The following is a 71,048-nucleotide window of genomic DNA, read 5'->3' as shown; positions in this document are numbered from 1 at the left end:
CTTTGGGATGCCCCTTGGGCCTTTGATAAAAAATTATGGACCTGAGGATCTTCTGTACCAGGGGTCTAAATCCAGATCCAAGCCTGCAAAGATCCAGTGTTTTTGCATCCTGTTTTGAAAACCTGTCAGCTGGAAAACCCACAATCTTTTTTCTAATTACTACCCATTCCCTCCCTCAATTATACAAATGACATATCTTATATAGGCAAGCCAGACTCTGTCTTGAAAAAGGGACATTTGGTTAATGCAGCAGGGGACTGAGTGAAATTAAATGTAGGACATTAAATGTGGGAAGATGTTGTCAGATACCCACATCCACTTGCAGGGCACTTTTTCTCATGCTGCGCCAGTGAATATAGCCAGAATGCTATGGGGTGCAGGGAACTGTGGGATAGGTTCTACAATTCAATGCTGCAGCAATAGTTATGCGACTTGCGTGTGGCAGCAATAAGTTGATTTTGTGGGGAGCATGAGGGAATATGAAGCTACTCAAAATCGAATGGATAAAACACAGCATGAATAAATGAATTGGACTAAATTTGATTTTAGCTCGGAGTGTGGATGCAGCCATAGTCAGCAAATCAGGAAAAAAAAAGTTTTCAAGATGAACATAACTAAACAGACTTAGTTAAACAAACAATACGACATCTTCACGCCATTCCCTGCCTCAGTGTGCTCATCCTCTTGAAGCATTCTTTGGGCCTGGGTTAGAACCCTGTAGCATGTTCAAGGGCCACCTGCAACTTCTGGCTTCTTCTGCAGCTGGAGTTTGTCTCTCTGTTGTAGCCACAGCTCACCAACCAAAGAGTCCCCTCAGCCACTCTTGTACCTCTCTCCCACCCCAGATTTTTGAAACTCATCCAGTCTCTGTGTTTTTTAAAGGGCTAGAACTAGGCTGGGTCTACATTTACTTTGAATACTGATGGTGGTTACACAAATTTAGGTACGCCAATTGCATTCCAAAAATCTATTTAGCAGACATCAATATTCGCCCCCATCCTCACTGCCAAATGCCGATGGGAGAGCTCTTCCCAACAGCATTCCTTGTTCCTTGCCTACTCACAAGGAGTTCTCGGGTCAGCATTGAGCCCGGAATGCACCATTTCATACATGTGTGAACTGGTACCCTGGAAGATCAAACCCAAGTGTTTGATCTTCCGTGGTGAGCATAGACCCAAACCTAGTATGCAATTACTCCCTTCTTTTGCATGGACAAGATCTCATTATGCACCAAATGACTTTAACAGAGGTGAGGGCATCAGTCATGTGCCTGGCCCCACTTTCTCATCACCCATGCCCCACCTATGCTCCTCCACCTCCTGCCCCTTCTCCTCCTAGGCCCTACCCTCTCCCCATCCTGTTCTTCCCTTACCTGCATCTTCCTGTGGAAGTGTCACACCACTTCCATTGAGTGTGGGCCTGTCCCCGCTCCCCTGGAGAAATGGTGCCTGAGAATAGATGCGTTTCTCCTGTCACCTAACTGTGAAGGTATCTGCCAAAGCCCTAGAGCCATGAAGAGCCTATGTAGCCTCTGGATTCATGGTTACAGTTGTCACCCCTACCAAAATCTGAATTGTCTCCCTTGAAGCTGTGGATGTGTGAGTGGGGGTGGAGAGGACCCAGTGAGTGGTGGGAGGAATGGAGAAGAGCAGTGAGCAAAAGGGGAGAGAACTTGGGAGGAAGTGGCAGAGCAGGTGTGGAGCCTTGGCCGAAGAGGTGGGCCTTGGAGTGTGGTTTTGGGGGTCCATTTGCCAGCAATTAGCAAAGGGGAACCCAATGAGCTGTATGCAGACAGGATCTCCTGTCTCTCATGCTGATCCAGTACAGTAAGGTCAAGAAGGGATTTAATGTCTGTTTGACTGTCAGACAGCTATTCAGGGAATTAATCTGACACCATCTCACCAGCCATGTCTTCATGGAGCTCAGCCTGAGAGCAAGAGCACCAGTAGAAAACATTAGGTACTTTCATGAGTCAAGAGTCGGAGCAGACTGCCCCACATCTGTTTGTTCCTAACACCATAGATTATGGGGTTTAGCATAGGGGGCACCAGGAGGTACAAGTTGCCAAACAGAACATGGAGATACTGGGGGACATTCTGGCCAAAACGGTGCATGAGAAAGTTGAAGACACCTGGGATGTAAAAAGCTAAGATAGCACACAGATGGCAACTACAGGTCCCAAACGTCTTGAGCCGGGCTTCATGTGTGGGGAGGCTGAAGATGGCTCTGAGGATCTGAGTATAGGATGCAGTTATAAAAACCACATCCAGAATTGTCACCAAGACTGACACAAAGAGTCCATAGTAACTGCTAATGCGGGTGTCGGTGCAGCCCAGCTTTACCACAGTGATGTGTTCGCAGTATGTCTGGGGGATGATGTTGGTTCTGTAATATGAACACCTCTTAATTAGGAAGGGATAGGGCAGCGTGATCATACTACCACGCAGCAGCACAGCCAGCCCAATCTTGGCCACAATAGGGTTTGTCAGGATGGTGGAATGTCTCAGGGGATCACAGATGGCCACGTAGCGATCCAAAGCCATGGCCACAAAGATCCCAGACTCTACTGCAGTGAAGCAGTGAATGAAGTGCAGTTGAGCAAGGCAAGCATTGAACTCAATCTCCCTAGAACTGAACCAGAATATGCTCAGTGTTTTGGGCAGGATGGATGTAGAAAGAACCAGGTCAGAGATGGACAACATGCAGAGGAAATAGTACATGGGCCCATGGAGGCTCGTGTCTCTTTTCACGATGAACAGGATGGTGATGTTCCCCAAGATGACTAGGATATACATGGTGCAGAAGGGGATGGAGATCCAGATATGGGACACCTCCAGGCCAGGAATGCCCAGTAGGATGAAGGTGGAAGGGCTGGTGAATTTGGTTGTGTTTGAATCTGACATGGAGTAGTGGAGAAGATGTCCGACTCTGAGGCAGAACGGTGTCTCCTGTATGTACTGCACATTCCCCTGACGTTCTGTATGTGCCCACTTTCCCAGATGCTATTTCATTATGGATTCCTGTATGGAAAGAGACACCACATACACCACTGGAAACTGTTTTATAGGTGAAGCAGGTTGGTCATTCTTCACGCACTGAGAAATGACATTTTTATTATTCAAAGAAGTGAATTACGAAAATCTGACTCTACAAATGCCAATTTCTAATCAGATAGTTCCCCATGTGTCTACAATTCCTACATGGCACGATGTGGGAAACATTTATCAGCACCAGGAGAAAACACAAGTGTGGGTATTGATTATCTGTCCTCGTCTCTCCATACAATGAAGGACAGGGTAGATAGTCCATTAAGTAGGTAGTTCCCTATTTATCATCTATCATATGGCACTTTGCTTGTATCTTATAGAAATAGTCCCAGATTTTCAGTCTGTCCCTATATGTCAGTCTTCCCCAGTCTCACAGCCTGTCTTGAGAGGGGAAATTAACCTATGGAACTGATTACTTTAAAATGGACAGAGAACAGTTCCCAGCTGGTAATATACAGAGACAGTCAGTGCTCCAAATGTCTAATTCCCCTAAGCCATAGCCACTTATCAGCAAAAATGATTAGGAGGGAATGTTTTCAGAGAACAATTGGACTGTAGCTAGGGTGTTATTCAAGGCGATTTGATTAAATAGTTCAAAAGCCACAAATCCACAATCAAGAAAGTACCCAGCTTTGGCTAATGATGCAGTTCACTGGCAAAGGTATGGAATCAAGAGTAGGAAAGGTAGTGGACGGCCAATGAGGGGAAAGGAACAGAGACAGCAAGAAATAACAGTTGAAATATATGAAAATTAACAAGAGCATTTAATGAGATCATGGGAAAATCCATAGCTCAGGATAATAAAAAGAAGATTTTTAATTTAAAAAAAATCATAGAAAAATGTATAAACCAATTCCTAGGAGGAGAAATGGGTCTTGTTAATGTTGCAGAAAAGGTAGGCGGGTTCAGTAAATATGTTTATGTTTTGTTTTGAAAGAAGCAGTTTGAGGTACTCAGAGCATCTGAGCAATGAAATAGTTTCCATGCCATTAGCGCTCTGAGAGGCTCATAAACGGCATCTACAGAAGAATCTCAGAGACCTGAACACCAGCTACAAAGCGTCTCCTCAACTACACATTTAATTTGGGAACAAAAGTACTGAGTCAGGCAGCATCACAGGAAAAAAAGTATTTGTCAAAGGTTCTAAGGTGCAATCGAAAAGATGTCAGGGGACGAGTGAAAAAAAGTCTAGGAATGTAATTCATTCCAGTAAACGAGGGTTTCTTGAAAACAGGTCTTATCAAATAAATCTGATTTCATAGTTTAGTAAGTGTATGCATCTGTTTGTTGAAAGCAAGCACAGGGACAAAGAACAGATTTCTCTGAGGCATTTTGGTGAGTAGGGGCAAATATTGGTATTAAATGAACACCGTGCACTATTTGTATAGCAAGTGTTAAAAGGAGAACAGGCTGACTCACAGATTGCCATTGTCGAGGGCTGCTTGTGAGTGAAGTGGATTGCTGGTTCCACTGGGGTTCTGCGGGGGATCTGTTCTCGCCCCGATGCTGTTCACTATTTTTGTCAACCTGAAAGGAAATAGAAAATCACTGCAGATGAGCCAAAGACCAGCAGAGTGGTTACAATGAGGCACCCAGAAAGGCTTAGCAGTTCATCTGAAGTGTTTGGGAACCAGGGCCTATGCGAATACAATGTCTGAATACGGTCACCTGTAAAGTTATCCTGTCAGTGCCCACACAAACTAGGATGGTGTGGTGTGGGTCACTGGGCCCAGAGAAGGATTTGGGGGTCACAGTGGGCACCCAACTGACCAGTGAGCTCCTAGTGTGATGGTGTGGTCTAAACGGCTGATGCGACCCTTGGGTGCATTGACAGGGAAGTGCTGAGTGCTCAGAAATATTTTATCACTCCACATGGCACTAGAGGCCACATTCCAAAAAAGGATTTTGATAAACAAGTACAGAAAATACCTGTAAAAAATGATTCAAGGCTGGAGAAATGCCTAACAGCGAGAGACTGGCTCTCCGTGTGCTGTGCTGTTATTTAGCTGCAATTTACCCCAAAATGTCCTCTAAGAGCCCAGTAAGCAGTGGGAGTGTTGGTAATGCTGCTATATTGAATATTGCAATATTGAACAACTGTCATCCAGCAAATTCTCTGGTTCAGCACTGGTCAGGTCCTGAGGGTGCTGAGCTATGAGGTTCAAACTGGGTTTATCCCTGATGGCGATTAAATATTGATACAAACTGCAAAGAGAATTGGTGGATTCTCCAAATCCTCATTTCCCTGCAGATCCAGACAGATGCTCTTCTGGAAGAACAGCTCGAGGGCTTCTCTAAACTGCAAACACTACATCTGTTCTTATACAGTGTTTCAGTGAAGATGCTGCTTATACTGGTGCCAGGCCTGCTGATGGGCTAGGAGAAATGGGCAATTGCCCCAGGGCTCAATAATCCAAAGAGGCCCGGGGCTCCTGGTCACTGCTGCTAAGGTAGTGAGGGTGGCTGGAACCTCTGGGCCTTTAAAACACAGGAGAAGCACCTTGTTGCACATTCCTAAGGGCTGGCTACCCTGGCCTCACCCATTCCACCCGAGGTCCTCTCACTTCCTGGAGTGTGGAGCCAGATCCTCCTTTCCTTGTTCAGAGGCCCGCAGAGGCTGTCAGCTGCTCCCCTGACCTACTGCAAGTGTTCTCCCATCAGCACAGGTAATCCACCTGCTTGAGAAGCATTAGGTAGCTTGATGGAAGAATTCTTCTGTCAACCTTATGCTGCTAACTGTAGGAACAGGAGGACAGTGGACCAGACACTTCAAGAATTTGTGGAAGCTCCTTCAGTGAAGGCTGGGAAAGGAAGACTGGCTTCAGATAGTTTAGGTTCAACAAATCCTGCAACTTGGCATTCTTTTCCCTTCTAAGCCTATGGCTTTATGAGTCTATGAAACCCCAGGGTAGACCAGGTGAAATTCAATGGCTTGTGCTATGCTGAAGATCAGATGGGTTGATCTAACGGTCCTTTCACATCTTACATTTGGTAACTCTATTGAGAAAATATAAATCATGCCATGCAAAGAAGGGAACATTCAATTCCCCTGGCAGAGCATAGAACAGTGAGAAAAGAAACCTGTTCATACAATACACAAGTGGCCTGTGGAGCATCTTGTCACAGACATTACTGACTCTGTCCCTCAGCTGAAGAGGATTCCAAAATGGAGTGGCCTTCTCAGGTGCTGCTCACGGCTCTCACTTTAGTTGTCTGTCTCAAATCTCCAATTAGAATCGCCCCGCCTTTTTAGTGGCTTGTAACTTTGCCAAACTGTCAGCATTTCTGAGTGATATGTCTCACTCTGGGTTTCAGAAGTGGGCGTTTTCTTGAATGTTGAATGCATACCCGTTCAGATGACTTCTTGAAAGACGCTTGGGCTATGGCTACACTGTAGCTGCTAGTTCAGCATACGTTTGTATCTGGAATAGCAACCCCATGGCTAAACTCGGTGCTCAAAATAGCAGCAGTATTTTGAGCATGGTGTTCCATTTCTGATCACCCTTGTCATGAGAGGGGTAGCAAAATCTTCAAAATAGCCCCATATTTTCAATGTCAGTGCCGTTTGGATGGCACCAAGTTCAAAATAAGTTAACTCAAAATAATTTGCACAATTTTTGTTGCACAAATTGCATAAGTCATTTCGAGTTTCGGCTACAGAGTAGCCATAGCCTAGGAGAAAATCTGCCTTGCCCAGGTTGCAAAATAATTGCAATCGTTCCAGTGGGGAGTCCTAGCACCTATTTTTTCCCAGCAGATAGAAGTCAGGTAACAGCTGCCCCACCCATTCCCCTCTGGAGCACTTGAGTTTTGCAGCGATGAAATGAGACTGAACAAATTCTCCTCTTCAAGCCCATTGCTGGCTCCTGAGATCTTTATTCAGTTCTTACTAGCAGGGGAAATTTGCCACAGTGGGGCCTGTGAAAACTATGGGGCAGTGATTGCAGCTGTGCTGGGGCTTCAGGCTATTGGCTGTGACACAGAAAAGTGAGAGATTATGGCCCAGGATGCAGGAGAAAGCACAGCACCTGTGGCAAGGTTCTGGGAAGTTCAAAGGCTGTGCAGAGCATAAAGGACCACAGAATTACGCCCCATCCCATCCAGCCCACTTGGCACTGGCTTTATGCAGAGGGTGAGTCTTCAGCAAGGGATGGGTACCTGTGACAGCTGAGAGGAAGCGTCTTCCCTGAGAATCCCCCTCTGGGAACCGTGTGCCATGGCTCTCTCACCTCAGCATGTGCAGCAGCAACCCACGCTAACAGCCAGCTCAGTTGTGTGCACTGTTCGTAATATAAATAGATCTGTAACCTCCCAGTGGAGTTTGCTTGGCCTCTACGGTACAACCAACATCTCAATCTAAACAGGATGCAGGCTGGACCCATTCTACCCAATCTCTCTGTTTCCAGCTTTGTGCTTCTGTTTCCTTTATCCTGCCTGAGAAAGAACCAGTAATTAAAGGATCTTCCCAAAGGGAGATAGGAACTCGTGGGTGCTGGGCTGGGTCAGAGAGGAATTGGCAGCCCTGTGTATTAGTGCATATTTAACAGTTATAACTGATTAATAAAAGATTAGGCAAAATCACCACAGTGTCTGCCAACTGTGAATGTCCCAGATGGATGAGTCAACAGTCAGCAGACAGACCTGGGGATAGATGACTGAGGGAAGACAAGACAGTTTCCTATAGGGACATGGGACAGTCGTTTTGGGCACAGATATCAGTTTCTCTCATCATAGCTGTCCTCACAGTGTGCAGCACCATTCATTTAAATCAAGGGTGTCCCACCAGTTAATACTGAGCCAAAATAGCAGTGGCTAGAGCATAAAGAGCCTCATGTTATCTATTTATTTTTACATAGCTAGACATCCAGAGCTTTTCTGTGAAAAAAGAGGTGCCAGTACTCACCTCCTAGCCTGGGGCAGGGGGACCTGCAGCACCAGGGCTGAGGCCTGTCTGAGGTGCTGAGCCCCACCAGCAGCCCCAGCCATAGGATCCCAGGATGAGGGGCACTGAAAAAATGTGCCAGTACAGCATACCGGCACCTACCGGTGTAAAAAACAAACAAACAAACAAACAAACAAAAAGCGCTCTCTCTCTCTCTCTCTCTCTCTCTCTCTCTCTCTCTCTCTATATATATATATATATATATATATATGTATCACTGTAGATGGTTATTACATATCAAGAGAGCACGTGAGCAAATGAGACAAGTATATAATACATGACTCAATGCCCTTCCCTCCCCCCAGAGCCAAGGCATTCCTAGACCCCCGGTCTAACCCAATCCCCCTCCTCTCCCCCAGAGCCAGGCATCCCCAGCCTCCCTGATCTAACCCAATGTCCTCCCACCTCCCCCAGAGCCAGGCACACCCAGGCCCCTGATCTAACCCAATGTCCTCCCACCTCCCCCAGAGCCAGGCACCCCCAGGCCCCTGATCTAACCCAATGTCCTCCCACCTCCCCCAGAGCCAGGCACCCCCAGGCCCCTGATCTAACCCAATGTCCTCCCACCTCCCCCAGAGCCAGGAACCCCCAGGCCCCTGATCTAACCCAATGTCCTCCCACCTCCCCCAGAGCCAGGCACCCCCAGGCCCCTGATCTAACCCAATGTCCTCCCACCTCCCCCAGAGCCAGGCACCCCCAGGCCCCTGATCTAACCCAATGTCCTCCCACCTCCCCCAGAGCCAGGCACCCCCAGGCCCCTGATCTAACCCAATGTCCTCCCACCTCCCCCAGAGCCAGGCACCCCCAGGCCCCTGATCTAACCCAATGTCCTCCCACCTCCCCCAGAGCCAGGCACCCCCAGGCCCCTGCTCTAACCCAATGTCCTCCCACCTCCCCCAGAGCCAGGCACCCCCAGGCCCCTGATCTAACCCAATGTCCTCCCACCTCCCCCAGAGCCAGGCACCCCCAGGCCCCTGCTCTAACCCAAGGTGCCGTGATGCCTGGGACATATCAGCCACAGCCGTCGCCGCTGTAGGAGGCAGGAGGCACTAGCCGGGTAGCGATCACTACACAGTGCTCCTCACTCAGGCAACATAAGTTAAATTTAGTGACTTTCACCTGGGTGACAATGACTTAAGTTGGGCGACTTTCACTCTACAGTGATTTGTGCCCATGTGTGCTGTGCTGTATAGTGCTGGGTGCCTTCAGTCGCGAGGCACTAGACACTGCAGCTTACCTATAGTACTCCATGACTGCCACACCACCACCAGCATGAGTTTTTCCCTCCAGGCGGTGGGGCTTGTGCACAGGGTGGTGGTGAGCAGTCCCGACATGCGGCTCTGACCAGGAGCTGCATTTCATTGATCGAAGAGCCGCATTTGCCTCAATAGCTGCGATTTGGCCACCCCAGATGTAAAGGGTTTCAAACCACTGAGCAAAGGAAAATCACTATGCACTCAACCCCATAGTTAAATGAAACTTTGTCTCCCTGTCATGCCAGGAGGGAAATGGACAGTGATTCTAGGTGGCATGCAGAGAAAAGGCTGGGAGAGGGAGACTGAGCCTCCACCATCCCCTGAAGGTTAATCTGAGGTTTTGAGAACGAGCTGGAGTTTGTGAGCGCCCAGCTCCTGTAAGGTGTGAACTGTGGGACTCCATTTCTGCAGCCACTCAGAGACGTGCCAATGCATCACAGTCACTGCAGTCACTTTGGGAAAACAGACATAGTAAAAGCAGCACCAACTGAATTTTTCTGTGACTGGAGGGTAGCTGGGGGCCTGTCCTGGGAACAGAGGCCTCACCCCCGCCCCCCGCCCTCCCACACCCAGCTACCCTGGAAAAGAAGTGACTGTATAGGCAGGATAGAGACTGCATTAGGGTTTGCACAGGATTTGTTCTCTCCATCTTGGTTCATTTCCTCCCAGTCTGTCTCATGCGGAATTGAAATGTGATGTCCCAGGCTGAGTCAGACTGTCCAGCACTGCCCCAGCTGGAGGTGGCTTGGATTCTCGGAGTACAACTCCCTGCCTGTTCCTTTGCTGATGGGGAGTGCAGAGCAACTGCGTTCTTAAGCACTGGAATAAGACTGAACAAATTCTCCTGTGTGAGCCCAGCAGAGGTTTCGTGTTCACCTGTATTCAAGCTACTAGCCCCTGTAACTGGCAAGCAGGGACTGACCTGCCCTGACATGGATGGATTACTGTGTTGATTATTTATGGTCATTACTTGTACCGTGGAAGCCTCCAGAGGCCCTGCTCTGGCTCAGGGCTCCTTGTGCTGGGCCCTTCACACATGCAGAAAGAGAAAGAGTCCCAAAGTGAAGGAGGTTGCACGCATTCCATTCAGCAATCACACACTTGAGTTCAGCCAATTTAAGTGCACCTGGAATTACAGATACAAAGCACCACACACACCACAGTTTGTTTCATGCCCTGAAAGACACAGACGATATTTTCCAGAGAGAAGCAGGGGTGCATTAAGAGGTGTCTGGTGCATTTGGTCTCACTAGCACTGAGTAGCAAACAGCATGAGCCTTGAATGTTCCGTATTCCTTTTACCCACCCCAGAGTTGAAACGTGGCACCCAGGATGTGATAGGGACCTACAATGTGTGGAAGTATAAGAGTTACATTGTAAAAATCACACACTGATACAATGTTGCTTCTGAGCTCAAGAAGGAGAAGTTCTGTTGATGCTGTGTGTAGGAATGTAGGGTGGGTTTGGATGGAGCCAGGTGTGCCTGGGAAAGCAGGAACCAGAGCAGTAGGTGTTAGATGGTAATTAATTAAGGTAACCAGAGAGTCATAAATAGGAGATTGCTGAAGGTGATATGGACATGAAGATACATGATTAGTCTCAGGGGCTATGTGGGGTGGGTGTGCGTCTGTTTTCTTTTTCTTTGTTTATTAACTTGCTTTCTTTTGTCTGTATAAATTGAGAGACCTGAGCCCTAGGTGGGGGGCTCACATTTTTCTGAATGTATTAGCAGAACAGCTTTGCTAACAGACAGAGTGGTCTGACAAATTGTGAGTCTCGAGTCTAACTTTGACAAATGAGGCTCACACACACTCATTATTCTTGCACTGGACTGTAGATTATACGACCAGGAAAGCAGACTGTGGCCATCTGCTCTGACAACCTAGAACATGTAGGCCTTAGGATTGCCTGGGACTAATTCCTCTTTGAACTACAGTGGAGCACTGAGAAAAAACATAAAAAAAAACCTTCTCATCTTGATGGAAGTGTTGCCAGTGACAGAGACACCCCATGATCCTTGCTCAGCTGCTCTCATGGCCAGTTACCATTTGTGTTTCCACCTCCTGCCCGGGCTCAGTTTGTCTGAGTTCAGTGTCCCACCACCAACACTAGTTAGACCTTTGCAACCTGCTGTTATGAGTGTTCTGTTCCCCATCGTAAATGCTCATGGAATTCAATCAGGTCACTTTATGCTCTTCTCCTCGTTAAGTGACTGAGCTCATTGAGCTCCTGGAGCAGCTGTGCACTCTTCGTCCTTATCTTCAAAGTATTCAGTGGTCTGGAGATTCACAGGCCCCAAAGAGCAAGGATAAAGCTCATGGTCAGTAACTGCACTTCCTGGCACAATGGAACTCCCAATGGCAGGGGTAAAGCTCACCTCTGCAAGAGGCTGTTCCATCCAAGAGTTGGACCATCCTGGTGACACTGATGTGGTCATGCTTGAAAAATACGAGATGCCTGGTATTGCTTGCATATTGCTTGTGTTTGAGTCCACGTTGTCAGGTCAGTTACCATAGTGGCTGCATGAAGATGTAGAAAAGCCCCAGAGAGAGACAATTTTTGGGACCCCACCAAACAGCATTCTACTACTGGAGATGCAGTTTTCTATCATCACTAATTGGTTGTATCCCTCCAGGAAGGAGTCAGACTATTTTAGAGCATCATGCCAGACTGCAGCATTGGATATCTCATCATCAGCAGTGTCAAATCATACAGAGAAGGGGTCCAGATCTGAGTCACAGCCCCTTTCAATCCCTGAGGATTTCATACGTTAACTTCTCCACCCACAAACCTCTACTATCACCTTCCTCATATTTACATATAAGCCGCGTCTACACGTGCCGCCTACTTCGAAGTAGCAAAGTCAACTTTGAAATAGTGCCTGTCATGGCTACACATGTTGGGCGCTATTTCAAAGTTAACATCAACGTTAGGCGGTGAGACGTCGAAGTCGCTAACCCCATGGGGAATGGGAATAGCGCCCTACTTCGAGGTTGAACGTCGAAGTAGGGAACGTGTAGTCGTTGCGCGTCCCGCAACATCGAAATAGAGGGGTCCTCCATGGCGGCCATCAGCTGAGGGGTTGAGAGACGCTCTCTCCAGCCCCTGAGCTTGATGGTGGCTGCGTGAAGCGGCCCCTTAAAGCTCCCCGCCCCCTGCCTTCCTGTGCAGGAACCTGAGAGAACGTGCAGGCGGCAGCCCAGACACGCGGCCAGCCTGCAGGTCCCTCAGCACCCCCCCACACACCCCACCGCTGCAATGGCCACCCGCCAGCCCCCCAAATGCCCCCAGGGCCCCTCCCCCCAAGGGGAGCCAGGGCTCCCAGCCCAGCAGCCAGGCGGGGAAGCGGCAGCGGGGCCCCTCCTGGATGGAGGCCGAGCTTCGGGACCTGCTGGGGCTCTGGAGCGAGGAGGAGGTGCTCCAGGTAATGGGGAGCAAGAGGCGGAACGCGGATGCGTTCGCTTAGCTGGCCAAGGGCCTGGCCGCCCGGGGTCACCCTTCCTGCACTCCAGATCATGTCCAGAGTAAAGTGAAGGAGCTGCGGCAGGGTTACACCTGGACCCAGGATGCGGCTGGCCGATCAGGGGCCGCCCCCGTCACTTGCCTCTTTTACAGGGAGCTCAGGGACATCCTGGGCCCCCGGTGCACCTCCTCCCCTCCGGCCATGCTTGATACCTCGGCCGACGAGCCTCAGCAGGACCTGGAGGAGGAGTTCGCCCCGGATGCAAGCCCCGCACCCCGGGCCCCCCCCCAGGAGCCCACGCCCGGGGCACCAGAGGTGGAGGAGGAGGAGGGGGAGACCTCCTCCAGTGACACCGGCCTTCAGATCGTCCTGCCATCCAGGAGCTCCAGCCTGGTGTCCGCCCCCTGGGTGTCCCCTGACCGTGGGAGTGGACCGTCAGGTATGTACCCCCCCGGTGCACACCCCCGGGGTTGAGGGGCGAGGGTAATAGATATGACCAGGGCCCTCCACATGCCCAGATGGCCATGGCCCCAAGGACAGCAGTGGCATGTCCCTCACAGGAGTGCATCAGCCCCTGCCCCCACCCCCCAGCACGACAGTGCCATGCCCCATCCCCGGGGCTGGGGGGAGCAGAACCTCTAGGGTCCCCCTGGGGGAGGGGGTGGGACACCCAGCAGCAGCAGCATGTGATGGAGTGGGGGGAGTGCAAATGCGAGTCTCAGGCTACATATAAGAAACAAGCAGAGCAGCTCCCAGTGGCTAAGGATGATCCTGGGGCTACAACTGGCAGGTTACACCTCTGCCCTGAACAAAGAGGAGGGAGGAGCCAAGCTGGGTTTGAATCGGGGGCGGCAGTTAGAGGCTAGGGGAAGAGAGAGCTAGAAGGCAGCCAGCCTGAGGAGGGGGAAAGCTACACCCCAGACGGGCACCCCTCGGGATCTTCTCCCCAGGACGGGTTGGAAGGACTGTCTCTGACTGCTGTACTGTCGCTTCTGTGAGAAACTGGGCATCTGTTGCCTAACAAACCTCCTGTTGTACCTGCTGAGTGAGAGGCACTCCTGCCAGCAGACGGGGTGCAGTGCAGGGGGACCCCTGAACCCCATCACTGCAGCATCTCCCGGGGACAGGGATGGGGAACCTGCAGCAGAGGGGTGGGGGGACAAGGGCCACGGCTCGGGGCCCACACCAGTCGGTGCTCATGGGGTAGCTCCACAGCCGGCGGCGTGTGCGGTGGGGGGCGGGGTGCTGCAGGGTTGGGGGTTATGTCCTCCTCCCCTGCGGGCAGCTCCTCCTCTGTGGCAAGGAGGCGTTCAGCTGCCTCCTGCATGGCATGGAGCAGGGCGAGCACTGCTCCTCCAGGGGCGGCTGTGTGGACTTCTGGCTGCTGCTGCTGCTGCTGCTGGGGGTCCATGCCTGCGTCGCTCGAGGTGTGCGTGCCTGTGGCTCTACAGACCGCGTGCTGTGCAGGCTGCATGTGTCTGGGAGGGGCCCTTTAAGGGAGCAGCTAGCTGTTGCCCTGGAAGCGCTAGTCCGCCCTGTGACCCTGTCTGCAGCTGTTCCTGGCACCCTTATTTCAATGTGTGCTACTTTGGTGTGTAGACGTTCCCTCACAGTGCCTATTTCGATGTGGTGCTGCCCAATGTCAATGTGAACGTCGACGTTGCCAGCCCTGGAGGACGTGTAGACGTTATTCATCGAAATAGCCTATTTCAATGTCGCTACATCGAAATAGGCTATTTCGATGTAGCATTCACGTGTAGACGTAGCCATAGTGAGTCATAGGCTTGGTCCTGCCCAAAACATTCATGCATGGTAGTAATGTGGTCAGATTCTATTGTACTAGGCTCCTCTCTATCCCTTGGGGGACTTAAGCTCACACTGGGATCTATCTCTGGAACTTCGCTGGTCTTTGCTGCTGTACAATTTCCATGATAGGGCTGCCTACCTTAAATCAGTGGTGGCATAAACTTATTAGTTAAGGTTTAGTTTGCCTCCATTTAATTGGAAGATCATCTGTCCCTTGCTTAGAATGTTGCCCTGAGGCATAGCGTTACCATTACCCAGAATCTACATAGAATGTCTGCAGGAAGTCCAATCAAGCAGGGATAAGCCTCATGCATGGCCCATTGTGAGTTTTGTGTTCATTGACAGACCATTCAACTTCACAATGAATCATAGAATCCTAGGGCTAGATGGGACATCAGGAGGTCATCTAGTCCAGCACCCTGCTTCAAGCAGGATCAACCTGAACTAAGTCATCCCAGCCAGGGCCTTGTCAAGTCAGGACTTAAAAACCTCGAGGGATGGAGAATCCACCACCTCCCTAGGAACACATTCTATGTGCTGTGTAAATACCTTGGGATACAGCAACATACATGTTTGACATGTAAGTACATAGTCAATGTTCAGATCTTCAGATATAAAAATGGTACCTGCATACAAATAGGATAAACATATTATGCCTAGAATAACTTTTCCACACACACCTCAAAAGGCATACTTTGTACAAGATGTGCTGTGATTATATAACAGTGGTGGGCATAAGGGTCTGCATGGTCTTAATAAATAATTTCACAAGTATATTAGAATAAAAAGAAACACCAAGAGCAGAAAAAAAATTCTTTTTCTAGATGGAGATGCTAATATGGTATTGCAGAAAAGGCAAAAATATTCCACAAATCTTTCTGTGCTGTATTTGGAAAAAAGCAGGATGATGTACATCAATCGTATACCCTTCTATCTTGTCCACCAGTGACTATGGAGGTTGGTCGACAGCACCTACTGGGGATCAATATTTTAAAATCACAACCCCTAGATATTTCACAACCAAAGAGCCATAAAAGAGTTGTCTAAGGAGATCTTTGCCCTCAGTGAAGTTGATTTTTAATAAATATTACGAGAACAGGGATAGCCTAGATGATTAGTAAAGTAATAATGTTATGCTAGTATTCAGAAAGTTGGGTATTAAATTCAGGTTAGCTGGACATCAATTCTGTGGACAACAGTGGAAACAGATAGGGATTTTAGGCAACAAAGCAATAAACAGAGGAAATACATTTCGGCTATGTCCACACTAGCCGGCTACTTCGAAGTAGCTGGCACAACGTCGAAATAGCACACGTCGCGTCTACACACGCCATGTGCTATTTAGACATTCAAATAGATGTTAAGCAGCGAGACATCGAAATCTCTATTCCCATCAGAAGATGGGAATAGCGCCCTGCGTCGACAATGAACGTTGAAGAAAATTCCATTTTTTACTATAGTTTCAACCAGTGTACTTCTACTGAACTCTGGATTAGGGGCCTATAACTTCAGGGATCAGCTCTTCATATACAGAAGATATTTGAACAGATACAAAGAAGGGTGATTGAAAAACAAAAAACAAACAGCTGGGGATATGGAAAAAACCTTCCATGTGAAGAGAGGCTAAAAAACACAGGACTTTGCAGCTTGAAACAGAGGACAAAAAGGGGATATAAGAGTGGCCTATAAAGTCATGAGGAGGGTGGAGAAAATAAAGGAGGAAGTGTTATTTAGTCCTTCACAAAATGCAAGAATGAGGGGTCACACAATTAAATTAACAGGCAGCAGATTTAAAGGGAAACCTCACCCGGCCCAGACACGGAAACGATTGACAGATTGATAGCCCATTCTCGAGTCTGTGTGTGGTGGTCCGTGGCCGTTCTTAGCCAGTGGAGCGATTTGTCTGATTAATTCCGATAATGAATGAGACTCTGGCATGCTCTTGCTGCAGAACATTATAAAATGGAAGCTACAACTATCTGGGCATATTTGCAGAATGAACGATGAACGAAAAATCAAGACCCTGATATTTGGCATAATGGATGTCTCGAATAGGAGAGGCAGACTCCACAGAGAATGGGTAGATGATATAGTAGACTGGTGCAGAGCTAGTTTGCAGAAACTAAGCCACCAACGGGTGCTGAGACCACGGTTATTGATGATGATGATGATGATGATGATGATGAGATTTAAAGGCAAAAAGAGAATGTATTTAGTCACAGTTAAGCTGTGGAATGCTTTGCAAGAGGCTGTTGAGAAAGCAAGAACTACATCAAGGATCCAATAAGAGCTAATTAAGCTCGTGGAGGACAGGTCAATCGATGGCTGTTAGGCATAGTGGCAGGATGATGCCCCTAGCCTCTATTTGCCAGAAGCTGGGAGCGGGCAACAGGGATGAATCACTTGATATTTGCAGTGCTCAGTCCATTCCCCCTGAAACAATTGGCATTGGTCTGTACTCTACTGGAAGATGGGATGCTAGGCTAGATGGACCATTCTTCTTATGTAGTACTACTGTGCTGGTGTTCTGAAATAGATGAAGAATGTATCTCCCCTCCACCTTGACCCACTTTACACAGCACTCCTCACTGACCTGAGATAGATTCAGAAATCTCTCTCCACAGAGTTAGTAAAAAGGTAAGAATATAGATTGCAATTTTAAAAGTAACCAGTGTCCCTTCTCTCGCTTGCAACACGATGTCAGAACATTAACAAAGAAGGAGCCGTGTTCGTCTATATAGTATCAAAACAAAAAAGCAGTCAAGTAGCACTTTAAAGACTAACAAAGTTATTTTGTTAGTCTTAAAAGTGCTACTTGACTGCTTTTTTGTTTTGATGTCAGAACATGTTAGTCTCAGAGCTAATACTAGTTAGGAATTATTAGTAATAGGATTAATATTTGGACAAATACAAATGCTAATACAAGGGCTAATGCTCACTTAATTTGCTTTGGAATTGGGTGCTGTGCTCCTGTCAGCTACCTGCCACATTATCCACCAAAACTAAAGTTCTTAGGAGCCCAAGCATCTCTTGGAATCCTGAGTGAAGTTCCCATGCCCATCACCAATTACGTGTGAAATGACTCTTTGCAGCAACTATTGGAGGGAGGAAAAGACACGGAAATGACCCAGTGAGTGACAGCATGAGGGGAAGAGAGAAGTGACAGGGCAGTGTTTTAAGGAGAAGGGGCAAATTAGTGGCAGATACTTCTCAAAATAGGTATGGCAAGGCCTGGAGTTTCAGGGGTCAGAAATTAGAAAGGTGGCAGACCAATTAGGTGTATAGAGAATGATTGCTCAATTTGTCAAGCTGACACAGCACAATAAGGTGAGGGTTGTGTTTTATTTCTTTTTGACTGTGCAGTAAAAGATTCAGCTAAGACAGCTGAGCACCATGACACCAAACAACACTTCACAGACCTCTTTCTGAAAATATGATGACCAGGAGAAAATGTTAAGGTCCCTTTATGAGTAAAGAGCCAGAACAGCCTGTCCCAGATCTGTTTGGTTTTCACCCCATAGATGATGGGGTTTAGGATCGGGGGAACCATGAGGTACATGTCGGCCAAGAGAACATGAAAATGCAGAGCAATATTATGGCCAAACCAATGTATAAGGAAGGAGAAGAAACCTGGGATGTAAAAAACTAAGACAGCACAGATGTGGGAGCTGCAGGTCCCAAAAGTCTTGTGACAGGCATCCTTAGTGGGGAGGCTGAAGATGGCCCTGATAATCTGGATATAGGACACAGCAATGAAAAACACATCCAGACCAGTCACCAAGAGTGCCACTGAGAGGCCATAATAACTAGTGATACGGATGTCTGTGCAGGCCAGCTTCATCATAGCTGTGTGGTCACAATGTGTGTGGGCAATGACATTGCTTCTGCAATATAGAATCTGCCTCAACAGGAAGGGAGTGGGCAGTATAAGCATAACACTGCGCAGCACCACAGCCAGCCCAATCTTGGCCACTGTGGAGTTTGTCAGGATGGTGGAATGTCTCAGGGGATCACAGATGGCCACGTAGCGATCCAAAGCCATGGCCACAAAGATCCCAGACTCCATCACTGAGAAGCAGTGAATGAAGTACATCTGGGTGAGGCAGGCACCAAAATCAATCTCCTGGGATCTGAACCAGAAAATACTCAATGTTTTGGGAAGGATGGTGGTGGACAGGACCAGGTCGCTGATGGCCAACATGCAGAGGAAATAGTACATGGGCCTATGGAGGACTGACTCCCTCTTCACAATAAAGAGGATTGTGAAGTTCCCCCAGATGGCTATGGAGTACATGGCACAGAAGGGGATGGAGACCCAAACATGAGCTTCCTCCAGACCAGGAAGACCCAGCAGGATGAAGGTAGAGGGGTTTGTGAAGTCGGTTGTGTTGAAATCTGACATGGAGTAGAGGAGAAGTTTTTCAACTCTGATGCAGAATGGTGTCTTTAGCAAATACCGTACGTTCTCCGGACTTCTTGTACGTGGTCAGGGTCTAGTGTGATCACCACAGTAGAAGTTCCTGGAAGAAAAGACAATGTTAATATGAGAAATGACATGCATTACTGGAGGCTCTTCTCATGGATGAAGTAGAGAGGTTGCTTTTCACACATTGAAAATGACATTCTCCATAAAAAAGTACTGAGCGATCCCTCTTCGTTGAACTAGAAGGAACCTTTTCAGATCATCAAATCCAGTTCGCTGCACTCACACCAGGCCCAAGCACAATCCCTGACAGATTTTTTTGGTCTATTTGTCCCAGACCCCCTAATGTCCCCCTCAAAGATTGAGCTCACAGCCAGGGGTTTGGCAGGCCAATGCTCAAACACTCAGCTATCCCTCCCTCTGCTTTCCTACCCCTCACCCACTGACTCAAAATCTTAGACTGGAAAATAACCAAAAGCTTTGCTGAGAATTGTGCCTGTGGGAACACAGCTTCGGGGCAATATCTGGGTACCTCTGATAGAAGCTCACTGGAAAGACCTTTTCATTTGCAACAATGGTCAATGCAAAGACAATGTTTGTGTCCAAAAGGAATGGTCTGGAGAATAACCTGCACTTGTGCTCAGTTTTTTTCACCCATATGCAACAGACAGAAATGGGTTTTCCAAGATAGTCTGTGCAAATGGGGGATGCTGACAGGTGTGGTCTGAAAAGTCTGGGATTGCTTAACTTAGAGAAGAGACAAAGAATGGGTCTTATGATAGAGGAGAGGCAAATAAAGAAGGAAACAGATTACTTTCCAATGAACAGAGAACATGTGCAAAAATGAGAATGAAAACTGGGAGTTCTTAAGGGTGAGTTTGTTAGACAAGTAACAGTCAGGATTTCTTGGTTACAGAAATGTGCAAGCTTGGCCAATAACTCAGCATGGGGGCAATGTGAAAACAGGAATCGGCAGGGGACATCATACAAAACAAATGGGAGAAAGGGAAAAAAGGATGGCGGGAATGAAAATGCGAAGTTATGGAAATAGATAAAGGTAGTTAGAGACATCAGGGGAAAAGTCCATGCTGGGAGGCCAAAGACTCACAGAGAGGATATTATAAAGGATTTCAAGACCAAAAATATCCTACAAAATATTTAGATTAGTTTCTAGTCTGAGAAAGGAAACTGACTAATGTTGTATTTGTTTTCAAGAAACAGTTTTGTTCTTCATTGAGAAAGAGGCAGTGACAGGAGCTCAGATGACACGATGAGGGAATGCTTTCCAGTCTATTAGCCAACATGGAGGAGGTTAAATAGCATTCACAGTCAAACATTAGAGTTCAAAACACCAGAGTTATGAAAGGATTGATCAATCACACATCTCGTTCAGTAGTGGAAATATGCTGTCAGGCAGCAGCAGCAACAAAAAGGTAAACACAGGGCAGTTCTCTGTGCACCACAAACGATTATAAATAAAGGGAAACGCTAATAAAAGAAGATTGTAGGAGGTTTTTATGAAACGTTGATATGAGATGAGTTAAAACATAATTAATGCCAGTAAACCAAATAGGATATGGAAAACAGATCTTCTCGAGTAAACCTGATCTGATTGGGTAATGAGATTACACATTTAGCTCCTCTAGGGAATCACACAGACTTTGATTTCTCTGTGGTACTATATTTTCCAAGGGAATGTTGTAGCCAGACAGCCAGCCCCTTCTCAGACCAGCATTGCTGGGAACACAAGGGAGCCAAAACAACAGGGCACTTAACATAAATTCCAGCACAGCCTTTGAAGCTGTGAGAAGCACAGGTGTGCTGCTACAATGTGCCTCTGGGAACATATACAACGATTAGGCTCACAGCAGACAGAGAAGCTGTGACAGACATGGCTCTTAGCCCCTACTAAATAACGTGATGCACACACACCAACATCCTAGATGGGAAAATATTTACCCTAATAAAAGGAATGTCCAGTAGTCGAAACTTATTGTTTCTCTCCCTTGCAAGTGTAAACTACTCTTGCGAGAGCTGGCGTCACCCAGACAGACCAGCCCCAATTTGGCATAAGAAAGGAGAAAGAGAATAAAGGAGTACAGAGGTATAAGTATGGGACCTACAGCACCATGATTTTTGAGTGCTTTTCACTATCTATCTGCTGGTCAGATAAGTGACAGCCTCCCAAGGCTTCTGCAGCTAAAGGGGTCCCTGAGCCTTGTCCCTTATTCGTCTTTCCGCGGAATTGAGTGACCGATCCTGGCTTGGCACCGCTGGAATCGAGAGATGCAAGGAGGGTAAGAAGCACCCACACCTGATCTCCTATCTTTAGTGTACACATATTTTGACATAGAGCTCTACACTTTGTTTTCTTTCTTTGGGATTGTGGCTTCAGTTTTGTAACTTGTTTGTGTGTGTAACATCTATACATTTAAATAAGTAGGCACTAGCAATTTTGTAACCACATGATTAGAATCTAGTTTAATAAATTTTGGTAACCATTTGTGCATAAGCCTGACTTGTTTCTCTGGTTTACTGTAAAGCAGCCAACACAATTAAAGAACCTCAGCCGTTTTGGCTATAAAGCCTGGCCATTAGGTGAGAGTACTAAGAGCCTAGCGTTGAGTTGTGCCGCCTCCACGGAGCAAACTCTTGGGGCGCCTGTCAGTCAATCCTGACTGCCCACTGCGAAGGAGCGCTGAGCTCTAGCAGTTAAAGTCACGGGTGTGGAAAGGCTCTTAGTGCTGCCATTGGGGCACCTGTCAGTCAGTGTTGACTGCCCACTGCGAAGGGGCTCTGAGCTCTAGCAGTTAAAGTCACGGGTGTTTAGGACCTTGGGGCATCCATCAGCCTAGCCCGGGCTGCCAGCCGCGAAGGGACAGTGCGTCCTAGCGGTTAAAGTCATGGATGGTATAAAACGGGCATAGCTGGCACCTCACCAAACATCCTTGGCCATCGGCTAACAGAATGTGTTCAGAGGAAAAATAACACTATGCAATATTAGTAGAGCATTAGCAACATGGACTAAAAATTGACAAAGTGACAGGTCTGAGAAAGCAGCTGTCAAATGCTAATTGCCATGAATAGCCGGAGCCCTGAGATGTAAGGAGAGGAGGTGGCAGTCCCGTCGCATTAAAACACAGCTGGATCCTAAAATTTTTACTCAGTTCTGACTCCAAGGGCAGTTTTGCCTCATTATGTCCTGATGAAACTACAGGACACAGCCTCGGCATTTGGCCTTCCTACTGTATGACTGTTATCATCTTCCACCCTAAGGCACCCACGGTGCCACTGAAATGCAGCCACCTTGGTGCTGCAATCCATCATGTGGGGAGTGAAGGATACACAAAACATGGTGCCATAATGGCCAAACCTGCGTGCAGTATCCTGGCGTATGTTCAATGGTTGCGCAGAGCAGAAGCAACCAGAGACTGACTCCTCATCCCGTCATAAACAAGTTGCACTGGGGTGGTCGGGCAGATGAAGTTTCTCAGCAGGAGATGGGTACCTGTGAGCTGGAAGTTTCTTCCCTGGGAATCCCCCTCAGGTAGCCCTGTACCACACCTCTCTCAGCCCAGCATCTGCAGCGCATCCAATGCTGAGATCTGATCCAGGGGTGTGCGCTGTTTATACTAGAGCTCTGGGCAATCCCAGTGGAATTTCCCCAGCCCCTAGTGGATAAGCTTGTGGCTGATAGTAAACAGGCTGGAGACAAGTCTGTCTGCACTTCTGTGCTGAGTACTCAGCTTTAGTGGTGAACAGTAAATAAGGGACCTTCCCAAAGGGAGATGTGAACTCTTTGGCTCTGGACCTGTGAGACCAGCTAACCCAGACTCGCTAATCTAGCTGGCCATGGATGGGAAGGAGGTGTTCCCTGTTCACAGCCCAACCTGGGATAACCTGGTGTCCTCAAGAAGAGGGGTCTGGGACCCCTCTGGGATGCAGAGTGGATGGGAAGTGTACGTCTAAAGCTGAAGCCAGTCCAGGTGACAATAACTTGTCAGTTTCAAGCAGAGTGCCACAAGCCTTGGTTCTGGGGCCAGTGTTATTCAACACTAATTACCTGGATGAGGGACTGGATTGCACCCTCAGCAAGTTTGCAGATGACACAAAACTAGGGGGAGAGGTAGATACATTGGAGGGTAGAGAGAGAATCCAGAGTGACCTGGATAAATTGGAAGACTGGGCCAAAAGACATCTGATGTGCTTCAACAAGGAGAAGTGTCGAGTCCTGCACCTTGGGTGGAAGAATCCCAAACATTGTTACAGGCTGGGGACCGAATGTCTCAGCAGCAGTATGATGAAAAGGGGCCTAGGGTTTATGGTGGATGAAAGGCTGGATATGAGTAAACAATGTGCCCTTGTAGCCAAGAAGGCTAACGGCATACTAGGGTGCATTAGGAGGAGCATTTCCAGAAGATCTAGAGAAGTAGTTGTTCCCTTGTATTCGGCACCGGTGAGGCCATATTTGGAATATTGTGTCCAGTTTTGCGCCTCCCAGTATAAAAAGGATGTGGATTTGCTGGAGCAGGTTCAGTGAAGGGCAACAAAAATGATTAAGGGTCTGGAGCACAAGACCTATGAGGAGAGGCTGAGAGATTTGGGTTTGTTTAGTTTACAGAAGAGAAGACTTAGGGGTGATTTAATAGCAGCTTCAACTTCCTGAAGGGGATCTGTAAAAAGGATGGTGAGAAACTGTTCTCCATGGTGTCAGATGGCAGAACAAGGAGCATTGGTCTGAAGTTGAAGAGGGAAAGGTCTAGTTTAGATATTAGGAAAAACTACTTCACCAGGAGGGTGGTGAAGCACTGGAATGCGTTGCCTAGATAGGTGGTGGATTCTCCATCCCTTGACGTTTTTAGGTCCCGGCTTGACAAGGTCCTGGCTGGGATGACTTACTGGGGGTTGATCCTGCTTGAAGCAGGGGCCTGGACTAGTTGACCTCCTGAGGTCCCTTCCAGCCCTGTGTTTCTGTGATTCTGTGAACTAGGGTCTGTTCCATTCCTCAGGTAAGGAGAAAGGCCCAGGTCTCTAAGGAGATGCCAAGTTCCTGCTGTAGGTTTGTATCCCCTTCCCCGCTTTAGCTCCTGTTATGCAGCTTGGTAAATTAGGGAAGCCAAAAAAGGTGGTGTGTAGCCAGTAGTGTTGGGGGGCACTCTGGCTGCTGAAAGGAGGCCACAGTCAGGGCACCTCTGCTGGTAAAGTCAGACTTGGTGAATCCTTTTATGGGGTTGACCAACACATCTCTGAAGCAGGGCTGGGCACACTGCTGCCGCAGTCCCAGGTGGAGATACTCCCCTTCATGTACCTGAGCAAGAAGAGCTATGTTGCCATAGAGAAGGAATGCCGGGCCACGGGGTGGGCTCATAAAAGGCTGAATCCAGACCTGTTTGGTCATCACTTCCTTGTGCAGTGACCACCCATCCTGATGTGGCTGCCCCAGATGGAAAGGGCTAATACCAAACCCCTAGGGTGGACTCAGATCCTCCAGGATGTTTATATGGGGTGGTCCATGTTTAGAAGAAAATGAATGTTAACGCTGTAGTTTTCTCTCAGAGGAGGGACCATGACTTTCCCAAGGTAACTGGACACAGGGATCCCACTTAGTTCAGACTTGCTGGGGGGAGAGATGTGACGAATGAGTGATTTTGAAGTGCTTTATCTAACTAGTATATGTATGTGCCTCAGTTTCCCAGAGTGCTGCCAGTTGAACAAAGTGGTGCAGGTTGGCTGCTGCTGCAGAAAGCCAGGTGTAACTTCTCCTAATATCTGGGTCCCCTGGACAGTAGCCAGAAAATATGGGGGACTGAGACTAGTGACTGGGGCACCCAGCTTGGACAGCTGCTGGTTCTGAAGAGTGGCAGGACAAAGGGATAAGGAGAGACGATCCTGTTTTCTCTTTCTCTATCATATGTTCAATACTGACCCCCTGAAAACGCACCTGTCACTTTCCCTGTTCAGCAAGTGCCGCCTATGCTTTCTGTTTTGCCAGATGCCTGTGACACACACACATTGCAGGATTAGCTGAACTTTTGCCATAGTGTCTGGAGAGTCATGCATCCCATTAGTCATCAGCACCATTGGAAATCCCACAGGAATATGGCCTCCTCAACAAACAAGAACTTCCTGGATTTATCATTAAATCAAACAGATCCAGGCCTTGGAAAAGAGACTAATGAAACAATTCCTCTATTTTAGACAGAGCAAGAGATACTCAGATTTGGATAAATGCTGTGCAGCACCTATGTGCCGTTCCCTGCCCCTGTCTGCATTGCATTGGAGAATTCTTTGGTACTTGGTCAGAACCACCACAGGTGTCCAGGGCCTAATCGTGCAACTCCTGGCTTCTCTTCCCCCTGGGGTCAGTTTCTCTGCTGCAGCCACAGCTCTGTAACCAAAGACTTTCCTCTACCCACCCTGTGCCTCTGTTTTGCACCCACTGCTCCTGGTACATCAAGTGTTTGTGTTTTTGAAGGGCTGCACCAGAACCTCCTGCACCAACACTCCAGTTACAGAGGTGCTGGAGAAAACCGGTTTCCTCTAGAAGGCCGTTACTGGCTCCTGAGAACTGATATAAATCTGACCGACCTTAACGACCAGCCTATCACAGACAAATGACTCCACCCTAGCCTCCTCCCTCTGAGCACAAGAAGCATGAGTGAGAAGTACAGAAAAACCTCAACACATGGATACAGCTGGTTTCTGTGAGGCAGTAGGAGGTCAGTTGGGTTTCCACCTGTCTGGATGTGACTGGACAGACTGAGTTTTCACTGTGTGCCCAAGTGCCATCCTGGGGTTTCCAGGTACCGGGTTATAAATGAGGCCATGAAGTCAAAAAGTGGATTAGACAGGGTCCCAGCACAGCAGAGTAGGGAGGGGCACTGGGACATTAACCCATCTCAGCCCCTGCTCAGGCAGGTCCATCTCCTCCCAGCAGACAACCTTCTTGTCAAACTGCAACAGCTTGTGTCCCAGTCTCAGAGCAGAGAAAACAGTGCTGGTGTTGTGGGGAGATGGAAACAATCCAGTGGGATAGTAGAGGACGAAAGAGAGTGACTGGTTGGGGCCAGAGGAAAGCAGTGGAGAGGGATCAGGGCATCAATAGACTGGATGGGTCTGGAGGAGAGGTCATGGGGGGAAGAGATGCCACGTCAAAGTCAATGAGCTGGATAAATACGGATTCCTCAGTTTGTCATGCAAACCCAGCAAAGTAAGGGCAGGGCGGGCTTTAATGTCTCTGAAGCCGTGTCTACATGTGCACGCTACTTTGAAGTAGCGGCACTAACTTCGAAATAGCGCCCGTCACGGCTACACGTGTGGGGCGCTATTTCGATGTTAACATCGACGTTAGGCGGCGAGACGTCGAAGCCGCTAACCCCATGAGGGGATGGGAATAGCGCCCTACTTCGACGTTCAACATCGAAGTAGGGACCGTGTAGTCGTTGCGCGTCCCGCAACATCGAAATCGTGGGGTCCTCCATGGCGGCCATCAGCTGAGGGGTTGAGAGACGCTGTCTCTCCAGCCCGTGCGGGGCTCTATGGTCACCGTGTGCAGCAGCCCTTAGCCCAGGGCTTCTGGCTGCTGCTGCTGCAGCTGGGGATTCATGCTGCAGGCACAGGGTCTGCAACTCGTTGTCGGCTCTGTGTATCTTGTGCTGTTTAGTGCAAGTGTGTCTGGGAGGGGCCCTTTAAGGGAGCGGCTTGCTGTTGAGTCCGCCCTGTGACCCTGTCTGCAGCTGTGCCTGGCACCCTTATTTCGATGTGTGCTACTGTGGCGTGTAGACGTTCCCTCGCAGCGCCTATTTCGATGTGGTGCTGCGCAACGTCGATGTTGAACATCGACGTTGCCAGCCCTGGAGGACGTGTAGACGTTATTCATCGAAATAGCCTATTTCGATGTCTCCACATCGAAATAGGCTACTTCGAAGTAGGCTTCACGTGTAGACGTAGCCTGAGTGTCCAGTCAGTGTTTCCATGAAGAGGGTCTAGCATCATGTCACCAACTTGATCTACTCCGAGCTCAGTCTCAGAGCCAGAGCACCAAGGCACAGCATTAGGTCCCTTTATGAGTAAAAAGCTGGAGCAGCCTGTCCCAGATCAAGCTGGTCCTCACCCCATAAATGATGGGGTTTAGCCTGTCTTGCGGGGAGGTGGGCTCCAGAGGTACAGGTTGGCAATGAGAATTTGGAAATAGAGGGCACATTCTGGCCCAACTGGCATGTGAGGGAGATGAAAAGCCGATCAGTGTGGAGAATAAACTGTTCTGGCCAATCCCTCAGTTCCGATCACCTCTCCTTCTAAATGACAGAGCAGATAGAAAGAGGATTTCTAAGACAGGCTCTGAGAATGTAGGAGGCTGCCATATGCCGCCAGACTGAAAAGGCTGGGAATCTGCACTTTGGAGAAGAGAAAGAAGTGGGCATAAAGTAGAGAAGAACAAATTAAATGATAGAACTGACTGTTCAAATCAACAGAGAACAGTTTCCAACCAACCATAGATACAATACACTCAGTGCTTTCAAAGGACTGATTTGGTAAGATGAGGAAGCTTGCTAGCCAAACAGCCTGGGAGGAAAATTTGTCAAAGAATGGGAACACAAATGAGGATCTCTTTAGGTAACACTTATGAGACAGCTAAAAGCCAGTATTCCACCATCAAGAAGCAGAGAACTTGGGACAAGGAAAATGCTTCAGTTGACAAGCAGCAGTAGCGCCCCCCACACCCCCAAAAACACATACATGCATCTGAAGAAGCAGGTTTTTGCCCACAAAAGATTATGCTTCAAAATATCTGTTAGTCTATAAGGTGCTACAGCACTTCTTGTTATTTTTGAAGATACCGACTAACGTGATTACTTCTCTGATACTTGTTTCTTTTAAAAAATTCTTTTTAAAGAGAAAAAAGGCCACTTATGAGTTAAACAGATGTTAATAAAATAAATAAAATGTTAACAAATATGGCAAGATTAGGATACCATTGAAAATCTGTTATCATCATCATCATCAATAACCGTGGGCTTAGCGCCCATTGGTGTCTGATACCTCTCTCACTATTTCCTTCCATCTTTCTCTGCCCAGAGCAGAGTGGCTTAGCTTCTGTAGACTAGCTCCGCACCCATCTACTACATCATCTATCCATTCTCTGTGGGGTCTGCCTCTCCTGTTCGAACCATCCATTATGCCAAATACCAGGGTCTTGATTTTCCTTTGTCATTCATTCTGCACATGTGCCTAAATAGTTGTAGCTTCCGTTTTAGAACTTTCTGCAGCAGCGTCTCTTTCAGCTGTATCTTCTATGTAATTCCTCATTGGTGACCTTCTGCATCCATCCTATTCTCAGAATCTTTCTATAGCAACTACTTTCAAACACCAATATTCTTTTTCTTGCATCTTTTTTCACCCATGTCTCACATCTGTACAACATGCTGTTTAATACACATTTTCAAGATGCTCAGCTTCATTTCTAAGCTAATTGCTTTGCTTTCCCAGATCTTATCCATCGCCTTCAAACTCGCTCTTGCTTTTGTTATTCTAGTCACTATTTCCTTCTTACACTCTATATCATACATTATGTTGATCCCCACATATGTGAACTTCTCCACATTTTCTAGTTCAATACAATCAACACTGATCTTCCTTCCTACTAGCTTATCTCCAAATACAATTTTTGTTGTATTGATGTTCATAATCAGTCCGTACTGCTTCCCTTCATTTAACACCTGCACCTTTTTCACTAGCTTCTCCTCATCATCCTCAACGATAAGTATATCATCTGTGAACCTCAGGTTGTTAATTCTTTTCCCATGCAGACATTGCTTCTACTTCTTCCTTGATCTTGTCCATTGCTCTCTCCAGATGTGCAATGAAGATGCTTGACAATATTGGATCTCCTTGTCTAGTACCTCTACTTGTTTTAAACCAACTTCCCAACTCCCTGCATGTTCTCACCGCTGCCTCCTCATTGTCATTGATATCCTTCAACAACCATATCTGTCTGCTATCCACTCCATATGACTCCAACACTGCCCAAGTCACTTTCTCATCTATACTGTCAAATGCCTTTTGAAAATCGAGGAAACAAGTGTATACATTCTTGTTCTTTCTTCAAGCTTTCTCTGCTATCAGTCTTAGTGCCAATATCTCTGTATGGTACTTCTATCTTTTCTGAACACTGCTTGCTCGTCTGCTATATCTTCTTCTATCTGCAGTCTTAGGCTACGTCTACACGTGAAGCCTACATCGAAGTAGCCTATTTCGATGTGGCGACATCGAAATAGGCTATTTCGATGAATAACGTCTACACGTCCTCCAGGGCTGGCAACGTCGATGTTCAACATCGACGTTGCGCAGCACCACATCGAAATAGGCGCTGCGAGGGAACGTCTACACGCCACAGTAGCACACATCGAAATAAGGGTGCCAGGCACAGCTGCAGACAGGGTCACAGGGCGGACTCAACAGCCAGCCGCTCCCTTAAAGGGCCCCTCCCAGACACACTTGCACTAAACAGCACAAGATACACAGAGCCGACAACGAGTTGCAGACCCTGTGCATGCAGCATGAATCCCCCGCTGCAGCAGCAGCAGCCAGAAGCCCTGGGCTAAAGGCTGCCGCACATGGTGACCATAGAGCCACGCACGGGCTGGAGAGACAGCGTCTCTCAACCCCCCAGCTGATGGCTGCCATGGAGGACCCCACAATTTCGACGTTGCGGGACGCGGATCATCTACATGGTCCCTACTTCGACTTTGAACGTCGAAGTAGGGCGCTATTCCGATCCCCTCATGAGGTTAGCGACTTCGACGTCTCGCCGCCTAACGTTGAAGTTAACTTCGAAATAGCGCCCGACGCGTGTAGCCGCGACGGGTGCTATTTCGACGTTAGTGCCGCTACTTCGAAGTAGCGTGCACGTGTAGACACAGCCTTAGTCTCTTTGTCAGTATCATCATCAGCAACTTGCCTAGATGACTCGCTAGGGCAATTGTTCTGTTGTTCTTGCAAAATCTGTTATGGGATAAGTTAAAAAAATCAAGGAATAGAATTAATGGCAGTCAGTTGCTGATACATATATGGAAAATGGGTCTCATCAAATAAATCAGCTTTCATCCATTAATAGGAGTGTACTGTTGGCTGATTGAAGGAACTGCGTGGATGCAACAGACTTTCGTTTCTTGGAGGTGTTTGGCATAACAGGGAAAACTTACAGGCGTAAGACTGAACACTCTATACTACCAGCAGAGCACATGTAAAAATGGACTAAAATCTAGTAACTCCCGGATCCCAGACAGCAGTTGTCAACGGGCCATTGTCAGCCAAGGAGCTGATTCTATTGGGGTTCTAGAGTCATCTCTTCTAAGGCTCATGTTATGAGATACTCTTCTCTGTGATTATGAAGCCAATAGAAATTTGTCCTCTCAGAACCAGGAATGAAGGCCCAACCCACAGACAAGGGCGCTGTGTGATGGAACCTGTTTTCTCTTTCATTCACATGGTTTGGGTAGGAAGTAACAACTACTGATTCATATCTGAGTATGAGATCCACTACACTGATGCAGCAGTGAACTGGTAACTGTCCTTCAGCAACCTGAGAAAAGAATGAAGGTGACATTCAGATATGATGTGATTGATCGTTTGTGCCTGGAGACTACAATAACGTACAGCTGTTTGCCTCATTTTCCATTTACAGTGCATTTGTCCATATCTCCCATGACATCTCCAGACAAAATTCAGTCAGCTCCAGTTCTTTCAAGAAAGATGTGGAGAAAGTATTGAGAGTCAAGAGAAGAACGACAAATATGATTAGAGGTCTACAAAAAAACCTGTGAGGGAGGACTGAAAGAATTGGGTTTGTTTAATTTAGAAAAGAGTAGAGTGATAAGGGACTTCATAGCTAGTTTTATGTACATAAAAGGATGTCACAAGGCAGACAAAGAAAAAATATTCTCCCTAAGCTCTGATGATAGGACAAGAATAAATGGAGTTACTTTGCAGCAAGGGGTATATAGGCTGGACTTTAGGAAAACTTCCTAATGATCAGGGTGATTAAACCAACTGGAGTTTGTGGAATCTTTACCACTGAAGATATTTAAGAGCGGGCTGGATAGGTTTCTCTCTTGGATGAGCTATATGGCAGTTAGTCCTACTGTGAGGGCAGGGATGACCTCTGAGGTTCCTTACAGTTCTAGTGATCTGTGCTCTATGTTCTATGATTCCTTAATGGCATCAGTAATGATCCACTTCTTTGGAGTTGTCATCATGCTCCATGTGACTCTCCACTGAGACTCAACATCAAGGTTGGGTGTGAGGAACTTTACACTGTTCCCTACAGAGCTGTGGAAATTTTTACACCATCTTTTGTGGGCTCTGAAAGTCATGGTGCAGGGGGATCCTCCTATTATATTGTCATGATAAAGAAAATGAGATATCTGTTCAGCTCTTCTGCTCTGTACAGGCTGGACGTGCAATAAGACCAGGATCCAGTCAGCTAGATTGGATTTGTTTGTCTCCAACACTATGTGCATGTCATGGGTGAACTGTGCTACCTTTTCATCCTATGGATTTATGCTTCTAGGGTTCCCCAAACTTTAGTCAGACAGAAATCATGTGGATGAACAGGGAAACAAATGGGCAAAATTTACTACTCTGTATTATACAGAAATTAAGAGTGGATGATCTATTTGTCCCTTCTGCCTTAAATTTTACGAACATATCAATAACAGAAGTTGATCAGGCATTTATGTTTACCATGTCTTATAACACGCAGAAAAAGGAACATTCAACTGCACTGAAATTCTGAACATAGAATACTAATAAAAACAAACTAAAATAGATTTAAAAAACCTATCTTCCAACCAGACATTGAGCCATTGGGCCTGGTCATCTAGCTAGCTTTCTATCCACCTTAAAGTCCATTGTTCCAACCCATACTTCCTTAACTTATGGGCAAGACTATTGTGGGATACTGTATCAAAAGCTTTGCTAAAATCAAGGTATGTCACGTCCATTGACTTCCCCTTGTCCACAGAGCTAGTTAGCTCACCATAGAAGTTAATCAGATTGGTCAGGCAGGACTTGCCCTTGGTGAATCCATGTTGACTACTCTTTATCACTTTCTCCTCTTTCAAGTGCTTCAAAATGTATTCCATGCAGATCCTCTCCCTGGTTTTTCCAAGAACTGAGGTAGGGCTGACTGGTCTATAGTTCCCTGGATTGTCCTTCTTTCATTTTTTTTAAAGATAGGCACCACATTTGCCTTTTTCCAGTCATCTGGGACCTCTTCCAATCTCCACAAATTTTGAGAGATAATGGCCTAAGGCTCTGCAATGACATACGCCAATTCCCTCAGTATCCTTGAATACATGAAATACAGATCCTTGGATGTGTGTATGTCTAGGTTTTCTAAATAGCCATTAACCTGTTCTTTTACTTCCGAGGGCTTCCCACCGCCTTCTCATACTGCATTGCCTGTTGCAGTAGCCTGGGTGCTGACCTCAGCCATGGAGACAGAGAAAAAAAAAAGCACTGAGTACTTCATCCTTTCCCACATCACTTGTCACTAAGTTACCTCCCTCATCCAGTAATGGCCTCACACCCTCCCTGATCTTATTGTTAACGTGCCCGTAAAATCCCTTCTTGTTGCCCTTCACATCCCTTGCTAGCAGCAGTTCCAATTCTGTTTTTGCTTCCTGATTACTCCTTTGCATTCTCCAGCGATGGATTCATACTTCTGTTTAGTCATCAGTCCAAGTTTCCACTTTTTATATGCATCCTTTTCGAGTTTAAGCTCACAAGGGACATCCCTGGTAAGCCAAACTGGTTGCCTACTCTGTTTGTTTTTCTTATTGCTCATCAGGATGGTTTATTCCTATGCCTTCAATAAGGTTTCTTTAAAATACTACCACTTCTCTTGAACTCCTTTCCTCTTCAGATTAGCTTCCCAGGGGATCCTGCCCATCAGTTCTCCGAGACAGTCAAAGTCTGCTCTTCTGAAATCAAGAGTCTGAATTTTCCTGCTCACCTTACTTCCTTTTGTCAGGGTCCTGAAATATACCATCTCATGATCTCTGCAGCCCAGGTTGCCACCCACTTCTATTTCTCCTATTAGTTCTTTCCTGTGTGTGAGCAGCAGGTGGAGCTATGCATGGTCCCTGGTCAGTTCCTTCAGCAATTGTGCCAGGAAGTCATCCCCAACATTCTACAAAAACTTACTGGATTGTCTGTGTGCTGCTGTGTTGGTCTTCCAACAAATGTCTGTGTGATTTAAGTGTGCCATGAGAACTAGGGCCTGTGATTTGGAAGCTTCTCTTAGCTGTCTGAAGAAATCTTCATCTATCTCATCTTCCTCATCTGGTGGCCTATAGCAGACACCAACCACAACATCACTTCTGTTGCTCCCCCCTCAAAGCTTAAACCACAAGCTTTCAATTGGTTTTTCTTCCTCCCTATACTGGAGCTCTGAGCAATCATACTGCTCTCTTACATACAGTACCACTCCTCCTCCTTTTCTCCCCTGCCTGTCTTTCCTGAACAGTTTGTACCTTTCCATGACAGAGCTCCTGTTTCTTACCATAGACGTTACTGGAACAAAGAGATTAACTGAATGGGATGTACAAATGGATAGGACATTTTTGGTGATCTTGGTGGCATCATGTTGGTAGGTTTGCTGAACTTTCAGTGCTTGTACTGAAATTTTCCATGTGGGGTGTCTGCTTTGGTTTGACTTGTTTTTCAAAAGTTTCAGGCATATCAGTTCATCCAACTTCTAGAGGGAAGCTAGGGGAGAAGCTGTCTTTCCCGTGTTTTAAAATTCTTAGTGGTGCTCCGAAGAGGAGCTGTATCACCTCCCTGCTTTCCGGCACATACTAGTAATATAACAGCCCGCCTCTAAAAGCCCCAGTGCTCAAATGCAAGAGGAGATGGTGTCCTGTGCATTGACACACAGCTGCTTCCTGAGCTCTTTACACAATTTTTACTTCATTTGGGCCACGTCTACATGTGCACGCTGCTTCGAAGTAGCGGCACCAACTTCGAAATAGTGCCCGTCACATCTACACGTGTTGGGCACTATTTCGAAGTTGAAATTGATGTTAGGCAGTGAGACGTCGAAGTCACTAACCCCATGAGGGGATGGGAATAGCACCCTACTTCGACGTTCAGTAGGGAACGTGTAGACGATCTGCATCCCGCAACATCGAAAGAGCGGGGTCCTCCATGGCGGCCATCAGCTGAGGGGTTGAGAGACGCTCTCTCTCCAGCCCCTGCGGGGCTCTATGGTCACCATGTGCAGCAGCCCGTAGCCCAGGGCTTCTGGCTGCTGTTGCTGCAGCTGGGGATCCATGCTGCATGCACAGGGTCTGCAACTAGTTGTCGGCTCTGTGTATCTTGTGCTGTTTAGTGCAAGTGTGTCGGGGAGGGGCCCTTTAAGGGAGCAGCTTGCTGTTGAGTCCGCCCTGTGACCCTGTCTGCAGCTGTGCCTGGCACCCTTATTTCGATGTGTGCTACTTTGGCGTGTAGACGTTCCCTCGCAGCGCCTCTTTCAATGTGGTGCTGCCCAACGTCGATGTTGAACGTCGACGTTGCCAGCCCTGGAGGACTTGTAGACGTTATTCATCGAAATAGACTATTTTGATGTCGCTACATCGAGATAAGCTATTTCGATGTAGTGTGCACGTGTAGACGTAGCCTTGGAGTTTTGCCTCCACGACATCTGGCTAAACGGCTGTACCACCTTGGCCTAGAAAGAAGCCTGGTGACTCTGAATTCATTACCCAGTGTGCATCTACCTCAGTGTGAAGAGGGTGATGTGCAAGTCTTTGTTCACTGCTGGGTTTTCCCCTCACTTCTAGCAAGACACACTGTTTTAGGTAAAAAGTAGAAAATATTTATTGATGGCAGAAAGATAGATGTTAAGTGAGTATAAGGAATGGCAAACAAATCAAACAGGGTTAACAACGAAATAAACAAAATCACAATTTAAGTCTTATATGCTCCGTAGCATTTGACTCACACAGTGCATCAGACTGTTGGGTAGTACAAACAGACCTCCATTCATGGCCATTACTGTGGGTCCAGCACTTCCCACAGGTCAGGTTTCTTCCCTCAGAGGTTTCCAGATGTTCGTCTGTGGGGAGTGAGGCCACTTTGTGATTCACTGATCCTTGTCTAGTTTCGTCCATACCAAAATGGAGTTCACTGTCATGTGATTTAGTCACATGCCCTTGTAAGTTTTGCAGGGACATGGTAGCCATTATTCATGTACTGACTCAAATGTTCCCAGGAAGGCTCACAGGTGGGGGGAGGGTGAGCTTCTCCTCACACCTTACAGTCCTTGAATAGACTCTTCACAATTGGCTATCTAGACTGCAAATAGCATGTCTTCTGGGTTTCAGAGGAACAGCTTCTTGTAGATTACAGATTACACAGTCAGTTATTCATAGCTCCAAGCACAAACATGACACATGCATAAAGAAAAGTTAGTCATAAGCTACATCTACTCTACGAGATAATATTGATTTGAAGACATTTAGCCCAATTTTACCAAGTGCCTGTCTTCACTGTAAATTCAATTAGCTCCATTTATGGTGCACTAAAATCAACATAATATCGATATCATAATATCATAGTGACCTGAAGGGTGTGGCACTCGGTTTGAATTTAAAAGTCCAAATTAAGGGTAATGAGGAAGTGCTGTGTCTTTAAATTGAATTCATTAGCCTCCAGAGATGTCCCATATGTGCCCCACAAGGCCCCACAGTTCTCCGCTCTGGCCTCTTTCGTCTTCACTGCTCTCAGTTGCACAGGAATTAGGCAACAGGAAGACCATTACAATTTGACACCTGGAAGTCTGTGGCTGTAGGGTCATGAGAGGCTGAAAAATCTTCCTGTTTTTTTCTTTGCTATTAGCGCAGCTGTGGGGTCTGTGGTTCTGTGTCCACCTGTGCTAGAAGCATTTTTTTCCCCCTGTGCTGCCTGGCGCCAGCCGCTGCTTTCCCCTCTGCCCCCGCACCATGTGGCAGCTAGTTTGTGGGTGGGGATCATGCTTGGACAACAAATTTCTGTTCAGCCACTTACATTTTCTCCTGACCTTACACATTCCCTCCCTTCTCCTCCCTCTGGAGATGCTACGCAGTCTGGAACTTTCCTGCGCCCAGCCGTATCAAAGGGCTTGAGCTCAAACCAATAGAAGGACATGCTGCATCAGGTGCCAGGCAGCTTGCCCATGATGAGGGTCCTGTAGACAACCAGGGGAAGTCTCTCTCAGAGGCTTGGCTATTGCGGGGGCTGGCTGCTATTCAGGGGTCTTTTGTCCACCTGGGGGAAGTTTCCCTGGGTGCTCATGATTTTGGGTAACAGAAGAAAATTCTTTGTCTCTACAGTGGCTGTCTTCTCAAAAGGCCAAGAGTCTGGCTATAGTTGGGGGTCTTTTAGATACTTGGGGGAAGTCTCCCATGGTGGTCACGATTTTTGGGGCTGGCTGTAGCTGGGGGTCTTTTCACCACCCTGAGCCATAACTGTTTCAATGATTCATTGCAGTTTCAGTGTAGTGCCCATGCTTATTTAAACAAGTAGGTCTTCTTTGTCAGGAGGTTTAAATCCGGATGCTGGTGGTGGGTGATGCCCTGAGGCCAGGGGGCTGGCTATAGTCATGGTCTTTTCCCAAAGGCCATTGAAGGCAATGTAGTAGGTCTATAGCTGCCACAGTTCTCGAAGTAAGCTTGCAGTAATGAATATTCTTGTTCTGAGGGTCTTCTTTGCCAGGTCCAAACCGAGATCCAAGCCTGGGCATGCTGGTAATAGGAGCAGGTGGTGCGTCTCCCTTGGCAGTCATGATTTCAGGTTACTGGCTGTAGTCAGGGGTCTTTTAGCCTCCCTGCGCTCTAACCATTTCGATGATTCATTGTAGTTTCAGTGTAGCACCCGCTCTGCTTAAACAAATGAGTCTTCTTTTCCAGGGGAGCTATATCCAGGTGCAGGCGGTGGGGTCTGCCCTGGAGTGTTGGACACCACCCTGGGCCCAGATGCAGAACTACTGGACTTCCTTCACCTTCGCCTGAACTTCCTCCATGCTGCAGAGGAGGGTGGCCTCATTCCACCAGGGTGAGGTCCATCTGGCATAGACTTGGGCATTACGGTGCTTCACTTTGGTGTCTTGGAGTAGATCCTCCTCATCCCGCAGGTCCAGAAGGATCTGCACCTTTTTCCTAGTCCAGGAAGGACCCAGCTCAGTGCTTTGGGATGCCCCTTGGGCCTTTGATAAAAAATTATGGACCTGAGGATCTTCTGTGCCAGGGGTCTAAATCCAGATCCAAGCCTGCAAAGATCCAGTGTTTTTGCATCCTGTTTTGAAAACCTGTCAGCTGGAAAACCCACAATCTTTTTTCTAATTACTACCCATTCCCTCCCTCAATTATACAAATGACATATCTTATATAGGCAAGCCAGACTCTGTCTGGAAAAAGGGACATTTGGTTAATGCAGCAGGGGACTGAGTGAAATTAAATGTAGGACATTAAATGTGGGAAGATGTTGTCAGATACCCACATCCACTTGCAGGGCACTTTTTCTCATGCTGCGCCAGTGAATATAGCCAGAATGCTATGGGGTGCAGGGAACTGTGGGATAGGTTCTACAATTCAATGCTGCAGCAATAGTTATGCGACTTGCGTGTGGCGGCAATAAGTTGATTTTGTGGGGAGCATGAGGGAATATGAAGCTACTCAAAATCGAATGGATAAAACACAGCATGAATAAATGAATTGGACTAAATTTGGTTTTAGCTCGGAGTGTGGATGCAGCCATAGTCAGCAAATCAGGAAAAAAAAAGTTTTCAAGATGAACATAACTAAACAGACTTAGTTAAACAAACAATACGACATCTTCACGCCATTCCCTGCCTCAGTGTGCTCATCCTCTTGAAGCATTCTTTGGGCCTGGGTTAGAACCCTGTAGCATGTTCAAGGGCCACCTGCAACTTCTGGCTTCTTCTGCAGCTGGAGTTTGTCTCTCTGTTGTAGCCACAGCTCACCAACCAAAGAGTCCCCTCAGCCACTCTTGTACCTCTCTCCCACCCCAGATTTTTGGAACTCATCCAGTCTCTGTGTTTTTTAAAGGGCTAGAACTAGGCTGGGTCTACACTTACTTTGAATACTGATGGTGGTTACGCAAATTTAGGTACGCCAATTGCATTCCAAAAATCTATTTAGCAGACATCAATATTCGCCCCCATCCTCACTGCCAAATGCCGATGGGAGAGCTCTTCCCAACAGCATTCCTTGTTCCTTGCCTACTCACAAGGAGTTCTCGGGTCAGCATTGAGCCCGGAATGCACCATTTCACACATGTGTGAACTGGCACCCTGGAAGATCAAACCCAAGTGTTTGATCTTCCGTGGTGAGCATAAACCCAACCCTAGTATGCAATTACTCCCTTCTTTTGCATGGACAAGATCTCATTATGCACCAAATGACTTTAACAGAGGTGAGGGCATCAGTCATGTGCCTGGCCCCACTTTCTCATCACCCATGCCCCACCTATGCTCCTCCACCTCCTGCCCCTTCTCCTCCTAGGCCCTACCCTCTCCCCATCCTGTTCTTCCCTTACCTGCATCTTCCTGTGGAAGTGTCACACCACTTCCATTGAGTGTGGGCCTGTCCCCACTCCCCTGGAGAAATGGTGCCTGAGAATAGATGCATTTCTCCTGTCACCTAACTGTGAAGGTATCTGCCAAAGCCCTAGAGCCATGAAGAGCCTATGTAGCCTCTGGATTCATGGTTACAGTTGTCACCCCTACCAAAATCTGAATTGTCTCCCTTGAAGCTGTGGATGTGTGAGTGGGGGTGGAGAGGACCCAGTGAGTGGTGGGAGGAATGGAGAAGAGCAGTGAGCAAAAGGGGAGAGAACTTGGGAGGAAGTGGCAGAGCAGGTGTGGAGCCTTGGCCGAAGAGGTGGGCCTTGGAGTGTGGTTTTGGGGGTCCATTTGCCAGCAATTAGCAAAGGGGAACCCAATGAGCTGTATGCAGACAGGATCTCCTGTCTCTCATGCTGATCCAGTACAGTAAGGTCAAGAAGGGATTTAATGTCTGTTTGACTGTCAGACAGCTATTCAGGGAATTAATCTGACACCATCTCACCAGCCATGTCTTCATGGAGCTCAGCCTGAGAGCAAGAGCACCAGTAGAAAACATTAGGTACTTTCATGAGTCAAGAGTCGGAGCAGACTGTCCCACATCTGTTTGTTCCTAACACCATAGATTATGGGGTTTAGCATAGGGGGCACCAGGAGGTACAAGTTGCCAAACAGAACATGGAGATACTGGGGGACATTCTGGCCAAAACGGTGCATGAGAAAGTTGAAGACACCTGGGACGTAAAAAGCTAAGATAGCACATAGATGGCAACTACAGGTCCCAAACGTCTTGAGCCGGGCTTCATGTGTGGGGAGGCTGAAGATGGCTCTGAGGATCTGAGTATAGGATGCAGTTATAAAAAACACATCCAGAATTGTCACCAAGACTAACACAAAGAGTCCATAGTAACTGCTAATGCGGGTGTCGGTGCAGCCCAGCTTTACCACAGCGATGTGTTCGCAGTATGTCTGGGGGATGATGTTGGTTCTGTAATATGAACACCTCTTAATTAGGAAGGGATAGGGCAGCGTGAGCATACTACCACGCAGCAGCACAGCCAGCCCAATCTTGGCCACAATAGGGTTTGTCAGGATGGTGGAATGTCTCAGGGGATCACAGATGGCCACGTAGCGATCCAAAGCCATGGCCACAAAGATCCCAGACTCTACTGCAGTGAAGCAGTGAATGAATTGCAGTTGAGCAAGGCAAGCATTGAACTCAATCTCCCTACAACTGAACCAGAATATGCTCAGTGTTTTGGGCAGGATGGATGTAGAAAGAACCAGGTCAGAGATGGACAACATGCAGAGGAAATAGTACATGGGCCCATGGAGGCTCGTGTCCCTTTTCACGATGAACAGGATGGTGATGTTCCCCAAGATGACTAGGATATACATGGTGCAGAAGGGGATGGAGATCCAGATATGGGACACCTCCAGGCCAGGAATGCCCAGTAGGATGAAGGTGGAAGGGCTGGTGAATTTGGTTGTGTTTGAATCTGACATGGAGTAGTGGAGAAGACGTCCGACTCTGAGGCAGAACGGTGTCTCCTGTATGTACTGCACAGTCCCCTGACTTTCTGCATGTGCCCACTTTTCCAGATGTTATTGCAGTATGGATTCCTGTATGGAAAGAGACACCACATACACCACTGGAAACTGTTTTATAGGTGAAGCAGGTTGGTCATTCTTCACACACTGAGAAATGACATTTTTATTATTCAAAGAAGTGAATTACGAAAATCTGACTCTACAAATGCCAATTTCTAATCAGATAGTTCCCCATGTGTCTACAATTCCTACATGGCATGATGTGGGAAACATTTATCAGCACCAGGAGAAAACACAAGTGTGGGTATTGATTATCTGTCCTCGTCTCTCCATGCAATGAAGGACAGGGTAGATAGTCCATTAAGTAGGTAGTTCCCTATTTATCATCTATCATATGGCACTTTGCTTGTATCTTATAGAAATAGTCTCAGATTTTCAGTCTGTCCCTATATGTCAGTCTTCCCCAGTCTCACAGCCTGTCTTGAGAGGGAAAATTAACCTATGGAACTGATTACTTTAAAATGGACAGAGAACAGTTCCCAGCTGGTAATATATAGAGACAGTCAGTGCTCCAAATGTCTAATTCCCCTAAGCCATAGCCACTTATCAGCAAAAATGATTAGGAGGGAATGTTTTCAGAGAACAGTTGAACTGTAGCTAGGGTGTTATTCAAGGCGATTTGATTAAATAGTTCAAAAGCCACAAATCCACAATCAAGAAAGTACCCTGCTTTGGCTAATGATGCAGTTCACTGGCAAAGGTATGGAATCAAGAGTAGGAAAGGTAGTGGACGGCCAATGAGGGGAAAGGAACAGAGACAGCAAGAAATAACAGTTGAAATATATGAAAATTAACAAGAGCATTTAATGAGATCATGGGAAAATCCATAGCTCAGGATAATAAAAAGGAGATTTTTAATTTAAAAAAAACATAGAAAAATGTGTAAACCAATTCCTAGGAGGAGAAATGGGTCTTGTTAATGTTGCAGAAAAGGTAGGCGGGTTCAGTAAATATGTTTATGTTTTGTTTTGAAAGAAGCAGTTTGAGGTACTCAGAGCATCTGAGCAATGAAATAGTTTCCATGTCATTAGCGCTCTGAGAGGCTCATAAACGGCATCTACAGAAGAATCTCAGAGACCTGAACACCAGCTACAAAGCGTCTCCTCAACTACACATTTAATTTGGGAACAAAACTACTGAGTCAGGCAGCATCGCAGGAAAGAATGTGAATGACAAAGTTATAAAAAAATAGTATTTGTCAAAGGTTCTAAGGTGCAATCGAAAAGATGTCAGGGGACGAGTGAAAAAAAGTCTAGGAATGTAATTCATTCCAGTAAACGAGGGTTTCTTGAAAACAGGTCTTATCAAATAAACCTGATTTCATAGTTTAGTAAGTGTATGCATCTGTTTGTTGAAAGCAAGCACAGGGACAAAGAACAGATTTCTCTGAGGCATTTTGGTGAGTAGGGGCAAATATTGGTATTAAATGAACACCGTGCACTATTTGTATAGCAAGTGTTAAAAGGAGAACAGGCTGACTCACAGATTGCCATTGTCAAGGGCTGCTTGTGAGTGAAGTGGATTGCTGGTTCCACTGGGGTTCTGCGGGGGATCTGTTCTAGCCCCGATGCTGTTCACTGTTTTTGTCAATAACCTGAAAGGAAATAGAAAATCACCGCAGATGAGCCAAAGACCAGCAGAGTGGTTACAATGAGGCACCCAGAAAGGCTTAGCAGTTCATCTGAAGTGTTTGGGAACCAGGGCCTGTGCGAATACAATGTCTGAATACGGTCACCTGTAAAGTTACCTTGTCAGTGCCCACACAAACTAGGATGGTGTGGTGTGGGTCACTGGGCCCAGAGAAGGATTTGGGGGTCACAGTGGGCACCCAACTGACCAGTGAGCTCCTAGTGTGATGGTGTGGTCTAAACGGCTGATGTGACCCTTGGGTGCATTGACAGGGAAGTGCTGAGTGCGCAGAAATATTTTATCACTCCACATGGCACTAGAGGCCACATTCCAAAAAAGGATTTTGATAAACAAGTACAGAAAATACCTGTAAAAAATGATTCAAGGCTGGAGAAATGCCTAACAGCGAGAGACTGGCTCTCCGTGTGCTGTGCTGTTATTTAGCTGCAATTTACCCCAAAATGTCCTCTAAGAGCCCAGTAAGCAGTGGGAGTGTTGGTAATGCTGCTATATTGAATATTGCAATATTGAACAACTGTCATCCAGCAAATTCTCTGGTTCAGCACTGGTCAGGTCCTGAGGGTGCTGAGCTATGAGGTTCAAACTGGGTTTATCCCTGATGGCGATTAAATATTGATACAAACTGCAAAGAGAATTGGTGGATTCTCCAAATCCTCATTTCCCTGCAGATCCAGGCAGATGCTTTTCTGGAAGAACAGCTCGAGGGCTTCTCTAAACTGCAAACACTACAGCTGTTCTTATACAGTGTTTCAGTGAAGACGCTGCTTATACTGGTGCCAGGCCTGCTGATGGGCTTGGGGAAATGGGCAATTGCCCCAGGGCTCAATAATCCAAAGAGGCCCGGGGCTCCTGGTCACTGCTGCTAAGGTAGTAAGGGTGGCTGGAACCTCTGGGCCTTTAAAACACAGGAGAAGCACCTTGTTGCACATTCCTGAGGGCTGGCTGCCCTGGCCTCACCCATTCCACCCGAGGTCCTCTCACTTCCTGGAGTGTGGAGCCAGATCCTCCTTTCCTTGTTCAGAGGCCTGCAGAGGCTGTCAGCTGCTCCCCTGACCTACTGAAAGTGTTCTCCCATCAGCACAGGTAATCCACCTGCTTGAGAAGCATTAGGTAGCTTGATGGAAGAATTCTTCCTTCAACCTCATGCTGCTAACTGTAGGAACAGGAGGACAGTGGACCAGACACTTCAAGAGTTTGTGGAAGCTCTTTCAGTGAAGGCTGGGAAAGGAAGACTGGCTTCAGATAGTTTAGGTTCAACAAATCCTGCAACTTGGCATTCTTTTCCCTTCTAAGCCTATGGCTTTATGAGTCTATGAAACCCCAGGGTAGACCAGGTGAAATTCAATGGCTTGTGCTATGCTGAAGATCAGATGGGTTGATCTGACGGTCCTTTCACATCTTACATTTGGTAACTCTATTGAGAAAATATAAATCATGCCATGCAAAGAAGGGAACATTCAATTCCCCTGGCAGAGCATAGAACAGTGAGAAAAGAAACCTGTTCATACAATACGCAAGTGGCCTGTGGAGCATCTTGTCACAGACATTACTGACTCTGTCCCATAGCTGAAGAGGATTCCAAAATGGAGTGGCCTTCTCAGGTGCTGCTCATGGCTCTCACTTTAGTTGTCTGTCTCAAATCTCCAATTAGAATCGCCCCGCCTTTTTAGTGGCTTGTAACTTTGCCAAACTGTCAGCATTTCTGAGTGACATGTCTCATTCTGGGTTTCAGAAGTGGGCGTTTTCTTGAATGTTGAATGCATACCCGTTCAGATGACTTCTTGAAAGACGCTTGGGCTATGGCTACACTGTAGCTGCTAGTTCAGCATACATTTGTATCTGGAATAGCAACCCCATGGCTAAACTCGGTGCTCAAAATAGCAGCACTATTTTGAGCATGGTATTCCATTTCTGATCACCCTTGTCATGAGAGGGGTAGCAAAAACTTCAAAATAGCCCCATATTTTGAATGTCAGCGCCGTTTGGATGGCACCAAGTTCAAAATAAGTTAACTCAAAATAATTTACACAATTTTTGTTGCACAAACTGCATAAGTCATTTCGAGTTTCGGCTACAGAGTAGCCATAGCCTAGGAGAAAATCTGCCTTGCCCAGGTTGCAAAATAATTGCAGTCATTCCAGTGGGGAGTCCTAGCACCTATTTTTTCCCAGCAGATAGAAGTCAGGTAACAGCTGCCCCACCCATTCCCCTCTGGAGCACTTGAGTTTTGCAGCGATGAAATGAGACTGAACAAATTCTCCTCTTCAAGCCCATTGCTGGCTCCTGAGATCTTTATTCAGTTCTTACTAGCAGGGGAAATTTGCCACAGTGGGGCCTGTGAAAACTATGGGGCAGTGATTGCAGCTGTGCTGGGGCTTCAGGCTATTGGCTGTGACACAGAAAAGTGAGAGATTATGGCCCAGGATGCAGGAGAAAGCACAGCACCTGTGGCAAGGTTCTGGGAAGTTCAAAGGCTGTGCAGAGCATAAAGGACCACAGAATTACGCCCCATCCCATCCAGCCCACTTGGCACTGGCTTTATGCAGAGGGTGAGTCTTCAGCAAGGGATGGGTACCTGTGACAGCTGAGAGGAAGCGTCTTCCCTGAGAATCCCCCTCTGGGAACCGTGTGCCATGGCTCTCTCACCTCAGCATGTGCAGCAGCAACCCACGCTAACAGCCAGCTCAGTTGTGTGCACTGTTCGTAATATAAATAGATCTGTAACCTCCCAGTGGAGTTTGCTTGGCCTCTACGGTACAACCAACATCTCAATCTAAACAGGATGCAGGCTGGACCCATTCTACCCAATCTCTCTGTTTCCAGCTTTGTGCTTCTGTTTCCTTTATCCTGCCTGAGAAAGAACCAGTAATTAAAGGATCTTCCCAAAGGGAGATAGGAACTCGTGGGTGCTGGGCTGGGTCAGAGAGGAATTGGCAGCCCTGTGTATTAGTGCATATTTAACAGTTATAACTGATTAATAAAAGATTAGGCAAAATCACCACAGTGTCTGCCAACTGTGAATGTCCCAGATGGATGAGTCAACAGTCAGCAGACAGACCTGGGGATAGATGACTGAGGGAAGACAAGACAGTTTCCTATAGGGACATGGGACAGTCGTTTTGGGCACAGATATCAGTTTCTCTCATCATAGCTGTCCTCACAGTGTGCAGCACCATTCATTTAAATCAAGGGTGTCCCACCAGTTAATACTGAGCCAAAATAGCAGTGGCTAGAGCATAAAGAGCCTCATGTTATCTATTTATTTTTACATAGCTAGACATCCAGAGCTTTTCTGTGAAAAAAGAGGTGCCAGTACTCACCTCCTAGCCTGGGGCAGGGGGACCTGCAGCACCAGGGCTGAGGCCTGTCTGAGGTGCTGAGCCCCACCAGCAGCCCCAGCCATAGGATCCCAGGATGAGGGGCACTGAAAAAATGTGCCAGTACAGCATACCGGCACCTACCGGTGTGAAAAACAAACAAACAAACAAACAAACAAACAAACAAAAAGCGCTCTCTCTCTCTCTCTCTCTCTCTCTCTCTCTCTCTCTCTCTATATATATATATATATATATATGTATCACTGTAGATGGTTATTACATATCAAGAGAGCACGTGAGCAAATGAGACAAGTATATAATACATGACTCAATGCCCTTCCCTCCCCCCAGAGCCAAGGCATTCCTAGACCCCCGGTCTAACCCAATCCCCCTCCTCTCCTCCAGAGCCAGGCATCCCCAGCCTCCCTGATCTAACCCAATGTCCTCCCACCTCCCCCAGAGCCAGGCACACCCAGGCCCCTGATCTAACCCAATATCCTCCCACCTCCCCCAGAGCCAGGCACCCCCAGGCCCCTGATCTAACCCAATGTCCTCCCACCTCCCCCAGAGCCAGACACCCCCCAGGCCCCTGATCTAACCCAATGTCCTCACACCTCCCCCAGAGCCAGGCACCTCCAGGCCCCTGATCTAACCCAATGTCCTCCCACCTCCCCCAGAGCCAGGCACCCCCAGGCCCCTGATCTAACCCAATGTCCTCCCACCTCCCCCAGAGCCAGGCACCCCCAGGCCCCTGATCTAACCCAATGTCCTCCCACCTCCCCCAGAGCCAGGCACCCCCAGGCCCCTGATCTAACCCAATGTCCTCCCACCTCCCCCAGAGCCAGGCACCCCCAGGCCCCTGATCTAACCCAATGTCCTCCCACCTCCCCCAGAGCCAGGCACCCCCAGGCCCCTGATCTAACCCAATGTCCTCCCACCTCCCCCAGAGCCAGGCACCCCCAGGCCCCTGATCTAACCCAATGTCCTCCCACCTCCCCCAGAGCCAGGCACCCCCTGGCCCCTGATCTAACCCAATGTCCTCCCACCTCCCCCAGAGCCAGGCACCCCCAGGCCCCTGATCTAACCCAATGTCCTCCCACCTCCCCCAGAGCCAGGCACCCCCAGGCCCCTGATCTAACCCAATGTCCTCCCACCTCCCCCAGAGCCAGGCACCCCCAGGCCCCTGATCTAACCCAATGTCCTCCCACCTCCCCCAGAGCCAGGCACCCCCAGGCCCCTGCTCTAACCCAAGGTGCCGTGATGCCTGGGACATATCAGCCACAGCCGTCGCCACTGTAGGAGGCAGGAGGCACTAGCCGGGTAGCGATCACTACACAGTGCTCCTCACTCAGGCAACATAAGTTAAATTTAGTGACTTTCACCTGGGTGACAATGACTTAAGTTGGGCGACTTTCACTCTACAGTGATTTGTGCCCATGTGTGCTGTGCTGTATAGTGCTGGGTGCCTTCAGTCGCGAGGCACTAGACACTGCAGCTTACCTATAGTACTCCATGACTGCCACACCACCACCAGCATGAGTTTTTCCCTCCAGGCGGTGGGGCTTGTGCACAGGGTGGTGGTGAGCAGTCCCGACATGCGGCTCTGACCAGGAGCTGCATTTCATTGATCGAAGAGCCGCATTTGCCTCAATAGCTGCGATTTGGCCACCCCAGATGTAAAGGGTTTCAAACCACTGAGCAAAGGAAAATCACTATGCACTCAACCCCATAGTTAAATGAAACTTTGTCTCCCTGTCATGCCAGGAGGGAAATGGACAGTGATTCTAGGTGGCATGCAGAGAAAAGGCTGGGAGAGGGAGACTGAGCCTCCACCATCCCCTGAAGGTTAATCTGAGGTTTTGAGAACGAGCTGGAGTTTGTGAGCGCCCAGCTCCTGTAAGGTGTGAACTGTGGGACTCCATTTCTGCAGCCACTCAGAGACGTGCCAATGCATCACAGTCACTGCAGTCACTTTGGGAAAACAGACATAGTAAAAGCAGCACCAACTGAATTTTTCTGTGACTGGAGGGTAGCTGGGGGCCTGTCCTGGGAACAGAGGCCTCACCCCCGCCCCCCGCCCTCCCACACCCAGCTACCCTGGAAAAGAAGTGACTGTATAGGCAGGATAGAGACTGCATTAGGGTTTGCACAGGATTTGTTCTCTCCATCTTGGTTCATTTCCTCCCAGTCTGTCTCATGCGGAATTGAAATGTGATGTCCCAGGCTGAGTCAGACTGTCCAGCACTGCCCCAGCTGGAGGTGGCTTGGATTCTCGGAGTACAACTCCCTGCCTGTTCCTTTGCTGATGGGGAGTGCAGAGCAACTGCGTTCTTAAGCACTGGAATAAGACTGAACAAATTCTCCTGTGTGAGCCCAGCAGAGGTTTCGTGTTCACCTGTATTCAAGCTACTAGCCCCTGTAACTGGCAAGCAGGGACTGACCTGCCCTGACATGGATGGATTACTGTGTTGATTATTTATGGTCATTACTTGTACCGTGGAAGCCTCCAGAGGCCCTGCTCTGGCTCAGGGCTCCTTGTGCTGGGCCCTTCACACATGCAGAAAGAGAAAGAGTCCCAAAGTGAAGGAGGTTGCACGCATTCCATTCAGCAATCACACACTTGAGTTCAGCCAATTTAAGTGCACCTGGAATTACAGATACAAAGCACCACACACACCACAGTTTGTTTCATGCCCTGAAAGACACAGACGATATTTTCCAGAGAGAAGCAGGGGTGCATTAAGAGGTGTCTGGTGCATTTGGTCTCACTAGCACTGAGTAGCAAACAGCATGAGCCTTGAATGCTCCGTATTCCTTTTACCCACCCCAGAGTTGAAACGTGGCACCCAGGATGTGATAGGGACCTACAATGTGTGGAAGTATAAGAGTTACATTGTAAAAATCACACACTGATACAATGTTGCTTCTGAGCTCAAGAAGGAGAAGTTCTATTGATGCTGTGTAGGAATGTAGGGTGGGTTTGGATGGAGCCAGGTGTGCCTGGGAAAGCAGGAACCAGAGCAGTAGGTGTTAGACGGTAATTAATTAAGGTAACCAGAGAGTCATAAATAGGACATTGCTGAAGGTGATATGGACATGAAGATACGTGATTAGTCTCAGGGGCTATGTGGGGTGGGTGTGCGTCTGTTTTCTTTTTCTTTGTTTATTAACTTGCTTTCTTTTGTCTGTATAAATTGAGAGACCTGAGCCCTAGGTGGGGGGCTCACATTTTTCTGAATGTATTAGCAGAACAGCTTTGCTAATAGACAGAGTGGTCTGACAAATTGTGAGTCTCGAGTCTAACTTTGACAAATGAGGCTCACGCACACTCATTATTCTTGCACTGGACTGTAGATTATACGACCAGGAAAGCAGACTGTGGCCATCTGCTCTGACAACCTAGAACATGTAGGCCTTAGGAGTGCCTGGGACTAATTCCTCTTTGAACTACAGTGGAGCACTGAGAAAAAACATAAAAAAAAACCTTCTCATCTTGATGGAAGTGTTGCCAGTGACAGAGACACCCCATGATCCTTGCTCAGCTGCTCTCATGGCCAGTTACCATTTGTGTTTCCACCTCCTGCCCGGGCTCAGTTTGTCTGAGTTCAGTGTCCCACCACCAACACTAGTTAGACCTTTGCAACCTGCTGTTATGAGTGTTCTGTTCCCCATCGTAAATGCTCATGGAATTCAATCAGGTCACTTTATGCTCTTCTCCTCGTTAAGTGACTGAGCTCATTGAGCTCCTGGAGCAGCTGTGCACTTTTCGCCCTTATCTTCAAAGTATTCAGTGGTCTGGAGATTCACAGGCCCCAAAGAGCAAGGATAAAGCTCATGGTCAGTAACTGCACTTCCTGGCACAATGGAACTCCCAATGGCAGGGGTAAAGCTCACCTCTGCAAGAGGCTGTTCCATCCAAGAGTTGGACCATCCTGGTGACACTGATGTGGTCATGCTTGAAAAATACGAGATGCCTGGTATTGCTTGCATATGGCTGGTGTTTGAGTCCACGTTGTCAGGTCAGTTACCATAGTGGCTGCATGAAGATGTAGAAAAGCCCCAGAGAGAGACAATTTTTGGGACCCCACCAAACAGCATTCTACTACTGGAGATGCAGTTTTCCATCATCACTAATTGGTTGTATCCCTCCAGGAAGGAGTCAGACTATTTTAGAGCATCATGCCAGACTGCAGTGTTGGGTATCTCATCATCAGCAGTGTCAAATCATACAGAGAAGGGGTCTAGATCTGAGTCACAGCCCCTTTCAATCCCTGAGGATTTCATACGTTAACTTCCCCACCCACAAACCTCTACTATCACCTTCCTCATATTTACATATAAGCCGCGTCTACACGTGCCGCCTACTTCGAAGTAGCAGCGTCAACTTCGAAATAGCGCCCGTCATGGCTATACGTGTTGGGCGCTATTTCGAAGTTAACATCGACGTTAGGCGGCGAGATGTCGAAGTCGCTAACCCCATGGGGGATGGGAATAGCGCCCTACTTCAACGTTCAACGTCGAAGTAGGGAACGTGTAGTTGTTGCGCGTCCCACAACATCGAAATAGAGGGGTCCTCCTTGGCGGCCATCAGCTGAGGGGTTGAGAGACACTCTCTCCAGCCCCTGAGCTTGATGGTGGCTGTGTGGAGCGGCCCCTTAAAGCTCCCAGCCCCCTGCCTTCCTGTGCAGGAACCTGAGAGAACGTGCAGGCGGCAGCCCAGACACGCGGCCAGCCTGCAGGTCCCTCAGCACCCCCACACACACCCCACCGCTGCAATGGCCACCCGCCAGCCCCCCAAGCGCCCCCAGGGCCCCTCCCCCCAAGGGGATCCAGGGCTCCCAGCCCAGAAGCCAGGCGGGGAAGCGGCAGCGGGGCCCCTTCTGGACGGAGGCCGAGCTTCGGGACCTGCTGGGGCTCTGGAGTGAGGAGGAGGTGCTCCAGGTAATGGGGAGCAAGAGGCGGAACGCGGATGCGTTCGCTCGGCTGGCCAAGGGCCTGGCCACCCGGGGTCACCCTGCCCGCACTCCGGATCATGTCCAAAGTAAAGTGAAGGAGCTGTGGCAGGGTTACACCTGGGCCCAGGATGCGGCCAGCTGATCTGGGGCTGGCCCCGTCACTTGCCTCTTTTACAGGGAGCTCAGGGACATCCTGGGCCCCCGGTGCACCTCCTCCCCTCTGGCCATGCTTGATACCTCGGCCGACGAGCCCCAGCAGGACCCGGAGGCGGAGTTCGCCCCGGATGCAAGCCCCGCACCCCGGGGGCCCCCCCAGGAGCCCACGCCCGGGGCACCGGAGGTGGAGGAGGAGGAGGGGGAGTCCTCCTCCAGCGACACCGGCCTCCAGATCGTCCTGCCATCCAGGAGCTCCATCCGGGTGTCCGCCCCCCGGGTGTCCCCTGACCGTGGGAGTGGACCGTCAGGTGTGTACCCCCCCGGTGCACACCCCCGGGGTTGAGGGGCGGGGGTAATAGATATGACCAGGGCCCTCCACATGCCCAGATGTCCATGGCCCCAAGGACAACAGTGGCATGTCCCTCAGAAGAGTGCATCAGTCCCTGCCCCCCCACCATCACGACAGTGCCATGCCACATCCCCGGGGCTGGGGGGAGCGGAACCTCTAGGGTCCCCCCGGGGGAGGGGGTGGGACACCCAGCAGCAGCAGCAGCAGCAGCAGCAGCATGTGATGGAGTGAGGGGAGTGCAAATGCGAGTCTCAGGCTACATATGAGAAACAAGCAGAATAGCTCCCAGTGGCTAAGGATGATCCTGGGGCTACAACTGGCAGGTTACACCTCTGCCCTGAACAAAGAGGAGGGAGGAGCCGAGCTGGGTTTGAATCGGGGGCGGCAGTTAGAAGCTAGGGGAAGAGAGAGCTAGAAGGCAGCCAGCCTGAGGAGGGGGAAAGCTACACCCCAGAGGGGTACCCCTCGGGGTCTTCTCCCCAGGACGGCTTGGAAGGACTGTCTCTGACTGCTGTACTGTCGCTTCTGTGAGAAACTGGGCATCTGTTGCCTAACAAACCTCCTGTTGTACCTGCTGAGTGAGAATCACTCCTGCCAGCAGACGGGGTGCAGTGCAGGGGGACCCCTGAACCCCATCACTGCAGCATCTCCCGGGGACAGGGATGGGGAACCTGCAGCAGAGGGGTGGGGGGACAAGGGCCACGGCTCGGGGCCCACACCAGTCGGTGCTCATGGGGTAGCTCCACAGCCGGCGGCGTGTGCGGTGGGGGGTGGGGGGCGGGGTGCTGCAGGGTTGGGGGTTGCGTCCTCCTCCCCTGTGGGCAGCTCCTCCTCTGTGGCAAGGAGGCGTTCAGCTGCCTCCTGCATGGCATGGAGCAGGGCGAGCGCTGCTTCTCCAAAGGGGGCTGTGTGGACTTCTGGCTGCTGCTGCTGCTGCTGCTGCTGCTGGGGGTCCATGCCTGCGTCGCTCGAGGTGTGCGTGCCTATGGCTCTACAGACCGCGTGCTGTGCAGGCTGCATGTGTCTGGGAGGGGCCCTTTAAGGGAGCAGCTAGCTGTTGCCCCGGAAGCGCTAGTCCGCCCTGTGATCCTGTCTGCAGCTGTTCCTGGCACCCTTATTTCGATGTGTGGTACTTTGGTGTGTAGACATTCCCTCGCAGTGCCTATTTCGATGTGGTGCTGCCCAATGTCAACGTGAACGTCGACGTTGCCAGCCCTGGAGGACGTGTAGACGTTATTCATCGAAATAGCCTATTTCCAATGTCGCTACATCGAAATAGGCTATTTCGATGTAGCGTTCACGTGTAGACGTAGCCATAGTGAGTCATAGGCTTGGTCCTGCCCAAAACATTCATGCATGGTAGTAATGTGGTCAGATTCTATTGTACTAGGCTCCTCTCTATCCCTTGGGGGACTTAAGCTCACACTGGGATCTATCTCTGGAACTTCGCTGGTCTTTGCTGCTGTACAATTTCCATGATAGGGCTGCCTACCTTAAATCAGTGGTGGCATAAACTTATTAGTTAAGGTTTAGTTTGCCTCCATTTAATTGGAAGATCATCTGTCCCTTGCTTAGAATGTTGCCCTGAGGCATAGCGTTACCATTACCCAGAATCTACATAGAATGAATGCAGGAAGTCCAATCAAGCAGGGATAAGCCTCATGCATGGCCCATTGTGAGTTTTGTGTTCATTGACAGACCATTCAACTTCACAATGAATCATAGAATCCTAGGGCTAGATGGGACATCAGGAGGTCATCTAGTCCAGCACCCTGCTTCAAGCAGGATCAACCTGAACTAAGTCATCCCAGCCAGGGCCTTGTCAAGTCAGGACTTAAAAACCTCGAGGGATGGAGAATCCACCACCTCCCTAGGAACACATTCCATGTGCTGTGTAAATACCTTGGGATACAGCAACATACATGTTTGACATGTAAGTACATAGTCAATGTTCAGATCTTCAGATATAAAAATGGTACCTGCATACAAATAGGATAAACATATTATGCCTAGAATAACTTTTCCACACACACCTCACAAGGCATACTTTGTACAAGATGTGCTGTGATTATATAACAGTGGTGGGCATAAGGGTCTGCATGGTCTTAATAAATAATTTCACAAGTATATTAGAATAAAAAGAAACACCAAGAGCAGAAAAAAAATTCTTTTTCTAGATGGAGATGCTAATATGGTATTGCAGAAAAGGCAAAAATATTCCACAAATCTTTCTGTGCTGTATTTGGAAAAAAGCAGGATGATGTACATCAATCGTATACCCTTCTATCTTGTCCACCAGTGACTATGGAGGTTGGTCGACAGCACCTACTGGGGATCAATATTTTAAAATCACAACCCCTAGATATTTCACAACCAAAGAGCCATAAAAGAGTTGTCTAAGGAGATCTTTGCCCTCAGTGAAGTTGATTTTTAATAAATATTACGAGAACAGGGATAGCCTAGATGATTAGTAAAGTAATAATGTTATGCTAGTATTCAGAAAGTTGGGTATTAAATTCAGGTTAGCTGGACATCAATTCTGTGGACAACAGTGGAAACAGATAGGGATTTTAGGCAACAAAGCAATAAACAGAGGAAATACATTTCGGCTATGTCCACACTAGCCGGCTACTTCGAAGTAGCTGGCACAACGTCGAAATAGCACATTTTGCGTCTACACACGCCATGTGCTATTTAGACATTCAAATAGATGTTAAGCAGCGAGACGTCGAAATCGCTATTCCCATCAGAAGATGGGAATAGCGCCCTGCGTCGACAATGAACGTTGAAGAAAATTCCATTTTTTACTATAGTTTCAACCAGTGTACTTCTACTGAACTCTGGATTAGGGGCCTATAACTTCAGGGATCAGCTCTTCATATACAGAAGATATTTGAACAGATACAAAGAAGGGTGATTGAAAAACAAAAAACAAACAGCTGGGGATATGGAAAAAACCTTCCATGTGAAGAGAGGCTAAAAAACACAGGACTTTGCAGCTTGAAACAGAGGACAAAAAGGGGATATAAGAGTGGCCTATAAAGTCATGAGGAGGGTGGAGAAAATAAAGGAGGAAGTGTTATTTAGTCCTTCACAAAATGCAAGAATGAGGGGTCACACAATTAAATTAACAGGCAGCAGATTTAAAGGGAAACCTCACCCGGCCCAGACACGGAAACGATTGACAGATTGATAGCCCATTCTCGAGTCTGTGTGTGGTGGTCCGTGGCCGTTCTTAGCCGGTGGAGCAATTTGTCTGATTAATTCCGATAATGAATGAGACTCTGGCATGCTCTTGCTGCAGAACATTATAAAATGGAAGCTACAACTATTTGGGCATATTTGCAGAATGAACGATGAACGAAAAATCAAGACCCTGATATTTGGCATAATGGATGGCTCGAATAGGAGAGGCAGACTCCACAGAGAATGGGTAGATGATATAGTAGACTGGTGCAGAGCTAGTTTGCAGAAACTAAGCCACCAACGGGTGCTGAGACCACGGTTATTGATGATGATGATGATGATGATGATGATGATGATGATGAGATTTAAAGGCAAAAAGAGAATGTATTTAGTCACAGTTAAGCTGTGGAATGCTTTGCAAGAGGCTGTTGAGAAAGCAAGAACTACATCAAGGATCCAATAAGAGCTAATTAAGCTCGTGGAGGACAGGTCAATCGATGGCTGTTAGGCATAGTGGCAGGATGATGCCCCTAGCCTCTATTTGCCAGAAGCTGGGAGCGGGCAACAGGGATGAATCACTTGATATTTGCAGTGCTCAGTCCATTCCCCCTGAAACAATTGGCATTGGTCTGTACTCTACTGGAAGATGGGATGCTAGGCTAGATGGACCATTCTTCTTATGTAGTACTACTGTGCTGGTGTTCTGAAATAGATGAAGAATGTATCTCCCCTCCACCTTGACCCACTTTACACAGCACTCCTCACTGACCTGAGATAGATTCAGAAATCTCTTTCCACAGAGTTAGTAAAAAGGTAAGAATATAGATTACAATTTTAAAAGTAACCAGTGTCCCTTCTCTCGCTTGCAACACGATGTCAGAACATTAACAGAGAAGGAGCCGTGTTCGTCTATATAGTATCAAAACAAAAAAGCAGTCAAGTAGCACTTTAAAGACTAACAAAGTTATTTTGTTAGTCTTAAAAGTGCTACTTGACTGCTTTTTTGTTTTGATGTCAGAACATGTTAGTCTCAGAGCTAATACTAGTTAGGAATTATTAGTAATAGGATTAATATTTGGACAAATACAAATGCTAATACAAGGGCTAATGCTCACTTAATTTGCTTTGGAATTGGGTGCTGTGCTCCTGTCAGCTACCTGCCACATTATCCACCAAAACTAAAGTTCTTAGGAGCCCAAGCATCTCTTGGAATCCTGAGTGAAGTTCCCATGCCCATCACCAATTACGTGTGAAATGACTCTTTGCAGCAACTATTGGAGGGAGGAAAAGACACGGAAATGACCCAGTGAGTGACAGCATGAGGGGAAGAGAGAAGTGACAGGGCAGTGTTTTAAGGAGAAGGGGCAAATTAGTGGCAGATACTTCTCAAAATAGGTATGGCAAGGCCTGGAGTTTCAGGGGTCAGAAATTAGAAAGGTGGCAGACCAATTAGGTGTATAGAGAATGATTGCTCAATTTGTCAAGCTGACACAGCACAATAAGGTGAGGGTTGTGTTTTATTTCTTTTTGACTGTGCAGTAAAAGATTCAGCTAAGACAGCTGAGCACCATGACACCAAACAACACTTCACAGACCTCTTTCTGAAAATATGATGACCAGGAGAAAATGTTAAGGTCCCTTTATGAGTAAAGAGCCAGAACAGCCTGTCCCAGATCTGTTTGGTTTTCACCCCATAGATGATGGGGTTTAGGATCGGGGGAACCATGAGGTACATGTCGGCCAAGAGAACATGAAAATGCAGAGCAATATTATGGCCAAACCAATGTATAAGGAAGGAGAAGAAACCTGGGATGTAAAAAACTAAGACAGCACAGATGTGGGAGCTGCAGGTCCCAAAAGTCTTGTGACAGGCATCCTTAGTGGGGAGGCTGAAGATGGCCCTGATAATCTGGATATAGGACACAGCAATGAAAAACACAACCAGACCAGTCACCAAGAGTGCCACTGAGAGGCCATAATAACTAGTGATACGGATGTCTGTGCAGGCCAGCTTCATCATAGCTGTGTGGTCACAATGTGTGTGGGCAAAGACATTGCTTCTGCAATATAGAATCTGCCTCAACAGGAAGGGAGTGGGCAGTATAAGCATAACACTGCGCAGCACCACAGCCAGCCCAATCTTGGCCACTGTGGAGTTTGTCAGGATGGTGGAATGTCTCAGGGGATCACAGATGGCCACGTAGCGATCCAAAGCCATGGCCACAAAGATCCCAGACTCCATCACTGAGAAGCAGTGAATGAAGTACATCTGGGTGAGGCAGGCACCAAAATCAATCTCCTGGGATCTGAACCAGAAAATACTCAATGTTTTGGGAAGGATGGTGGTGGACAGGACCAGGTCGCTGATGGCCAACATGCAGAGGAAATAGTACATGGGCCTATGGAGGACTGACTCCCTCTTCACAATAAAGAGGATTGTGAAGTTCCCCCAGATGGCTATGGAGTACATGGCACAGAAGGGGATGGAGACCCAAACATGAGCTTCCTCCAGACCAGGAAGACCCAGCAGGATGAAGGTAGAGGGGTTTGTGAAGTCGGTTGTGTTGAAATCTGACATGGAGTAGAGGAGAAGTTTTTCAACTCTGATGCAGAATGGTGTCTTTAGCAAATACCGTACGTTCTCTGGACTTCTTGTACGTGGTTAGGGTCTAGTGTGATCACCACAGTAGAAGTTCCTGGAAGAAAAGACAATGTTAATATGAGAAATGACATGCATTACTGGAGGCTCTTCTCATGGATGAAGTAGAGAGGTTGCTTTTCACACACTGAAAATGACATTCTCCATAAAAAAGTACTGAGCGATCCCTCTTCGTTGAACTAGAAGGAACCTTTTCAGATCATCAAATCCAGTTCGCTGCACTCACACCAGGCCCAAGCACAATCCCTGACAGATTTTTTTGGTCTATTTGTCCCAGACCCCCTAATGTCCCCCTCAAAGATTGAGCTCACAGCCAGGGGTTTGGCAGGCCAATGCTCAAACACTCAGCTATCCCTCCCTCTGCTTTCCTACCCCTCACCCACTGACTCAAAATCTTAGACTGGAAAATAACCAAAAGCTTTGCTGAGAATTGTGCATGTGGGAACACAGCTTCGGGGCAATATCTGGGTACCTCTGATAGAAGCTCACTGGAAAGACCTTTTCATTTGCAACAAGGGTCAATGCAAAGACAATGTTTGTGTCCAAAAGGAATGGTCTGGAGAATAACCTGCACTTGTGCTCAGTTTTTTTCACCCATATGCAACAGACAGAAATGGGTTTTCCAAGATAGTCTGTGCAAATGGGGGATGCTGACAGGTGTGGTCTGAAAAGTCTGGGATTGCTTAACTTAAAGAAGAGACAAAGAATGGGTCTTATGATAGAGGAGAGGCAAATAAAGAAGGAAACAGATTACTTTCCAATGAACAGATAACATGTGCAAACCACTAACAGTTGTAGACACTTAATTCTTGAAAAAGGGCTAATTCCCCACAGTTGAAGCAAAGGCATATGATAACTAACTTAGGCAGAACCTTTGGAAATTAAAATGAGAATGAAAACTGGGAGTTCTTAAGGGTGAGTTTGTTAGACAAGTAACAGTCAGAATGTCTTGGTTACAGAAGTGTGCAATCTTGGCCAATAACTCAGCATGGGGGCAATGTGAAAACAGGAATCGGCAGGGGACATCATACAAAAAAAATGGGAGAAAGGGAAAAAAGGATGGCGGGAATGAAAATGCGAAGTTATGGAAATAGATAAAGGTAGTTAGAGACATCAGGGGAAAAGTCCATGCTGGGAGGCCAAAGACTCACAGAGAGGATATTATAAAGGATTTCAAGACCAAAAATATCCTACAAAATATTTAGCTTAGTTTCTAGTCTGAGAAAGGAAACCGACTAATGTGTTGTATTTGTTTTCAAGAAACAGTTTTGTTCTTCATTGAGAAAGAGGCAGTGACAGGAGCTCAGATGACACGATGAGGGAATGCTTTCCAGTCTATTAGCCAACATGGAGGAGGTTAAATAGCATTCACAGTCAAACATTAGAGTTCAAAACACCAGAGTTATGAAAGGATTGATCAATCACACATCTCGTTCAGTAGTGGAAATATGCTGTCAGGCGGCAGCAGCAACAAAAAGGTAAACACAGGGCAGTTCTCTGTGCACCACAAACGATTACAAATAAAGGGAAACGCTAATAAAAGAAGATTGTAGGAGGTTTTTATGAAACGTTGATATGAGATGAGTTAAAACCTAATTAATGCCAGTAAACCAAATAGGATATGGAAAACAGATCTTCTCGAGTAAACCTGATCTGATTGGGTAATGAGATTACACATTTAGCTCCTCTAGGGAATCACACAGACTTTGATTTCTCTGTGGTACTATATTTTCCAAGGGAATGTTGTAGCCAGACAGCCAGCCCCTTCTCAGACCAGCATTGCTGGGAACACAAGGGAGCCAAAACAACAGGGCACTTAACATAAATTCCAGCACAGCCTTTGAAGCTGTGAGAAGCTCAGGTGTGCTGCTACAATGTGCCTCTGGGAACATATACAACGATTAGGCTCACAGCAGACAGAGAAGCTGTGACAGACATGGCTCTTAGCCCCTACTAAATAACGTGATGCACACACACCAACATCCTAGATGGGAAAATATTTACCCTAATGAAAGGAATGTCCAGTAGTCGAAACTTATTGTTTCTCTCCCTTGCAAGTGTAAACTACTCTTGCGAGAGCTGGTGTCGCCCAGACAGACCAGCCCCAATTTGGCATAAGAAAGGAGAAAGAGAATAAAGGAGTACAGAAGTATAAGTATGGGACCTACAGCACCATGATTTTTGAGTGCTTTTCACTATCTATCTGCTGGTCAGATAAGTGACAGCCTCCCAAGGCTTCTGCAGCTAAAAGGGTCCCTGAGCCTTGTCCTTATTCATCTTTCCGCGGAATTGAGTGACCGATCCTGGCTTGGCACCGCTGGAATCGAGAGATGCAAGGAGGGTAAGAAGCACCCACACCTGATCTCCTATCTTTAGTGTACACATATTTTGACATAGAGCTCTATACTTTGTTTTCTTTCTTTGGGATTGTGGCTTCAGTTTTGTAACTTGTTTGTGTGTGTAACATCTATACATTTAAATAAGTAGGCACTAGCAATTTTGTAACCACATGATTAGAATCTAGTTTAATAAATTTTGGTAACCATTTGTGCATAAGCCTGACTTGTTTCTCTGGTTTACTGTAAAGCAGCCAACACAATTAAAGAACCTCAGCCGTTTTGGCTATAAAGCCTGGCCATTAGGTGAGAGTACTAAGAGCCTAGCGTTGAGTTGTGCCGCCTCCACGGAGCAAACTCTTGGGGCGCCTGTCAGTCAATCCTGACTGCCCACTGCGAAGGAGCGCTGAGCTCTAGCAGTTAAAGTCACGGGTGTGGAAAGGCTCTTAGTGCTGCCATTGGGGCACCTGTCAGTCAGAGTTGACTGCCCACTGCGAAGGGTCTCTGAGCTCTAGCAGTTAAAGTCACGGGTGTTTAGGACCTTGGGGCATCCGTCAGCCTAGCCCGGGCTGCCCGCCGCGAAGGGACAGTGCGTCCTAGCGGTTAAAGTCACGGATGGTATAAAACGGGCATAGCTGGCACCTCACCAAACATCCTTGGCCATCGGCTAACAGAATGTGTTCAGAGGAAAAATAACACTATGCAATATTAGTAGAGCATTAGCAACATGGACTAAAAATTGACAAAGTGACAGGTCTGAGAAAGCAGCTGTCAAATGCTAATTGCCATGAATAGCCGGAGCCCTGAGATGTAAGGAGAGGAGGTGGCAGTCCCGTCGCATTAAAACACAGCTGGATCCTAAAATTTTTACTCAGTTCTGACTCCAAGGGCAGTTTTGCCTCATTATGTCCTGATGAAACTACAGGACACAGCCTCGGCATTTGGCCTTCCTACTGTATGACTGTTATCATCTTCCACCCTAAGGCACCCACTGTGCCACTGAAATGCAGCCACCTTGGTGCTGCAATCCATCATGTGGGGAGTGAAGGATACACAAAACATGGTGCCATAATGGCCAAACCTGCGTGCAGTATCCTGGCGTATGTTCAATGGTTGTGCAGAGCAGAAACAACCAGAGACTGACTCCTCATCCCGTCATAAACAAGTTGCACTGGGGTGGTCGGGCAGATGAAATTTCTCAGCAGGAGATGGGTACCTGTGAGCTGGAAGTTTCTTCCCTGGGAATCCCCCTCAGGTAGCCCTGTACCACACCTCTCTCAGCCCAGCATCTGCAGCGCATCCAATGCTGAGATCTGATCCAGGGGTGTGCGCTGTTTATACTAGAGCTCTGGGCAATCCCAGTGGAATTTCCCCAGCCCCTAGTGGATAAGCTTGTGGCTGATAGTAAACAGGCTGGAGACAAGTCTGTCTGCACTTCTGTGCTGAGTACTCAGCTTTAGTGGTGAACAGTAAATAAGGGACCTTCCCAAAGGGAGATGTGAACTCTTTGGCTCTGGACCTGTGAGACCAGCTAACCCAGACTCGCTAATCTAGCTGGCCATGGATGGGAAGGAGGTGTTCCCTGTTCACAGCCCAACCTGGGATAACCTGGTGTCCTCAAGAAGAGGGGTCTGGGACCCCTCTGGGATGCAGAGTGGATGGGAAGTGTACGTCTAAAGCTGAAGCCAGTCCAGGTGACAATAACTTGTCAGTTTCAAGCAGAGTGCCACAAGCCTTGGTTCTGGGGCCAGTGTTATTCAACACTAATTACCTGGATGAGGGACTGGATTGCACCCTCAGCAAGTTTGCAGATGACACAAAACTAGGGGGAGAGGTAGATACATTGGAGGGTAGAGAGAGAATCCAGAGTGACCTGGATAAATTGGAAGACTGGGCCAAAAGACATCTGATGTGCTTCAACAAGGAGAAGTGTCGAGTCCTGCACCTTGGGTGGAAGAATCCCAAACATTGTTACAGGCTGGGGACCGAATGTCTCAGCAGCAGTATGATGAAAAGGGGCCTAGGGTTTATGGTGGATGAAAGGCTGGATATGAGTAAACAATGTGCCCTTGTAGCCAAGAAGGCTAACGGCATACTAGGGTGCATTAGGAGGAGCATTTCCAGAAGATCTAGAGAAGTAGTTGTTCCCTTGTATTCGGCACCGGTGAGGCCATATTTGGAATATTGTGTCCAGTTTTGCGCCTCCCAGTATAAAAAGGATGTGGATTTGCTGGAGCAGGTTCAGTGAAGGGCAACAAAAATGATTAAGGGTCTGGAGCACAAGACCTATGAGGAGAGGCTGAGAGATTTGGGTTTGTTTAGTTTACAGAAGAGAAGACTTAGGGGTGATTTAATAGCAGCTTCAACTTCCTGAAGGGGATCTGTAAAAAGGATGGTGAGAAACTGTTCTCCATGGTGTCAGATGGCAGAACAAGGAGCATTGGTCTGAAGTTGAAGAGGGAAAGGTCTAGTTTAGATATTAGGAAAAACTACTTCACCAGGAGGGTGGTGAAGCACTGGAATGCGTTGCCTAGATAGGTGGTGGATTCTCCATCCCTTGACGTTTTTAGGTCCCGGCTTGACAAGGTCCTGGCTGGGATGACTTACTGGGGGTTGATCCTGCTTGAAGCAGGGGCCTGGACTAGTTGACCTCCTGAGGTCCCTTCCAGCCCTGTGTTTCTGTGATTCTGTGAACTAGGGTCTGTTCCATTCCTCAGGTAAGGAGAAAGGCCCAGGTCTCTAAGGAGATGCCAAGTTCCTGCTGTAGGTTTGTATCCCCTTCCCCGCTTTAGCTCCTGTTATGCAGCTTGGTAAATTAGGGAAGCCAAAAAAGGTGGTGTGTAGCCAGTAGTGTTGGGGGGCACTCTGGCTGCTGAAAGGAGGCCACAGTCAGGGCACCTCTGCTGGTAAAGTCAGACTTGGTGAATCCTTTTATGGGGTTGACCAACACATCTCTGAAGCAGGGCTGGGCACACTGCTGCAGCAGTCCCAGGTGGAGATACTCCCCTTCATGTACCTGAGCAAGAAGAGCTATGTTGCCATAGAGAAGGAATGCCGGGCCACGGGGTGGGCTCATAAAAGGCTGAATCCAGACCTGTTTGGTCATCACTTCCTTGTGCAGTGACCACCCATCCTGATGTGGCTGCCCCAGATGGAAAGGGCTAATACCAAACCCCTAGGGTGGACTCAGATCCTCCAGGATGTTTATATGGGGTGGTCCATGTTTAGAAGAAAATGAATGTTAACGCTGTAGTTTTCTCTCAGAGGAGGGGCCATGACTTTTCCAAGGTCACTGGACACAGGGATCCCACTTAGTTCAGACTTGCTGGGGGGAGAGATGTGACGAATGAGTGATTTTGAAGTGCTTTATCTAACTAGTATATGTATGTGCCTCAGTTTCCCAGAGTGCTGCCAGTTGAACAAAGTGGTGCAGGATGGCTGCTGCTGCAGAAAGCCAGGTGTAACTTCTCCTAATATCTGGGTCCCCTGGACAGTAGCCAGAAAATATGGGGGACTGAGACTAGTGACTGGGGCACCCAGCTTGGACAGCTGCTGGTTCTGAAGAGTGGCAGGACAAAGGGATAAGGAGAGACGATCCTGTTTTCTCTTTCTCTATCATATGTTCAATACTGACCCCCTGAAAACGCACCTGTCACTTTCCCTGTTCAGCAAGTGCCGCCTATACTTTCTGTTTTGCCAGATGCCTGTGACATACACACATTGCAGGATTAGCTGAACTTTTGCCATAGTGTCTGGAGAGTCATGCATCCCATTAGTCATCAACACCATTGGAAATCCCACAGGAATATGGCCTCCTCAACAAACAAGAACTTCCTGGATTTATCATTAAATCAAACAGATCCAGGCCTTGGAAAAGAGACTAATGAAACAATTCCTCTATTTTAGACAGAGCAAGAGATACTCAGATTTGGATAAATGCTGTGCAGCACCTATGTGCCGTTCCCTGCCCCTGTCTGCATTGCATTGGAGAATTCTTTGGTACTTGGTCAGAACCACCACAGGTGTCCAGGGCCTAATCGTGCAACTCCTGGCTTCTCTTCCCCCTGGAGTCAGTTTCTCTGCTGCAGCCACAGCTCTGTAACCAAAGACTTTCCTCTACCCACCCTGTGCCTCTGTTTTGCACCCACTGCTCCTGGTACATCAAATGTTTGTGTTTTTGAAGGGCTGCACCAGAACCTCCTGCACCAACACTCCAGTTACAGAGGTGCTGGAGAAAACCGGTTTCCTCTAGAAGGCCGTTACTGGCTCCTGAGAACTGATATAAATCTGACCGACCTTAACGACCAGCCTATCACAGACAAATGACTCCACCCTAGCCTCCTCCCTCTGAGCACAAGAAGCATGAGTGAGAAGTACAGAAAAACCTCAACACATGGATACAGCTGGTTTCTGTGAGGCAGTAGGAGGTCAGTTGGGTTTCCACCTGTCTGGATGTGACTGGACAGACTGAGTTTTCACTGTGTGCCCAAGTGCCATCCTGGGGTTTCCAGGTACCGGGTTATAAATGAGGCCATGAAGTCAAAAAGTGGATTAGGCAGGGTCCCAGCAGAGCAGAGTAGGGAGGGGCACTGGGACATTAACCCATCTCAGCCCCTGCTCAGGCAGGTCCATCTCCTCCCAGCAGACAACCTTCTTGTCAAACTGCAACAGCTTGTGTCCCAGTCTCAGAGCAGAGAAAACAGTGCTGGTGTTGTGGGGAGATGGAAACAATCCAGTGGGATAGTAGAGGACGAAAGAGAGTGACTGGTTGGGGCCAGAGGAAAGCAGTGGAGAGGGATCAGGGCATCAATAGACTGGATGGGTCTGGAGGAGAGGTCATGGGGGGAAGAGATGCCACGTCAAAGTCAATGAGCTGGATAAATACGGATTCCTCAGTTTGTCATGCAAACCCAGCAAAGTAAGGGCAGGGTGGGCTTTAATGTCTCTGAAGCCGTGTCTACACGTGCACGCTACTTTGAAGTAGCGGCACTAACTTCGAAATAGCGCCCGTCACGGCTACACGTGTTGGGCGCTATTTCGATGTTAACATCGACGTTAGGCGGTGAGACGTCGAAGCCGCTAACCCCATGAGGGGATGGGAATAGCGCCCTACTTCGACGTTCAACGTCGAAGTAGGGACCGTGTAGTCGTTGCGCGTCCCGCAACATCGAAATTGTGGGGTCCTCCATGGCGGCCATCAGCTGAGGGGTTGAGAGACGCTGTCTCTCCAGCCCGTGCGGGGCTCTATGGTCACCGTGTGCAGCAGCCCTTAGCCCAGGGCTTCTGGCTGCTGCTGCTGCAGCAGGGGATTCATGCTGCATGCACAGGGTCTGCAACTCGTTGTCGGCTCTGTGGATCTTGTACTGTTTAGTGCAAGTGTGTCTGGGAGGGGCCCTTTAAGGGAGCGGCTGGCTGTTGAGTCCGCCCTGTGACCCTGTCTGCAGCTGTGCCTGGCACCCTTATTTCGATGTGTACTACTGTGGCGTGTAGACGTTCCCTCGCAGTGCCTATTTCGATGTGGAGGAATAGACGTATTCTATGACGTATTCTAGACGTATTCTATGACGTATTCGATGTCTCCACATCGAAATAGGCTACTTCAAAGTAGGCTTCACGTGTAGACGTAGCCTGAGTGTCCAGTCAGTGTTTCCATGAAGAGGGTCTAGCATCATGTCACCAACTTGATCTACTCCGAGCTCAGTCTCAGAGCCAGAGCACCAAGGCACAGCATTAGGTCCCTTTATGAGTAAAAAGCTGGAGCAGCCTGTCCCAGATCAAGCTGGTCCTCACCCCATAAATGATGGGGTTTAGCCTGTCTTGCGGGGAGGTGGGCTCCAGAGGTGCAGGTTGGCAATGAGAATTTGGAAATAGAGGGCACATTCTGGCCCAACTGGCATGTGAGGGAGATGAAAAGCCGATCAGTGTGGAGAATAAACTGTTCTGGCCAATCCCTCAGTTCCGATCACCTCTCCTTCTAAATGACAGAGCAGATAGAAAGAGGATTTCTAAGACAGGCTCTGAGAATGTAGGAGGCTGCCATATGCCGCCAGACTGAAAAGGCTGGGAATCTGCACTTTGGAGAAGAGAAAGAAGTGGGCATAAAGTAGAGAAGAACAAATTAAATGATAGAACTGACTGTTCAAATCAACAGAGAACAGTTTCCAACCAACCATAGATACAATACACTCAGTGCTTTCAAAGGACTGATTTGGTAAGATGAGGAAGCTTGCTAGCCAAACAGCCTGGGAGGAAAATTTGTCAAAGAATGGGAACACAAATGAGGATCTCTTTAGGTAACACTTATGAGACAGCTAAAAGCCAGTATTCCACCATCAAGAAGCAGAGAACTTGGGACAAGGAAAATGCTTCAGTTGACAAGCAGCAGTAGCGCCCCCCACACCCCCAAAAACACATACATGCATCTGAAGAAGCAGGTTTTTGCCCACAAAAGATTATGCTTCAAAATATCTGTTAGTCTATAAGGTGCTACAGCACTTCTTGTTATTTTTGAAGATACCGACTAACGTGATTACTTCTCTGATACTTGTTTCTTTTAAAAAATTCTTTTTAAAGAGAAAAAAGGCCACTTATGAGTTAAACAGATGTTAATAAAATAAATAAAATGTTAACAAATATGGCAAGATTAGGATACCATTGAAAATCTGTTATCATCATCATCATCAATAACCGTGGGCTTAGCGCCCATTGGTGTCTGATACCTCTCTCACTATTTCCTTCCATCTTTCTCTGCCCAGAGCAGAGTGGCTTAGCTTCTGTAGACTAGCTCCGCACCCATCTACTACATCATCTATCCATTCTCTGTGGGGTCTGCCTCTCCTGTTCGAACCATCCATTATGCCAAATACCAGGGTCTTGATTTTCCTTTGTCATTCATTCTGCACATGTGCCTAAATAGTTGTAGCTTCCGTTTTAGAACTTTCTGCAGCTGGGTCTCTTTCAGCTGTATCTTCTATGTAATTCCTCATTGGTGACCTTCTGCATCCATCCTATTCTCAGAATCTTTCTATAGCAACTACTTTCAAACACCAATATTCTTTTTCTTGCATCTTTTTTCACCCATGTCTCACATCTGTACAACATGCTGTTTAATACACATTTTCAAGATGCTCAGCTTCATTTCTAAGCTAATTGCTTTGCTTTCCCAGATCTTATCCATCGCCTTCAAACTTGCTCTTGCTTTTGTTATTCTAGTCACTATTTCCTTCTTACACTCTATATCATACATTATGTTGATCCCCAGATATGTGAACTTCTCTACATTTTCTAGTTCAATACAATCAACACTGATCTTCCTTCCTACTAGCTTATCTCCAAATACAATTTTTGTTGTATTGATGTTCATAATCAGTCCGTACTGCTTCTCTTCATTTAACACCTGCACCTTTTTCACTAGCTTCTCCTCATCATCCTCAACGATAAATATATCATCTGTGAACCTCAGGCTGTTAATTCTTTTCCCATGCAGACATTGCTTCTACCTCTTCCTTGATCTTGTCCATTGCTCTCTCCAGATGTGCAATGAAGATGCTTGACAATATTGGATCTCCTTGTCTAGTACCTCTACTTGTTTTAAACCAACTTCCCAACTCCCTGCATGTTCTCACCGCTGCCTCCTCTTTGTCATTGATATCCTTCAACAACCATATCTGTCTGCTATCCACTCCATATGACTCCAACACTGCCCAAGTCACTTTCTCATCTATACTGTCAAATGCCTTTTGAAAATCGAGGAAACAAGTGTATACATTCTTGTTCTTTCTTCAAGCTTTCTCTGCTATCAGTCTTAGTGCCAATATCTCTGTATGGTACTTCTATCTTTTCTGAACACTGCTTGCTCGTCTGCTATATCTTCTTCTATCTGCAGTCTTAGGCTACGTCTACACGTGAAGCCTACATCGAAGTAGCCTATTTCGATGTGGCGACATCGAAATAGGCTATTTCGATGAATAACGTCTACACTTCCTCCAGGGCTGGCAACGTCGATGTTCAACATCGACGTTGCGCAGCACCACATCGAAATAGGCGCTGCGAGGGAACGTCTACATGCCACAGTAGCACACATCGAAATAAGGGTGCCAGGCACAGCTGCAGACAGGGTCACAGGGCGGACTCAACAGCCAGCCGCTCCCTTAAAGGGCCCCTCCCAGACACACTTGCACTAAACAGCACAAGATACACAGAGCCGACAACGAGTTGCAGACCCTGTGCATGCAGCATGAATCCCCCGCTGCAGCAGCAGCAGCCAGAAGCCCTGGGCTAAAGGCTGCTGCACACGGTGACCATAGAGCCACGCACGGGCTGGAGAGACAGCGTATCTCAACCCCCCAGCTGATGGCTGCCATGGAGGACCCCACAATTTCGACGTTGCGGGACGCGGATCGTCTACACGGTCCCTACTTCGACGTTGAACGTCGAAGTAGGGCGCTATTCCGATCCCCTCATGAGGTTAGCGACTTCGACGTCTCGCCGCCTAACGTCAAAGTTAACTTCGAAATAGCGCCCGACGCGTGTAGCCGCGACGGGTGCTATTTCGAAGTTAGTGCCGCTACTTCGAAGTAGCGTGCATGTGTAGACACAGCCTTAGTCTCTTTGTCAGTATCATCATCAGCAACTTGCCTAGATGACTCGCTAGGGCAATTGTTCTGTAGTTCTTGCAAAATCTGTTATGGGATAAGTTAAAAAAATCAAGGAATAGAATTAATGGCAGTCAATTGCTGATACATATATGGAAAATGGGTCTCATCAAATAAATCAGCTTTCATCCATTAATAGGAGTGTACTGTTGGCTGATTGAAGGAACTGCGTGGATGCAACAGACTTTTGTTTCTCGGAGGTGTTTGGCATAACAGGGAAAACTTACAGGCGTAAGACTGAACACTCTATACTACCAGCAGAGCACATGTAAAAATGGACTAAAATCTAGTAACTCCCGGATCCCAGACAGCAGTTGTCAACGGGCCATTGTCAGCCAAGGAGCTGATTCTATTGGGGTTCTAGAGTCATCTCTTCTAAGGCTCATGTTATGAGATACTCTTTTCTGTGATTATGAAGCCAATAGAAATTTGTCCTCTCAGAACCAGGAATGAAGGCCCAACCCACAGACAAGGGCGCTGTGTGATGGAACCTGTTTTCTCTTTCATTCACATGGTTTGGGTAGGAAGTAACAACTACTGATTCATATCTGAGTATGAGATCCACTACACTGATGCAGCAGTGAACTGGTAACTGTCCTTCAGCAACCTGAGAAAAGAATGAAGGTGACATTCAGATATGATGTGATTGATCGTTTGTGCCTGGAGACTACAATAACGTACAGCTGTTTGCCTCATTTTCCATTTACAGTGCATTTGTCCATATCTCCCATGACATCTCCAGACAAAATTCAGTCAGCTCCAGTTCTTTCAAGAAAGATGTGGAGAAAGTATTGAGAGTCAAGAGAAGAACGACAAATATGATTAGAGGTCTACAAAAAAACCTGTGAGGGAGGACTGAAAGAATTGGGTTTGTTTAATTTAGAAAAGAGTAGAGTGATAAGGGACTTCATAGCTAGTTTTATGTACATAAAAGGATGTCACAAGGCAGACAAAGAAAAAATATTCTCCCTAAGCTCTGATGATAGGACAAGAATAAATGGAGTTACTTTGCAGCAAGGGGTATATAGGCTGGACTTTAGGAAAACTTCCTAATGATCAGGGTGATTAAACCAACTGGAGTTTGTGGAATCTTTACCACTGAAGATATTTAAGAGCGGGCTGGATAGGTTTCTCTCTTGGATGAGCTATATGGCAGTTAGTCCTACTGTGAGGGCAGGGATGACCTCTGAGGTTCCTTACAGTTCTAGTGATCTGTGCTCTATGTTCTATGATTCCTTAATGGCATCAGTAATGATCCACTTCTTTGGAGTTGTCATCATGCTCCATGTGACTCTCCACTGAGACTCAACATCAAGGTTGGGTGTGAGGAACTTTACACTGTTCCCTACAGAGCTGTGGAAATTTTTACACCATCTTTTGTGGGCTCTGAAAGTCATGCTGCAGGGGGATCCTCCTATTATATTGTCATGATAAAGAAAATGAGATATCTGTTCAGCTCTTCTGCTCTGTACAGGCTGGACGTGCAATAAGACCAGGATCCAGTCAGCTAGATTGGATTTGTTTGTCTCCAACACTATGTGCATGTCATGGGTGAACTGTGCTACCTTTTCATCCTATGGATTTATGCTTCTAGGGTTCCCCAAACTTTAGTCAGACAGAAATCATGTGGATGAACAGGGAAACAAATGGGCAAAATTTACTACTCTGTATTATACAGAAATTAAGAGTGGATGATCTATTTGTCCCTTCTGCCTTAAATTTTACGAACATATCAATAACAGAAGTTGATCAGGCATTTATGTTTACCATGTCTTATAACACGCAGAAAAAGGAACATTCAACTGCACTGAAATTCTGAACATAGAATACTAATAAAAACAAACTAAAATAGATTTAAAAAACCTATCTTCCAACCAGACATTGAGCCATTGGGCCTGGTCATCTAGCTAGCTTTCTATCCACCTTAAAGTCCATTGTTCCAACCCATACTTCCTTAACTTATGGGCAAGACTATTGTGGGATACTGTATCAAAAGCTTTGCTAAAATCAAGGTATGTCACGTCCATTGACTTCCCCTTGTCCACAGAGCTAGTTAGCTCACCATAGAAGTTAATCAGATTGGTCAGGCAGCACTTGCCCTTGGTGAATCCATGTTGACTACTCTTTATCACTTTCTCCTCTTTCAAGTGCTTCAAAATGTATTCCATGCAGATCCTCTCCCTGGTTTTTCCAGGAACTGAGGTAGGGCTGACTGGTCTATAGTTCCCTGGATTGTCCTTCTTTCATTTTTTTTAAAGATAGGCACCACATTTGCCTTTTTCCAGTCATCTGGGACCTCTTCCAATCTCCACAAATTTTGAGAGATAATGGCCTAAGGCTCTGCAATGACATACGCCAATTCCCTCATTATCCTTGAATACATGAAATACAGATCCTTGGATGTGTGTATGTCTAGGTTTTCTAAATAGCCATTAACCTGTTCTTTTACTTCCGAGGGCTTCCCACCGCCTTCTCATACTGCATTGCCTGTTGCAGTAGCCTGGGTGCTGACCTCAGCCATGGAGACAGAGAAAAAAAAAAGCACTGAGTACTTCATCCTTTCCCACATCACTTGTCACTAAGTTACCTCCCTCATCCAGTAATGGCCTCACACCCTCCCTGATCTTATTGTTAACGTGCCCGTAAAATCCCTTCTTGTTGCCCTTCACATCCCTTGCTAGCAGCAGTTCCAATTCTGTTTTTGCTTCCTGATTACTCCTTTGCATTCTCCAGCGATGGATTCATACTTCTGTTTAGTCATCAGTCCAAGTTTCCACTTTTTATATGCATCCTTTTCGAGTTTAAGCTCACAAGGGACATCCCTGGTAAGCCAAACTGGTTGCCTACTCTGTTTGTTTTTCTTATTGCTCATCAGGATGGTTTATTCCTATGCCTTCAATAAGGTTTCTTTAAAATACTACCACTTCTCTTGAACTCCTTTCCTCTTCAGATTAGCTTCCCAGGGGATCCTGCCCATCAGTTCTCCGAGACAGTCAAAGTCTGCTCTTCTGAAATCAAGAGTCTGAATTTTCCTGCTCACCTTACTTCCTTTTGTCAGGGTCCTGAAATATACCATCTCATGATCTCTGCAGCCCAGGTTGCCACCCACTTCTATTTCTCCTATTAGTTCTTTCCTGTGTGTGAGCAGCAGGTGGAGCTATGCATGGTCCCTGGTCAGTTCCTTCAGCAATTGTGCCAGGAAGTCATCCCCAACATTCTACAAAAACTTACTGGATTGTCTGTGTGCTGCTGTGTTGGTCTCCCAACAAATGTCTGTGTGATTTAAGTGTGCCATGAGAACTAGGGCCTGTGATTTGGAAGCTTCTCTTAGCTGTCTGAAGAAATCTTCATCTATCTCATCTTCCTCATCTGGTGGCCTATAGCAGATACCAACCACAACATCACTTCTGTTGCTCCCCCCTCAAAGCTTAAACCACAAGCTTTCAATTGGTTTTTCTTCCTCCCTATACTGGAGCTCTGAGCAATCATACTGCTCTCTTACATACAGTACCACTCCTCCTCCTTTTCTCCCCTGCCTGTCTTTCCTGAACAGTTTGTACCTTTCCATGACAGAGCTCCTGTTTCTTACCATAGACGTTACTGGAACAAAGAGA

At 47.4% G+C, this 71,048-nt stretch overlaps 4 protein-coding genes across 4 annotated transcripts; all 4 read right to left on the bottom strand.

Moving 5' to 3' along the window:
- Positions 1-1,955: 1,955 nt before the first annotated feature.
- On the bottom strand, positions 1,956-9,323 carry LOC142007454 (olfactory receptor 52M1-like). The gene is made up of 2 exons (XM_074984103.1): positions 9,227-9,323; positions 1,956-2,977 (listed from the first exon to the last, which is right to left on the bottom strand). Exons 1-2 carry the CDS (start codon positions 9,321-9,323, stop codon positions 1,956-1,958), a joined length of 1,119 nt encoding a protein of 372 aa, XP_074840204.1.
- Positions 9,324-15,678: 6,355 nt separating this feature from the next.
- LOC142007442 (olfactory receptor 52K1-like) lies at positions 15,679-44,411 on the bottom strand. The gene is made up of 4 exons (XM_074984093.1): positions 44,398-44,411; positions 41,656-41,766; positions 17,934-19,034; positions 15,679-15,700 (listed from the first exon to the last, which is right to left on the bottom strand). Exons 3-4 carry the CDS (start codon positions 18,914-18,916, stop codon positions 15,679-15,681), a joined length of 1,005 nt encoding a protein of 334 aa, XP_074840194.1. The 5' UTR covers positions 18,917-19,034; positions 41,656-41,766; positions 44,398-44,411.
- On the bottom strand, positions 39,120-40,112 carry LOC142002075 (olfactory receptor 52M1-like). Its single transcript, XM_074977906.1, has one exon. It carries the CDS (start codon positions 40,065-40,067, stop codon positions 39,120-39,122), a length of 948 nt encoding a protein of 315 aa, XP_074834007.1. The 5' UTR covers positions 40,068-40,112.
- An 8,705-nt stretch (positions 44,412-53,116) lies between the features above and the next one.
- Positions 53,117-56,363, bottom strand: LOC142007431 (olfactory receptor 52K1-like). Its single transcript, XM_074984073.1, has 2 exons — positions 55,381-56,363; positions 53,117-53,138 (listed from the first exon to the last, which is right to left on the bottom strand). The coding sequence occupies exons 1-2, from the start codon at positions 56,361-56,363 to the stop codon at positions 53,117-53,119; spliced, it is 1,005 nt and encodes a 334-aa protein (XP_074840174.1).
- Between the last annotated feature and the right edge of the window lie 14,685 nt (positions 56,364-71,048).

This window comes from Carettochelys insculpta, chromosome 1 (assembly GCF_033958435.1).
Source record: "Carettochelys insculpta isolate YL-2023 chromosome 1, ASM3395843v1, whole genome shotgun sequence".
Taxonomy (NCBI): Eukaryota; Metazoa; Chordata; order Testudines; family Carettochelyidae; genus Carettochelys; species Carettochelys insculpta.
The sequence above is the reverse complement of the archived record's forward strand: the minus strand, read 5'-3'. Positions and strand labels throughout refer to the sequence as shown.

Coding starts and splice junctions, on each gene's coding strand:
- LOC142007454 (XM_074984103.1), bottom strand. CDS start 9,323: ATGTCGGGACTGCTCACCACCACCCTGTGCACAAGCCCCACCGCCTGG. Junction 2,978..9,226: donor GCAGTCATGGAGTACTATAG/GTAAGCTGCAGT, acceptor GGGCACATACAG/AACGTCAGGGGAATGTGCAG.
- LOC142007442 (XM_074984093.1), bottom strand. CDS start 18,916: ATGTCAGATTTCAACACAACCGACTTCACAAACCCCTCTACCTTCATC. Junction 15,701..17,933: donor CATCATATTTTCAGAAAGAG/GTCTGTGAAGTG, acceptor TGTTGTCCACAG/AATTGATGTCCAGCTAACCT.
- LOC142002075 (XM_074977906.1), bottom strand. CDS start 40,067: ATGTCAGATTCAAACACAACCAAATTCACCAGCCCTTCCACCTTCATC.
- LOC142007431 (XM_074984073.1), bottom strand. CDS start 56,363: ATGTCAGATTTCAACACAACCGACTTCACAAACCCCTCTACCTTCATC. Junction 53,139..55,380: donor CATCATATTTTCAGAAAGAG/GTCTGTGAAGTG, acceptor TGTTGTCCACAG/AATTGATGTCCAGCTAACCT.